A 67,838-nucleotide genomic window follows, 5' to 3' on the forward strand; every position below is an offset into this window, starting at 1 on the left:
ACGTGCAATCTTCAGTCAGTGGTCATTGGGAAGCGGTTGTTTGCTGTTTTACAATCAATATGCTTTTTGTATTCAGCTACATGTGAGCAAACGGTATGATTAAGGAAGTTAGTTGAATTTCTGTGTAAGCAGTCATAGGTGCAAAAGTGTAAATCACTAAAATATATTATTGGACAGAGATTATCCTTCTTAAATATGACTCAACTCCAATATCAATACAAAAATAAACTTAAAAGTGCATAAAGAGAACACAAAGGCACTGGCTGTTCCATTTCATTTGTTTGTGGAAGTGAAGTATCAGTCCTCGCTCTTACGCTCGGAGTCAGGATCACATGTCATGGTGGTGAAGGAGCATGCTTTACCCAGCTGGTATTGATCACTCTGAGGCTCGTCAACTTGAATGTTCCGCAATTCCATCATTTTCCCTCCATTTTTTCGATCGAACTCTGCTGTTATCTGAGCTAGAGTCTTGCCCTTTGTCTCTGGTAAAGTTATCCCCAAAAGCACGGCAGACACCAAACACACGGCCAAGAAAGGCAGGAAGCAGTAGTTACCAAGGCCGTTCACTATGAAAGGAACAAGCATTCCCATTGTGAACAGGCTTAGCCACATAAGAGAGCCAGCGACCATGTACGCAGCTGGCCGAGCTGCCTGGTCAAAGATCTCCGCCGGTAAGATCCCTGTTACCCCTGCAGGGCCTAAGCCGAAGCTGAGAATGTAGGCAAACACACACGTCATGCTGAGGTATGGCATCCCTGCCACCCCTTGGCTCTGAAGGGTTAGAGCTATCGTGAAAACTATACTCCAAAAACTCATAAGGGTGTAACCTCCAATGAGGAGGTACCTGCGGCCCACGCGTTCAATCAGCAGGTTGCTCAGTATGGAAGCCGTAAGCTCAGATGCCCCCGTTCCAATGGTGATGTACTGAATTTTCTCTGGTGGGATCCCTGCTTCGAGGAAAATATAAGACGCATAGAAGTAAATGGAATCATTGCCGCAGAGCATCATGGCACTACTAGCAGTCATGACCGTCCTGAGCTGGGATCGTAGGTTACGGTCCTTGAACAAGGACCAAGGCGTCTTGGAAGGGACTGCAGAGCCTGTTTTAAAAGCTGCTGACATTTGCTGCTGCTCCTGAAGCATCTCCTCTATCTCCACAGCAGGAGCTTCCCCACCGCGGAGTCTTCCAAGAGCCCGGATACATGCTTCCCTATCTCCACGGTCAATGAGAAGGTATCTAGGGCTTTCTGGGAAACAGGGTAGGGTAACTAGCTGGATCAATCCTGGTAAGGCATTACTAGCTAATAAGTAAGGCCAAAGAGACTCCGTACCCAGTAACTCACTGATTCCCACAACCTGGCCGAAGAAAATTCCAAATGCAGTGAAAACAGCAGAGGAAAAAGCCACAGCACCCCTGAGATGTTTGGGAGCGCTTTCTCCAAAGTACATAGGCTGGACGTTCATACTGACACCAGAGTTCATTCCAACCAGAAAACGAGCAATGATGATCATCTCAAACGCTTTTGCCGCCTTGCATGTCAGCACGAGCACAGCCCCAACAAGTAGGAAGGTGTTGTTCAAAAGCAGGGACTTCTTTCTGCCAAAGTGGACTGCCATAGGCCCTGCCAGCAGAGCCCCAAGCAAGCCACCCAATGAGAAGGCTGAAACGATGATAGTCCACATCAGGGTCACCTGGGGGGTATCCAAACCAGTACCCCAGCGTTCAATATAGGTGTCATTGATGAAGTTTTGGATGTAGCTGGTGGGAGCATTGATGATTGAGATGTTGTAGCCATATTGGAAGGTTCCTCCAATGGCAGCAGAACACACTGTCAGAGCAAGAGTCCTGGCACTGCCCGAAGGTTTGCTGGTTTCTTCTGGCTCATTTTGTTCTGTGGAGTTCATCTGAACGCAGATTGTCCCAGTGTGTCCTACAACTTTGTATTCCTTACAGTCTACAGATATAGCTTGTGGTCGTTGAATTTTCTTAAGTAAAATATGGGTACAAACTGTTCTGTTAAGACTCACCAGATGTCTGTCATTATCATGTGTATCTGAAAGGGAAGCGATTATTTTACAGTTGCAGCCGGTATTATAAAAGCAACTGTTTTACCCGAGCTTTTACTTTCAGGATATATTGTTAAGGTTGTGTTGTCGTGACCCTCAATTTTATCGTACAAAAAGAATAATAGTAACGACACATACAATAATTGAGTAAATAATTTTAAAAAATACCAACCAGATGTTATTTTTCTTTCATAATATTGAAGATTTGGAACGCGCTTAGTTATTCCTGACAGTCAAACTTGAGGGAATAAAGTTTAAGCGTGTGATATACGTCGAGGCTTTTGATTGGTTTAAAATGGGTCGTCACATTACGTAATCAATTTGCGACTGCACCTTCACAAGCAGGTGAAAAATGTAAGTCTTAGCTGCTATTTACTGTCGTGAATGTTTTGTTGTTGTTGTTGTGCATGTCTGATAACTAGCAAGTTAATGCGCTACAATTGCAATAAATATAGAATATAGGTTTTGAACATCAATGTGAATATTTGTGTGACCTAATGTGTCTTTATTAGCGTGTTAGCCGATGCTAACGCGATGGTTAACAGTACGATACGCGTTCATTTTCCAGCGTTTATGATTGTTGCAAATAATTTCTGATCAGAAAAATCCTAGAAAGATTTTGGGCGTTATTGGAAGCATGAGATTTTGCCTGGGGGGATTACACGTTAGAGCTGAAGAGAAAACGGCACTGATTGTTTTGGAGTAAGAAAGAATGGAGGCAATGAATGACCAGCGATCACGAAAGAGTCAGACAAGAGATGAGTTAAAACGGGATGAGCCAAGAAAATACTGATCCGTTGGTGATGGGAATCATGGTAAATGGACATTAAAAGGGCAGAAATTACAGTGTTTTGGATCAGGAAATACATGCCTGTATTGATGGTATTTATTCGCAATTGAACCGACAAAAAAAAGGTAGAGATAACTAAGTATGGAGGATACCAAAGTAAATCCCAGATTCATTCAAATCGTTCGTATAAATTCATTAAAATATAAATGGGTATTTTAGTTTCAAAGTCCTGATGGGGAAAATATAGGCTTGTTGAATTAAATACATCAAATTTAAGACTCCTTACTATTGTTCATGTCTCAATGAAAGATGTGTGTGCATATATGACAATGTAGTTCAGGTAAAAGGTTAGTGTGTTTATTTAAATAAATAAAGTGAAGTATGGTGTGTGTGTGTGTGTGTGTGTGTATGCTTTTGTCCCGATTTGATTCCGATTTTTTTGGGTGCTGATTCGATTTTAAATTGCGATTCTCAAAAATTCTTTGATATTGCTGATTTTTGTAGATTAAAAACAAAACATTTTTTAAAAAAAATCATTTTGATCGTAATTTTTCTTGATTTCAGTTAGGAGAAAACAACACAGTAGCCAGACCATCATTTTGCTGCTATAATGCTATAAAGAAGACAAGTAAAAATATCAATAAAACCAATAAAAATGACAAAAATTTTATAGTGGATTAATTTATTTAATTGGGGAAAAAAAGTTGGGGTTTTTTTTTTTCAACAAAAAAAAAAAAAATCGATTTTAAAATTGTAAAACAAAAAAATCCTGATTTCCAATTTTTCGATTTGATTTTCTCACCCCTAGTGTGTAAGTACTGTAGCTCAAAGGGTTGTACAAGAAGAGACCTATCTAAATAAATTTGCTGCTGTATTTAAGCACTTGAGAGTTTAGTTGAATTGACTGCATCCAATAAGATTGTTTGACAGCAAAGTTCTTCAGATACCGACACCTTTCATTTATTAATTACAACCTTAACTGTAATCTGTTTCCTTTTATATTTATCACAGTTTCCCTTTTTGGGAACAGAAATATCAAGAAACCAGATAGATTTTGGAGTTACCTCGTCCTGATACTATACTCCTCTTTTTGTGTGTGACGTGTAATACCATTAAAGCTCTGAAATCACTATATTCATGGGTTTGCATTAGTACCATGATGTCCAGCAGGAGGGTAGAGCTGTAAAAGTATTCCAGATTCCACCTACATGTTAGTGGACATTAAATAATCTTGACTTTTGTTTGTTTGTTTCCTCTTCATCAAACAGGGCGCCTTCTCCAACAAAGAAGAAGGAGGATGACAAAAGTAAACCACGCGGTAAGGAGAAATCAGGAGCCACCAAAGAAGGGGCCGATAAAGACCGTGGAAGAGACAAGACCCGAACCCGGCGCAGTGCCTCCAGTGGGAGCAGCAGGTCAGCAGCTGCTGTTAGGAAATAAAACTGACTCCTCTCCCCTTTGCCTTCTGTTCTGTTTTTGAGTTTTTATACAAGCGATTCATCCCATAGTTTAATTTAACATGTCATTTAGGTCCAGCTCAAGCTCCAGCAGCAGTTCTGGTTCCAGCTCTGGCTCATCCAGTGGCTCCAGCTCCTCTGCTTCCAGCCACTCGGGCTCCTCCAGCTCCCGCTCCTCCTCCTCCTCATCCTCATCCTCCTCTCCAAGCCCCAGCCGCCAACGTCATAACAACAGACGACGTTCTCGATCAAAGTATGACACCGGTTACCATGGAAGCAGCTAAAACCTTATGCAGGATGTTGAACTGACAACAATTTTTTGCTACTTCCGTAAAACATGTAATGATTTTGTTTTGTAGTTTCGTGTTATTTCTGCAGGACGAGCTCCAGTTAAGAGCGTGTCTTTAAAGAATTAGGTTAATTAAATGAAAGACAAATGTCTTTGTAGGTCAAAATCAGCAAAGAAGGATGACAGAGATCGCCGACGTCGGAGCCCCACACCCAAACCTACCAAGGTCTACCTGGGCCGGCTGACCAGAAACGTCATCAAGGTAATCCCTCACGACTCTCTGATGTGTTTTACCTTTTGTTTGGAAAGTTTATTTCGATGTCCAATAAAATAAAATATACAAAACAAAAACAAAAGTAACTTAAAAAAAAAGAAACAACTAAACCAGACATACTCGAAAAGGAGTGGGCCTAAGTAAAAAAAATAAATAAATAAAAAAAACTTCAATTAAAAGGACACATCTATAAATTCCCTTCATTAAGGAAGTTTAATTTTCTTTTCTTGGTCAAAAAGTGAGAATAAGATCCTCAGGAGTTCCCTGTTGTTCTTTTTGAAGGAGCACATCCAGGAGATTTTCTCCCCTTATGGCAAGATCAAGATGATTGACATGCCCATGAATCGTCTGCACCCTCATCTGTCCAAGGGCTACGCGTACGTGGAGTTTGAGAACTCCGAGGACGCGGAGAAGGCTCTGAAGCACATGGACGGAGGTGAGCGGATGTGTAGGAGTGTGAACATGGGAGGTAGTAGTCTGATGTTCTGACCTGTGTGCAACACAGTAACTCTGTCACGAATGTCCTGCAGGCCAGATTGACGGTCAGGAAATAACCGTCACAGCTGTGCTGGCTCCAACAGTCCGCGCCGTGCCTCGCAGGCTGTCGCCTCCCCGCCGGATGCCTCCTCCACCCCCAATGTGGCGGCGTACTCCACCCCGCATGAGGAGAAGGTATGATGAATGTAAACGCGAAACAGTTTGTTGCTTTCCGGGACATTTATCTTCCCTTATGATGGTTTAACACACGGTCAGCGACAAACAGCGGCAGTGTTGTGCATCACTTGTCTCAAAGAAATCTGATTGGTTGTGACATTGTAGGGTCGGTTTGTTAGAACTGACAGAAAACTTGCTGTTGACTCTACAGAAGAAAAAAAACAACGCTGGCTTCATCTTCATTTTGAAACGATGAAACATCCTGGTGGAAATCATCATGAAAAAATCCTGTTGTACATGACCAGTCAGTAAAACCCTCATCGATTGGTTGTAGCACTGTGCGACAGCAACAAAAGTTAAACTTTGTTCAACTTTACTTGTGTCGCGTCACAAGCCCCCGTCTGCACGTCAACAAGAATGAGGGCGAACTTTCACATGCACAGATATTACCCGTCGCTTTCCTGTTTCAAAAATCCATTTTCAGTTTATAGGTCAGGTTTACCTTCATGACAACTGTGGGGGGAGTGAATTTTTTTCTAACTCACCCGTTTTGAAGTAATTTAATCTCGAAATTCGGCATATTTGGGGGCGGGTCCTTTTGATTGACAGGTACCAGATCTCCTGGTTCAAGTTAAAAGAACGTACAACAACCGCGGTTTTTAGCCGATTAACAACGTGACTTAGCTTTAGCCCGCTTACTTCCGTTAGCTGGTTAGCTCCTGTTATCTCCGGGTTAGTTGTTAGCGACAAAAAGCTCGGAGTTTGCTCGATGTCAATCATCCGCCATGACACTCACGGCTGCCCTCTCAGCTCCACCTCTTTGCCCATATTTGTATTTTCTGGGTGAGACGACACGCATGACCCTGCCAACATGGCGATGGTAGGAACCGCCCACCAAGCTTCAATTCAGCTCTTCAGAAACCTCATAGGTGACGTCACGGAGGCTCCGCCCATCAGTCTATGGTTTTACCCACATCAACTTTAATCGTTTTGGAGAAATGGAGAAAAAAACATTTTATGGAATTAATAAATAATGGAAAAAAATCCCAAAATCTGCTTTTTAATCACAAGAATGTCATTTACTAAGTTTAGAAACACTTTTAGAAATGTTTATCCATCTTAAACATGTCAAGGTTATTTATGTTATTTAGTAGAAAAAGCTTTAATCATAAGATATGTTTTTTTTATTTGTTCGGTTTGTTTATCTTCACATTAGCAGAATTAGTATTGAGCAGATTTTAATGAGGATGTTGGTGGTCAGCACCGAGTTAACGGACAATCACGCTATATGTCTTCATTAAGCTGTTAATATTTTTCCCCATTTTCAATCTTTTATAGGTCTCGGTCTCCTCGGCGACGTTCTCCAGTACGGCGCAGATCTCGATCACCAGGCCGCCGCCGTCACCGCTCCCGCTCCAGTTCCAACTCCTCCCGTTAATGGCTGAGACACCGTTCCTCCTCATCCCCCTTCTCCTCTGAGCATGGTTGCTCTTCATCCCAGCATCGCCCCTTTAACCCACTCAGCCAGGGGTTTTTTTACTGACAAACATGAACGATTGTGTCTCATGATCTGGTTTTTTAACTGTAGACGTTCAACTTGTTTCTCATGTGTGCTGTTGGATAGTGGTCGGCGCTTTTCAGACCGCCACTTTTAGTTTACTTAAATGTTCCTAGTTCTTTCTGTTTCTTCGGTGATTTCACAGGACCAGTGCTCACATCTAGGCAGGAAAAAAAGCCAACATGTAATTACAATAAAATAAATATAAAACCAGAACAAACAGCTTAGTGTCCATTAACTGGTATGAAACACCTCCACCTTGGTCACAGAGTTGCACAAAAAGTACAAAGTTTGTAGTTTTTGAAAACATTTTTCTTCAAAGTCCATTAAAAATTACTTTTTTTTTTTTTTTTTTTTTTTTTTTATAGGATTTACTGACGAGGCAGATCCAGACACACACTGGAGCCATATTTAAGAAATAATAAACTGCAGTTTGTTTACAGTGAATAGGTTGGTCCATGTGGGAATCCTGCAGAAGGGAGTGCACATGTTTTGTTCCAGGAAGATGCGACTATCAGGTGTCATCTTGTTGTAGTGCAAAGAACAAGATGACAAATGCAGTGATGGGAGGAAAGATTCCTCCAATGGCTCAACTTTCAAAAATCTCTTTAGTGTTTTAGATTATTTTTGGAATCAGTCTTTTAAAGAAAAACCTAAATCAGTCAAACGGGGAGGGAAGTGTGTTATCTCTGACTGAAAATAGATTTTTAATCACAAACTTTATCATCAAATATTTCAATGGAACCCATTTCTGTTTGGTCAGAACCACATTTTACAGCACAAACACTGTCGCTTTAAATCTGCATTATTGAATATGCTTACATATTCATGAATAAATGGGTAGGGGATGTTTTGTTAGTATTGTTACTGTACATAAGAGCTTTGCTTTTGCACTGCTGCAGGTCGACAACCTGATGTAATCAACCTCAGATCGTTTTACACAAACCAACCAACCTTTTATATTGATGGAGCAAGTTGTCTGTTGATCTGAGTGTCTGTGATCTTAACCTCTGACACAATTTTAAAATCGTCCTACAATACTGCATGATTTCAGGTGTCATTTTACTACAACCCTGAATCCAAAACCGGTCAAGCGATGTGTCAAATGTCAATAAAACAGAATGCAATGAATTCCCAGTCTCTAAAAGTCATATTTCATTCCCACTAGAAAATAAACCACATTAGATGTTCAAAGTGTTTTGAATTTCTTTTCTATTGGTGAAAGCTCTGGACTGCAGACAGACCAGTTCTCTGGTTCCACAGTGCTGCTGTGATGGATGCAGGATGTGGTTCAGCATTGTCTTGCTGAAATCTGCAAGGTCTTCTCTGAATGAAACATTGTCTGGATGGGAGCAGGCGTTGCTCTAAAACTTCAATGTGTCCATCGGCACCAATGCAAACACACACCCAGCGGCACACTGATGGTTTCCCTCCTCTTCAGTCTGCAGGACATGGCGTCTGCTTCCCCAAACCGATGTTGAATATTGATTCATCTGAACAGTTTTTCCCTCAGAGCGTTAGAAATGAGTTTTGGTCCAACATAGATGGTGAATCTTCTCAATCTTTGCAACTTTATGTGGAGGAATTCTGGATTTGTTCCACATTGCTTATTTGCAGCTCCTGGCAGGTTGGTGAACCTGTTTCTCTCTGAAATGCTCTTTTTATTTCCAGTCATGTTGCAAATTAACCTAATCAGTTTTAAGATGCTTTTTATTTGTGCTGATTCCTTTTCCAGCTTCTTATTGTTCCTGTTTCAATATTTCAAGATGCCCCTCTGTCATCTAAATCAACATGAAGTCATATTTACAGTGAAATGTTAAAACGTCTCCCTTTCAGCATTTGATATGTTGTTTGTTTTACTGGGAGTAAAATAGGAACTGGACATATGGAAATGATTGCATTGGTTTGTATTTAACACGCCATCCCGACGTTTACAGAACTGAGGTTGTAAATTAACGATGTGCTTCTGTTTGTTATAATTAATGTATGAATCAGCATTTAGTTTTTCCCCAGGCAGCCCTAAGCGTTGTTAGGAAATCGATTATCGGATTTGTCTCCGTGGCAACAAGACATGATAAGGAAATTGGGCAAATCACCTGTGTAATAACTTAATATTGAATTGCTAATAATGGCTGTCCTGGTCGAGGAGGCCGAGCTGGGATTGATCCTAAAAGATCAAACTCTGCATAAAAGTCCAGTATACCTAAGAAATGGGTCATTAATGATCCAGGCATTGGATGTGTGTATATATAAGTGGGTGTGTGTGTGTGTGTGATTATGTACATGCAAATGTAAGTAGGTGGTTCTCTTTCTCATTCTTTCTTTTTTCTCCTTCTCTCTCTGTGTAGGTAGGTGTATTTCTGTTTTCTCTTCTTTTCCATTCTCTTTCTGTCGCTCTTCTGTCCTCTCCGGCCCGGTCCAGTACAGTACAAACTTTGTAATACAAACAATTATGCAAAATAAATACAGAAATAAAATAACATCAAGAGGAGCATTATATCTATGATGCTTCCCTTGGAAAAGTAAATTTGCCCAGCAGAACACAGCATCCAGAAAATCATTCTGCCTGCTTCAATCCAGGACAAGACAATAAAAAAAAATTAAAAAAAAAAAAAAAACAGGCATTACTGTCCTTTTTATTTCATATTTCTGCTGTAATCCTCTTTATTGAAATCAAAGTTGTGGGAATGAATTGATGCAGTCTGCAGTGGGAATGAATTGATGCAGTCTGCAGTGTGAACTGTTCAGCATGCCGAAAAATGCCGTTCATGTTGCTGTTAAGACAATAAATTCATATTAAGGCCTTTTTTTGTCCTTTATCTCACCTTACTTCATCACAATATTCTATAATTGTTCAGGTAAATATGCAGAATTCTCAGAGGATGCAGTTTGAATCCAAAACGTTTTATTTTATGGGAAGTTTGCTGCCAAAGCACAGGTCTGATTTCTTTGCCGATGAGGCCTTTTAATCTGCAGTAATGATATAAATGCATCATGAGAACGTTTGTGATTTTTTTTTTAAGCATTTTCGTGTATCTATTGACATCATAAAGAAGAAAGTTCTTTTCAGATCAGGAACTTTTTGCAGAGTAGCGCTGCTGCGCTGCTTTGCTGACACCTACTGGCGCAAGCAGGTATTTCCTTTGACAGAGTTGAGACTTTTGTAAGCTGAAAAGTCACGAATCCTTGGGACACTTTGTATCAGGAGACTTTTCCACGAACACAGCACCAACAAAGAAATGCTGCATCATATTTTCAAGACTCAAACGCCTCCATGGAAACTGGAAGCCAAACTGATTTTGACTGTAAATCCTCTGTGACCAGCCTGAAGCTGTAGCTTGGATGAGTGTGTGATCCTGGAACAAGTCACACCAAACCTTCCTCACAACTTCACTTCATTCTGCTTAAATGGATAAAAAAAAAAGTCTACATTTGAGAAGGCGCCCTGCGTGCAGATGTTTCTGCCTCTGCTAAATGTAACAAGTAAATCTCGGCTTGTTTGAATTCTTTTTAAGTCATAATAAACAGATACTTGCAAAGATGTGTAAATAATAGTTTATGCATTGCCGGAGAAGAATGAACGAAGAAGACACATGGCTCTAATGAGAAAAGTTTTATGTCTTCATTAAAAATAAAAAGCTATTGTTACTGGGATGAGCATGATTGTGTCTTCTGAATGACGTGGCTGCATCTCTAAACCTCGATCACATTATTGTAGAATATGTGAATATTATCACTGCAAAGGCCAACTCTGATGAAGTGAAGCAGAAAATATGACACTTTGTAGTCCAGGTGATTTGTTTTCAGCATCCCCAAACCTCGACAGGAAAGAAAATGTAACTACAGTGTTTAGTAAACTTTAAGTAGTTCAGTTTTACTTCCATCCACTGAATGAGAGCGATAAACAGAATTCTTACAGTATGAAATACTTAAGTAGAGGAAATTTCTAAACTCCACTGGATAAAACTCGGACCATCTCCAGCTTCTTTCTATCTCTAACAAATACTTTAAATAAATCTTGTTGAACCAGACACCTTCTTTGAGACTCGGTGTAGGAGCGAAGTTACTACATTATAAAACAGACATGTTTTACTTCCAGAATCTGTTTTCTTTTACATTATTCTGCACAGAACAGCTCATCCTCCCTGTTTTCTGAGCTGCCCGGTTTATAAACTGAAAACAATTCTTTCAAACTTACCACGAAAGGCCGCTGATGCACTGAAGCCTTTATGAGTGTCATTTTTAAGAGTTGAGATTAGTTTGTTTGTTTGTCCCCTGGTTTTGTTTTCACTAAACCTCCATCCATACAACTGCACTGCCAAGAATTTGGAAACAACTGGCTCATTTGTGATATATAAATAAAACAGAATTTGACTGATTGTATTAAATGTATTGACTCAACATTTACATAGGAAAAAAAAAAGTTTATTTTTCTGCAAAACCTGCATCTCTGTTTTATATTAAGCATCCACAGTTCATGCAGAACATCATCTATTTACACTCAAACTCAAGCCATGAATCAATGTCCTCCTGCAGCAGCTGCAACAAGCCCTTGAAGTTGTTCTTTGCAGCTTCATATTTAACAATCTTTGTCCTTTACCTCTCTCTGGAGGCTACATGTCTTCACCTCATTCACAGCTGATTGCTGGATAAGTTCAAAACTGTGCGCCTCAGGCGCATCACACTTTAGCATCTTTGTTGTCTTGGTTGGGAGGAGGATCCATCAAGTCCTTGAATCCCAGTTTCTGTAGAGGCTCCTTGGCCATGAGCTGACTGGAAAACACAAGACAAGTCAGTTAAAATCAACTAGGTCAGTAAGAAGCGATTAGAATTTAATCATAAGCTTTCTTACTTGTCCATCCTGCATTCAAGGTATTCTTTGGACTGAAGCCGGCACTTGGAGTTGTCAAAGTTGTTCTCTCTCAAACACACCATGAACTTATCTTTAAAGGCTTTACACTCTCCTGAAACAAGAGTTCAATCAAATCAATCTGTCCAGACATGTAAGGTTATAAGAACTGTGATGGTTCAGATCATGTTTATGATGGTAGTAGATTCTACACTCATTTCACAGACTAACATGTGAGGCGTGATCATTTAACTATAACAATTTACCTAAAATGCATGTCTTGGTTTCAATGACGACAAATGCATACGACACCTTATTTACTTGTTTTATCATATTTTAACTGGACTATTGTAAGCCTCCCCTCCTGCACCTGGTCTTCTGCTGCAGATGCTCTTTTTACTCATTTAAAAAGACAGAAAAATAATTATGGTTTCCCCTGTCTGTTTCACATGAATGGTTAAATGGCTTTTTAGCTCTGGCTAGCTGCACAGTTAGACACGTGTGTAGACACATTTTGCTACTAGTTTACAGTTCAATAGTTTAAATTGCGAAACTCTGCTGACAAATGGGGTTATACCTTTTTCCAGAGACTAAAATAAAATAAAAAAGGTCTGCGTTTGATGTCTGAACTAAATTTTAAACCAGGATGAAGAAGGTATTTTTACATCACAAAGAACAAAACATTTTGCTCTAAATGTATTGAATTCCTATATGTATCCTTTGTTGGTAATATTCCATATTTATAAGAAAAAAAAAGAAGCTGGAAATTTAGTTTTAAAAAAACAAAAAACAAAAAAAACAAAAACGTATTTATTATAAGAGGTAGGAAAACAAAGTGTTATTCAACCAAACAGGACAATCCGAGTCCTCACTCACCGAAATGATCCAGAGGAAACGAGCCTTTATCAGGAGCTCGAGGTTTAAAAGTCTTTGAACCAAAATTCATAGCGGTGGACATGGTTGTCTGTGTTTTGATACCTAAACTGACCTCAAAACCAGCTGGTTTTTAGGCAAGAAGACCGTCTCCCTATGTGACCCTGTTATCGCACAAATATGACGTATGCATTGTTTGGAGTTCATTTCAGTCAGGCATTACCAGTCGATTAGAAAACATCGATGGGGAAGCAGCAGTTTATGCAATCAATTTACAGTTGTGCTCATTTTTATTCACAACCTTTCATTAAAGAAGGGGAAAAAAACAGCTGCCTGTAAAATAAGCTGAAATTGACTAAAGTAATAATAAATAAAAAAAATTTATGAAAATTTATGACCAATTTTTTTGTTTGTTTGTTTTTTTTTGTTTTTTTTTCTTTCTTTACCTCAATTAAATGAAAAAACAGTGTCTTATATTACTAAATTATATTTTACCAAATTATCAGTTATTGTTCCCTTTTTAAGTCTCCAGTTATTTGAGTGACTGTTGTAAATTCAGCCTTTTCTTTAATGATAGGGTATGAATGCATATGAGCACAACTGTAATATCTGCACCTATGACAATAAATATATATGACCTTAACAAAAAGTGTTTAATTAAATTAACAAAAGGGAATTCTCATAGTTCAGGATTTTCTTATGACAACACTTAAATATTTGCTGAGGCAAAGTATAGCTCACTCTCCTGAACATTCATTCATTCATTCATTTTCTGAACCGCTTATTCCAATTCAGGGTCGCGGGGAAGCTGGAGCCTATCCCAGCTGGCTTTGGGCGACAGGCAGGGTACACCCTGGACAGCTGCAAGGTATAGCAATATACCAAATATTTTTCGAAGAGGAAATGAAAGGCTGACTCGTTACGAGTCTGCCAATCATTTGAATGCTCTAAGTTGTATAATAACTTCTAAACTGTACAAGTTGTGACTAAAAGTCATTACAACAACATTTCTGTTCATACAGAAATAAAATGCTTTGAACAAATCAACAAGCATTGTCAGTGATGTTATGTGAACTATAAAGGAGCTACTAAATCTGCTTGTGACTGCAAAACACATGGTTCCTCTTAGGGACAAGCCTCATTCAGTCATATTGATGTTTTAAAGCGGCACTGCTGAACAAGGGCAGATTTTCACACATTGATCCTTCCCTAATCGATTCGATTTCAGCATCTATCTTAAACCCTGTATTTTTTTTAACCACTTATAAAAGCTTATTACATGTATTTTTTAATTAGATTACTTTCAAAACACCAATGTTATAATTTTACTGCCATTTGCTGCAGTAATATACATGAAGAGCAGTTTCTCAGCCTTACCACAACAATATGATGGCTCCAGATATAAACATTATTCACACATTTTATTTATTTGAAAGACATTTAATTCCTTCGTTCCGTACTTTGGTCAGTACTTTCGTCTGTGTTTTTATAGAACTTTATAAGTAAAGTTGGCCTGGCTAATGACTAGAAAGCACATTAAGATTAAGATTGAAAAGTTGTGTAGTTTAAACAAATCATCAACCCTTTCATGCTTGAATTAATTTAAAAAAAAAAAAAAAAAAAAAGAAAAAAGAAATATTTTTAAAAAACTATTTTATCTCCACAGACATATGCAGTGATACTTTTTTGTTTATTTGTGGTATTTAGAATTTATCATGATTTTTGATTTATTTGAATGTATTCTATAAAATATTTAGAAAATAACACATAATCACAATTTCATTATGTAAATCTTTTAAATATAGCTGTATAAGTTTTTTATTATTATTTATTGCAAAGGAAAACTTGAATAATTACATTATGTTCAATAATATCATATATTTATTTATTCTCCAGTGAGTGGAAACGTATTGGATGACTCACTAACATCCACTGAAGTGGTTTACTTACAAAAACACCATCTTCATTCATGAATATGCGAGAAGAAAGCTTGTAAATAGGTATCCACCATTGGGCCACTATGCATGAAAGGGTTAAACACCACTATTCCATCACAAATGCTGGATGTTGGATTTTGCACTGATCAGAAGAGTCAATTTTCTCATTAAAAGTAGTCAGGTAGCTCTGTAATATTATCAAAGTTTCTTCTGGAATAATGTTTATAGTAACGGTGTTGGTGCTGCTGCAGGTGTACACAGGTGGATGTGTAGTTACTGTAGTCTACCGCTAGAGGTCTCGCTTCTACAAGACAAGATCGGAGGGGAGTAGAAGCCGATCGGGCAGGGGAGGAGGAGGGAGGAGGAGAAGGAGGAGGTGGTGGTAACCTATAGGGTTGATTATTATGCAGTCAGCGAGACTCTGTAATAGAGCTATCGGAGAGGAACAGAGAGGGGGGGCTTGTCGATACGCATCATTCAGTCTCATCCAGTCTCTTTCAATCTCCCAGCGTTCTGCTGAGGTTCAGCTCAGATCGGAGGTGACAGGTGACCAGTCGGTCTGCCTGTCTGTCTGTCTGTCTGTGACGGACGCCTGCAGTGGATGATCTCAGGCGGGCTTTCATTCCCACTGCGGTGAGGCTGGACGGATAAATGCACCATGGCGCTGGAACCGGACGGGAACAAACTGCTCCTGCAAGACGTGCTGGCAAGACCTGGCAACGATACATGCGCGGACTGCGGCAATCCAGGTAAGACGCCCCGCTCCCCACCACCTCCTCCTGAAGCCGGTGCCGAAGTACCCAGCGCATGCAGCTGCAGCTGCACTAATGCATGCAAAGCTGCTCTGCACGAGGTGTGCAGATGAAAGAACTGGCTCTTCACAAGCCAACAAGTCCGGGATTTTTTTTTTCTTTTCCATACATGGTGACAAAGGCCTGCCTGATAAACTATACTTTTTGCAGGTTTAAGGCCTAACAGTCTGGACTCTAGTCTAAAGTCTGGGTTATAAAACCATATAAGACTGTTGTATGAGTATGTGTGCCACAGTTAGGGTGTGTGAGTGTGTACAAAGAAATGTCAAGCCCTTTTCCACATTGTTTTGCCTGTGAGTGATGTGTTGTCCAATACAGCCGGATGGTTTGCTTCTCATATAACAAGGTGTTTTTACCTCCACATCCTGCATGATAATTGTCTCCAGGTGGCAGCTAAATCATTTTTCAGCCAGTTTAATTTTTTTTATTTTTTTATTTCATTTTCTCTCCATCTTTTCTCTTCCCTTGATTACCCCTATTCAGTACCTCTCCCTTCCCTCGCTGAGATGGCAGTAAACCAGTAAGTGGCCACTAAGGCTCCAGTGCAGGCTAAACGCCCAGTACTTGGAGCCGAGCCCGCCCAGGATGCCTGTTTCTTGGCCCCTGGTTGCGGCTCCTTTGAGGACTTGCTGTAGCAGAGCAGCTCTCTGGAGCCAGCGGTGCTCCTGCTAAAGTATATGCTTGGTTTCATTTAGAGATGAAGATATTTAGAATGACAACAGAAGTGAGAAAAAAAATGTTGGAATGAGTGTGTGTTTTGATCATATCAGTTTTAAAGTAGGCTAAATGAATATTTAATGAAGGCTGTAACTTTTATGGATGAACTCAAATCAGATGTCGCAATCGCAGCTGCCCGAAACCACAAAAGGGCTTAACAGGATCATGTTGTGTAGAGAACACGTTCTGCCACTTTGGCCCATTTTTTGTCTCGTGCATGGCTCGAAGGTGTGGCAAAAAATGTCGTCCCACAGACCTGACCCTACAGGATGATAACACAACAAAAGTGAAAGAGTTCAGCCTTGTATGGGCAGTGTGAAAGCACTGCATGAGTTTAACATGATTAATCATCTCAACCACCAAATAATTCTATGTATAACTCTTGATGTGTCAAGTGTTTTTTTTCCCCACAAGACTTGTTCCGGCAACTACAGCTAATGCCAGCATTCAAGATTATATTAAAGGAAACATTTTTATCACCGAAACCAAGCATAGAGCCTTTATTATCAGATGTTTGGATTCCTGTCACGAGCTCGTCCTCGAGCTGTGATCAAAAAAAAGAATGAACATACATTCAGTATTTAGTTTACATGGAAATGGAAAACATGCAAAACTGTTACTTGGTAAGAAGTGAAAAATCTCTGGTGATTTTAGGTTTGGGCTTGAAGAATTACCAGGTGAGGTTTAGGAAAAAATCACAGCTTACCTTGAAATGAATCTTCTCACAATACTGGTCTATTGCTTGTTGGAAATTATGTCAAAATTACTTGTAAATCATTGTGAAAGTATTTTTATTCACCCGAAAATGTAAAAAAAAATATATATATATATCAAAAGGTGAAATATATGAGTTCATCTTTGATTTGGTAACCCGCCTAAAAACTTGAGATAGGTCAATGTTTACCACTCAGTAGCATTCCCTATTGTTTTAACAGTGTGTCAACGTCTAAGGAGATAAGTCTTGGTGGGGGTGGGTCAGGTTACTAAAGTGGACCAAACCTCCTAGACAAGGTCCCGTAATTGCTCGCCAGGGGTGATTTTCCTCAAAAATCCCCACCGACAAAGACAGAGGAAAGTCCAACTTAATCATTGGCCAGGACTGAAAAATGCTCATTATCTGCTAGTAAAAAATGAAGTAACAATGATTTTATGCAGATATGGGGTTCAGATTTTACCAAATGTGGTTTTCACCAGAATCTATCCAGAATGAGCTGCAGGAGAGACAGAAAGCTGTCAAGTCTGTCTACAACACATCCGTTCTTTGGTTCGCTGGATAGTACATTTGCTTACGCACTTAAAAAAAAACAAAACAAGAACCCTGTTTTTCCAAGCGTACCACAGTTCATTTCTTTGACTGGTAACAGAGTGAGAATGAGCATTCACACTGCTCCAAACAAGCCATACTTGCTGTGGAAGCAGACGAGGGTTTATTTACACCAGATCAAAAAGTGCCAGGGACAATTCGCCTTTCGGACTGACAACCAGTGATTTGGATCCAGTTGCACTCGTTGTGTTTCCAGTGACTTAATGATATGAAACTTGTGAACAGTAATTTTTAAAAATGTTTTTCCATTAACTGTATAAAAAGAGATGGACGTAGCCTCGATGACATCACCTGTAGGTTTCTAAAGAGCTGAATTGAAGCTTGATGGGTTCATACCATCGCCATCTTGGCAGGGGCATGCGTGTCGTCTCAGCCGGAAAATACAAATATGGGCAAAGAGGTGGAGCTGAGAGGTGGGCTGTGAGCGTCATGGTGGATGATTGACATTGAGCGAACTCCAAGCTTTCTGTAGCTAAGAGCTTACTGAGCGAACCCCGAGATAACAGGAGTTTACAAGCTAACGGAGGTAAGTGGGCTAAAACTAAGTCACTTTGTCACTGGCTAAAAGCCACGGTTTTCTGCGTTCTTATTACTTGAAGCAGGTACCTGTCAACCAGAAGGACACGCCCCTAAATATGCTAAATTTTGAGATTAAATTAATTTTAAACTAAGGAGTTACAAAAAAATTCACCCCCCTTACAGTTGTCATGAAGGTAAACCTGACCTATTACACCTAAAATTGATTTTTGAACCAGGCTGTAAACATGTTTATTTCTGCTGTGAAGTTGGTCTTTTTAACATGGGAATCTATGGGGATTTGCTCTGTTTTGGAGCCCCAAGTGGATGAGAGGGGAACTGCTATTTTTTGCACTTCTGCACAGGTCTCCCTGCCTGATCCTGTGTGTTGTAATTTACCCTGACGCAACGTAGACGTAACATGACACACACACAGATGTGGCTTCACGCACAATAAATCATAACAATGGCAGCACGATTAACATTGTAACTTTTTAGAATTAAAAACATAATTAGAGAGACAAATATTAGAGCAGCAAACTGCAACGTTGTGGTATAAAAATCCACAACGGTGGACCCACCACATCCACCTTCACCCACCTTAAAACATGCATGAAAGCTAAATATTAGCATGTATATTAGCAACGAGCTTTGAGCCACAGCGGTGTTAACGTTAGCTTTTTACTAACTTTGTAAAATAATTTTAACTCCTTTAGACTCAGACTGGCTCCACTGACATTGAACTAGGACCAAACTGGGATCAGACTCACTGTGAAAGATGAAGTTTTACTGTGTCTGTTTATGAAAAAGCACAGCTGTTGCTGATTTAGGAATGTAAGCAATATTTATTTATTTATTTAATGGTGAAATGTGATAAAGTCATGTATTCCTCAGTTTGCACAGATGCACCTTTTATTACAGCACTTAAATTACAGCTGCTGCTAAAGCTCTGTTGATGTCCACAACATCCCAGCAGCTTCTTCCTCTCCTATATTTGTCTTCATAATCCTCAAACCCAGTAAAATGACTGTAAGGATTCCCATCCATCATGCAAACCAACCCCACCTCCATTCACTTTTACCAGGAATTCCCAGACTCATAATTTATGCCTCATAATGGCCAAGATGTGAAATATTGATACTGGTATGGTGACTCAGTCCTAAGATGGGGACAGGATCTGGGCCACCACTTTCCAGCTGTATGTCTTTAGACTTCTTAAAAAACGTGAAACCAAGATTTCACTACAGCTGAAGGCACAGCAGATCCTCACAGGGCGCAGGAGCAGACTAACATCTACTGCACTGAATTGCACTTATGTAACAGGTGGTATGAATATAGAGATACTCAAATGGATATAGCAATGTAAAATAAATGACTTGGTTACGTTGAGATTCATGATTCACAGACATGTCAAAAATTTGTGATAAAATCAGTGAGTGCTGTGGGTCTAACTATTCCCCTTTAAATGGGTAAAATTTGGAGCAGTTCCATGTTAACATCCCTTAAAGAAGTGACAGCTTGAACCAATTTGACTTACTGACATCCGCTTTTTGTTCTCTTTGTGCTTAAAAGCCTTTTCCATCATCAGATTGTTTCAGACAGTTCTGAAATGCTCTCTAAGGTTTTGAGATGAGGGGTTTTAGCTGCCCACAAGTCTTAACAGGGGACTAAAATTACTCTAAAAACAATAAATCATGAAATAACTGTCCATGTATTGAGGAGCCATTAACCCATTGGGATTCAGCAGATCATTTGAGTGGAAAAAAAAAAAGTGAATTTCTTCACAAAATGTGCAAATAACTCATGCTGTTGGCCTCAATGAACAAGTAGACTTCATGTCAAGAAAGGTCCCACATTCTACCAACTGACACATAGCATAACATTAGCTTAACTGAGGCTTACTCAATTCAACACTGCCAAGTAGTATGACCACCCGACAGGCAGCGGGAGCTCCATATGAGGGGTACTTGAGAGCCAGTAAACTTTTGAATCCCATTTCAATCGAACTTACGTACAGAGCAGTCACATCACAGTTTACGGACGGATAAATGAGATGTTCAGATTTTAGTTTTTTTTAGCATGATCTTTGCAAATTTATACATACATACAATGTAATACATACAATGAATACAGTACAATATTTTCTATAAGAGGCTATGTAAATATGTAGAACACCGTTGGGATGTGGTGGATTGGGAGATTCGCATCATGAATATGCAGCTGACAAATCCGTAATAACTGTGTAATGATATCATGTCAACATGGAGAAAAAAATCACAGAGAAATGTTTCCAAAACCTTGTTCAGAAGATTGTAAAGACAACAACCTGGTAGTAGCAAGGTTTGTGTGCTAAAGTGGTTGGTGAGAGTAGTTAAAATGCAGTTTTTTTTAATTATAAAGATATAAACTAAACATGTCTATATATATTTTACTGTGAACTGAAAAGTAAAAAAAAAAAAACCAAATGACTGATCAAAAAGAAACTAAGCTTGTTTTTTGTTTTTTTTATTAGAAAGTTCAAAAGTCAGCCATCTAATCAGACAATACTTCTTATTGGCACACGTTACTGGCTGGTTAATCTCTCGTAGATTTTCATGTTGATATATTGAGGCCAATGAAATGAATCCATCCACGTATCTGTACCCTTCATGGGTCGCTTATCCCGGCTGCCGTCAGGCAGGAGGCAGGGTACTCTTTCTGGGATGCCAGTTGTTTTGTTGCCCACGGGACTCACATATTTCTTTGTGTAGAGAGAAGTTAAGGAGGACAAGCATAGAGAGTGTTTGGTTTGACCTCAGACGGTCAAGGCAGATAAAACTTTAAGACAAAATGAGTTTTACAGCAGAGTGATGGTGGTTTGGTTAGTTGTGTTGTATGGCTGAAATAGAGACAGAAGGGTGCATTAATGCAGCCTGCAAACATGTAGCGTTTGTAAGTCTTCATGATCCAATGACATAACCAGCAGGTATTGCTATGATGGATATGAAATCTCTCTTTTGTCTGCAAATCTGCAGGCTTGCAGAGTCTATCACATCATTAGCAATAACCTGACTGTCCTCTGTCACCCTGCGTTTCCACCACCATCACTGGTCCCTCATCCATTAACCAAGCATAAAAACTGCTGGAACTGCTCTAAAAACACACAAAGTAACCGCTCTGCTGGGGCAGTTTTATGCTTAGTCGTTCTCACTTTGCCCTTTCTTACCTTTTGTGAGTTTTTTTTTCCTCTCTCTTCTCTCTGCTGGTGTGCTCTGATGGAGCCACAGAGAGGCTGAGCTGGGAGCTTATACGGCAGGGTTTCTTTCTAGCTCAGCACCGTTAGGGGTTCTGCCCTTTGCAGAGGACACGCACATGAGTTATTCCCTCCAGAGAAGCCTCAGCAGTCCTCTGAGGTGTGAGAAAGATGTTTGTTGAACAGCAAAACTTGCAGGAGCTCAGATGAGATTGGGGCTTTAGGTTCCTATGGCAGCCAGCTAATGGTTTTTCCGACCGATTTTGCTGTTTACTGAGGAAAAGTTCTGCGATGGACTGGCGAGCTGTCCGGGGTGTACCCTGCCTGTCGCCCAAAGCCAGCTGGGATAGGCTCCAGCTTCCCCGCGACCCTGAATTGGAATAAGCGGTTCAGAAAATGAATGAATGAATGAATGAATGAGGAAAAGTTGAAGAAATAAGAACTTTCTCAGTACGCCTATGGAACCTCAGTATCTTTGAGGTGAAGAGGTGAGGCAGCTCCAGACAATTAAGAACTGGCGCACGAAGCTGCATTTTCATGCTTGCTACCCTGCCTCTCGCCCAGTGATTGCTGGGATAGGCTCCAGCTTCCCAGTGACTCTTAATTGAACTAAACAGTTAAGGAAATGAGTGAACAATGAATGTTTGTGTATTTAGTAATATGAAATTGGTGTTTTGGGAGCACAAAAATGCTTAAAAAACATTTTGTAATCCTAAAAATGCAATTTTTTTGTGTCTGCGTTTTAAAACCATTGGCATTGCTCCTGAAACGATGACCTACGTGCACAAACTTGGCCAACTGCTATAAGAACAGAAGATTGCAGTTGTGTGTTTGTGTTACAGAAGCTGCTGGGCATGACACGACTTTTACAGCAAAATCTGTGAGAAAAAGAAAAAAAAAAAAAATCCTGACAAATGTTTCCTTTTAGTTCTGTTGTGGGTGAGGGGCTAGTAGGATCCAAAGAGCGGACACTTTCTGAGTACAGAGAGAGGTTTATTGATTTCCCACAGATTCCTGTGAATTCTTCCAGCGGAACTTTCAGAGACTGGCAGACTGGCGAGCATCAGGAGGAAGGCAGGCAGGCAGGGGAGCAAGCGAACAAGCAGGCAGGCAGGCTTTCTCTGGCAGGAGGAAGACAGGACAGGTTACAAATCAAGGTCTAGCACAAGCAACGTAAGCTGAGGCCGAGAGCTGTTTTACCGCAGGGCAATCAACAATCTGGCGCTGGATAGCAGGCAGAGCTGGTCTTAAATAGGTGGTTCGTTGATTGCTGAAATGTGGATCAGCTGTGCCTCCAGTTCCCAGCTGACCGCGCCCACCAGGGAACAGGAATCACCACAAGTTCAACTCTCAGGCATCTCTTTCATCGTATGTTTTTTATTTTATACATCACACAAGTTGATGTGTATAGTCTAGGGCTGTTACGATATGCTTTTATCGCAATTCGATTCGAATTTTTTGGGTGCCGATTCGATTTAAATTGCCACAATTCTTCATTTTTGCTGATTTTTTTTAGATTAAAAAGGAAAAAAAATGTATAAAACTTATTTTTGCTTGTGAATTTTCTTGATTTCTATGAATAAAAAACAACACAGTAGCCAAACCATCATTCCACTACTATAATGCCCAAGAAGACAAGTAAAAAGATCGATAGGAACAATAAGAATGACATAAATCTTTATCGTAGATCAATTTTTTTATTTGTAAAAAAATAAAAAATAAAAAAAAGAAGCAAAAGATCCCGATTTTGGATTTTTCAATTCAATTTTCCCACCCCTAGTATAGCCTGTATCTCACTTTGTGCTTCTGGTGTATGTTTCTAGAAGCATTACAGCAATACTTACCTGGAAAATATATTACAACTTTTGTTTTTTATTTCATTAGAGGTTATGTGTTTGCATTTTTTTTTATTTTTTTTTAAAAACTCTCTCTTAATGGAAAACTCTTTGAGAGTGAAATTAGTTTCATCTCAATGTGGATGTAGTCTTTATTGTGGTCTCATTTTAAGATCATTTTATTGCCCAGTGCTGTTTCTGTGACTTATAGAGCAAAACATTGCTCCGTTGCTTTACATTTGGATTGTTGCACATATACACCCAGTAAAATTTCATCCTTCTCTTATCAACCAACAACTCTGCTGGAAGATTTCAGAAGCCTTGATAAATACAGCACAACAAATCCCATTTGGGAAATGGAGTTTAATTTTAAAATCAGTCCCAAAGTGAACAACAGTGCAGTTTATTGACACCTTTAAATACAACTCTGATGAAGTACGACCCCTTCAAGCAGCACGAGTGAAACACACCTCATAAACATTTCCACATCACTGCTGATGTTACTGTCACGTCTGGTTTTAAGGAAGCCACAAAGTCAGTATCAGGTATCGAGAGGAGGTTGAATGGTGCTGCTTAGTGCTGCAGTTTCAGTGGGGAGACTTAATAAGACTGTAAAACTGTGGTCAAGTGTGACTGAAATGTTCCAAAGGCAAGTTTATCATGTTGGTTTAGAGAAAATAACTAAAAGAAACATAAAGCCAACATATTCTTTTCTTTTAATGAGCCACCACTCTAATAGATGCCATTTTACAGGTTGCCATGGTAAATGTAAACAGAAAACGAGCTGTAAAACCGAGGCTGTTCAGGCCGTAACTTCTCTTGTTCAAGCAGACTATTGTCTTTCTGAAACTGTTTGCACCACCTTCCGGCTTTTACACCACGTTTGTGCCTTCATGTAGAGTGTCTGCAGAATTAGATGCCATCTGAAACTAACACTGGTGTAGAGCAATATTTGATGATGAGCAGCAAGGCTGACTCATTTAGGTAGTATAACTCATTATGGAGGACACATCTTTCAGATGAGAGCTCAGGGTGTTTACCTATGAAAATGATTAAATAAAAAAAACTAAAAGATCAGATATTGTTGTCAACTTTTTTATTGTATGTGGAAAATTCTTTATTCCATACTCTTCTTTCCCCATTTTTAAAACTTTAGTTGAACTTTTTGCTCAATGGCATTAACTGTGTTGACAAGAATATTTATTTAATACGATGGAAATACTTTTAACAAAAATTTCCTGAAGGGAAATCGGTAAGTGTATTTCCATTATGCCTAGAATTGTGCAAAAAGGAAATATTGCATTAAAAAAAAAAAAACACGAATACACCTGCATTTTGAAGAAAATTCTCAAATATCGCTAAAAAGTTTTTACGCTGTCATGAGGTGGTTTCATGACCAGTTCATTTCCAGTTAAGATGGCGTGATGTGGAACAAACAACAGCAAATTTCAAGGTTTTAGAAAAGAAAATGAAGGAGGAAAGCTTTGAATAGCAGTCAAAAATTCTTCACAAACCCCCCAAAAAACGCTACGTGGCTACCTAGCATAAGCCGCAATTTTCGTAAAATCTCGCTCCTCTTACGAGATTTTACAAGACTTGCAAATCGCAGCTGTTCCCTGTCTAAACTTACAAATATCACTTTTATATAGAAAAAAAACTGTAATGGAAACACAGCCAGTGATTTGTTGTTCCATCCACTGGACTTTACCAGTGAAGAAATGAAATACAGCAACTGCTTTCACTGCCAAGGTGACACAGTAAAAGCCAAATGTTTGCTGTATTGACAGATGTATCTGCAGGTTAGTGGCATCTTCAAACACTGACAGACCCTGCATGAAACTTTTGAAAGTAGTCGTACACTTAGAAAGAAAATGGTTGTGTTCTTTTCTGTAACACACAAACTCACATACACCACTGTGAGAACTGTGGTCATATTAGAAGACATGGGAAATAAAATGTCTTTGCATTAATAATCTAGATCACCAAGTGGAAATGTTCACTAATAAAGGTCCAAAAAACAGTAACTTGGTCATTTTGAGGTGCAGTAAAGGATGTTTTTTTATGCGGTAGTAGGAGGATCAGTGGTTTCTCTGGTATTTCTGTCTTGCCATCTGGTGATCGTTGTGTCCTGCCACATTGACTGGTGTGGCTGCTGACACTGAGACTGTCTCAGCCTGATTTGTAGTTTTACAGCACAAAACTAATATTTTTAGACAGGTGAGTAACAATAACCAAGGTAGTACACTCTGACTGTATCACAGCTACAAGGAAACCAAGAAAAAGAAAAAACTGTCTGCTCATCTCTCACGACGATGCATTCACTGACCAACTGGTGTATGCATGTAGACGTACAAATGAATTGGCTCAGATGCAGAAAAGCGCCTGTAAATGCTCACAGTGACAGTCATTGTGTTTATACAAATGCCTTCCTCATCCTCGTTTATCCCTCTCCCATCTGGCCTGCAGCAGCGCCACAGGTTGAATCAATAGCTCTGTTGTTTCCACGTGCAACAAGGGTGCAAAAGTGGTTCTGAACAATGCGTCAGTGATGAAGCCAAGATACGCGGCAGCACGTCGGAATAAGACGTATCTGTAAGAGCATATGCACGGTGAGGAGACACACAACATCAGGAGTTTCCCACCTGCTGTTCCCTACGACTGTGCATCTGTTGTTCACAGCCATCCTGCTGAGAAACACCTCGTGCACGTAGCGGGGATGGCACTGTGTGTGTGTGCATGTGTGTGTATGTGTAGTTAGTCATGCAGCCATGATAATCTTCATGAGTGCTTCTCCACAAGCTCTGACTCAGACAGCGATGACCTCACTGCTGAATTGCTGGTTGTGTGTTTTGTGTGAGTGTGTGTGTATACATTGTTGGTAAAGCATGAGGCCTTGAAGAGTCTGTCTGTGATGGTTTGTGCTTGATCACAATCCAGAATGATTAAAGGATAAGCTGGCATTTTGGAAAAGCACAACCTGTTTATGTTGGGTTAAAGCAGAGAAATCGGAGGGTTAACGCGGATGCCTGTAACGTTCTCAGGGGATCTTCCTTCTACTTCCATCCCTCCTATCTCCTCTTCCTCATCTCTAAACCTCTCTGCTCTTCCGCGGTTCTCCAGTTGGACCCTGTGGCTTTTCCATCTCTGCTGCCAGCACCCACAAGAGAACAGAGAGCTGTAAGAAGGATGTTTTAATGCTGACTTCATCCTTTCACTCTCATTTGGCTTTCACATGATTCCCTTAATTATTGTCTGTGTCTATTTGTGTGTGTGTGCTCGCATGGTGCTGAGGCCTTCCTTGTGTAAGAAACAGCAGCTGTACAGAGACTTTTGAGTGCTGCCCAGTGAGGACACTTGCATAACTCGCAGCTATCCACAAACTGCCAGCGTGTACATGTGAAGATGTGTGATGCCCTATAAGCAAGCATACATTCAAACCATAGACTTTATACAAAAAGACGGACGTAGCCTCCGTGACGTCACCCATAGGTTTCTGTAGAGCTGAATTGAAGCTCAGTGGGCGGTTCCTATCGTCGCCATTTTGGCAGAGGTGTGCGTGTCATCCCGCCCGGAAAATACAGATATGGGCAAAGAGGTGGAGCTGAGAGGGAGGCTGTGAGCGTCATGGTGGATGATTGACATCGAGCGAACTCCAAGCTTTCTGTTGCTAAAAGCTAGCCAAGCTAACTCGGGAGCTAAGAGGAGCTAACTAGCTAACGGAGGTACGCAGGCTAAAGCTAAGTCATGTTGTTAACTGGCTAAAAACCGCGGTTGTCCTACATTCTTCTGATTTGAAGCAGGAGATTGGGTACCTGTCAATCAAAAGGACACGCCCCTAAATATGCCGAAGTTCGAGATTAAATTACTTTAAAACGGGCAAGTTAGAAAAAAATTCACTCCCCCCACAGTTGTCATGAAGGTAAACCTGACCTATTAAACCAAAAATGGATTTTTGAACCAGACTGTAAACATGTTTATTTCTGCTGTGAAGTTGGCCTTTTTAACATGGGAGTCTACAGGGATTTGCTCTGTTTTGCAGCCCCTAGTGGATAAAGGGGGAACTGCAGTTTTATGCACTTCCGCATAGGCTTCACTTTTAACCGCCGGAGTTTGCCGCTTGATTCAAACACGAGTAACCGAAGCTAGGTGAAACACTCGTAATGAATGCTGGGACATGAAAAGAAAAACAGCCTTTCTGTGCTGAAGCGATGACTTAATAAGTAAACCAAGAGAAAATGATTTAGCAGCGATTTTTGAATCGATCAAGAGAAACGTTGTCAGCTCCACGTTGCACTGACTCAGTGCTCCGAGCTCATTGCAGGTTCTGGCAATGCTGACAGACAAAGGAAACACAATTCTCATGTTAAAAGCAAGTATTATTTAGGCCTTAAGCTACTGTCATTTCTATATTTATTGTATTGTTTATAGAAGTGAATCTGTGCTCCTGGATTGCTGCATCACAGACAAACTGCTGGATTGTAAGCAAAGGATTTAATAACAGCACGTATGGGGATAGAAATATGTTTAGGCCAGTATAAGCCATTAATATCCAGTTCCCATGAGAGTTATGTTGGCAGACAGGTGATAAACCTAAAGATTGCCGAGACATTCCACCTTAGAAAATGTTTTTTTTTTCTTTTACCAACAGACGTGAAATGCCAGTATTGATCGCCGCACCTTTTTTCACACATACTCTTTGACTGCTTCAGAGCTTGTGTGTGTGTGCGTGTGTGTGTAATGTAAGGCTATAAAATGTGAATGATTGCATCTGCAAACAGAAGATTGTGTGCATGTATGCCTCTGTGTTTTCAGCAATGTGATGATGTAACTAACCCTGTAACCTCGGCCGACTTTCTGATCAGATCTCAGGTGGTCTGTTTCCTGTTAGTACACTGCAGTAAATAGGATTTCCCCAAAATCATATTCCGCTGCCCTGCTCCTGCTCTACAAGCAACGACACACTCCAGAGTCCCCTTGTGATATTTGCTTAATTTACTTTGCTACTATCACCCCATAACAACGGTAGCATCGGCACTTCCAGTGTTTATTGCTTGAATCATTGCAATGGCTGCTTTTTGTTGTTGTGGCACTTTATGACAAAGACTTTCTCACCCACCTCCTCCTTTATCTCCCCTCAATCTTTCTCCGTCATCATCCTGTACCGCTCTCCCCCAATTTAATTTCCTCCCTGTCTTCTTTGTTCTAAACCTCCCCCCTCTCATTTTACCTTTGTGTTTGCTCTCACCACACCATCCTTCCTATTCATTCCCTGGGCTCCCCCCTCCTTCCAATTCCCCCTCCTCTCTCTCCTGCAGAGCCGGATTGGGCGTCGCTGACTTTGGGTGTGTTTGTTTGCCAGGCCTGCTCGCTCCTTCACCGGAGTATCCCTGACGTCAGCCGGGTCAAGTCTGTCCAGGACACGTGGGATGCCAGTGAGGTGGAGGTAAGGTGGTAACAGAAACAATCCTGACTTTCCCCATCCTCAATCTTAGATTTTCCTGCGTTTTCATGTTTAATGATGGGGGCCTGAACATGCTACACCTGCCCTGTATCAGATGGGTGGGTACACAATGAATATATACACTCTTTGGGGGATTCCTAAACTGATAAGGCACAAAATAAATAAGGGCAGATACCCCAATTCAATGATTCATCTCCACCTTGTCAAGCCATTGGCCCAATGCCGATAACCTGCCTTATTTGCCATCCTTTAAAATTAAGACAACTTCCCCTGAAAATATATATATATTGAATATATTTATTTAAGATTTTAAAGAAAAGAACCTTATCCAACAGGCCTTACCTATATTGGAGAGAACTCCACTTTAAGATAATAAAATCTATAATGTAATATTTTTTTTCTTAGATTAATTGCATGTTGGGCTTAAAGCATGATTTTCATATGTTAGTAGAATGGCTTAACTCACTTGTGTGAGATGAATGGGACTTTTATACTACTCTCATGTCTAAATAGAAAGCTGTAGGTTCCAGTCAACCAGTAAACAGAGGATCCTTATTACACCAAATTGTTGTGAGATAACTTTCCAGAAAACAAGAAGAATATTTAAGTATTTAAAAAAAAAAAAAAAAAAAAAAAAGTAATTATTGTAAAATTAATGTCAGATTTGAACATCATAGAAATAAATCCACTTTTAGCTAAGATTACCCAACTGCAGGGGCGATGGTGGATAATGACGCCTCCATATCTAGAAGTTTGGTGGCTTCGACTGCAGAAACAGGTTTAAAGCAAAGAAATGACACTTGTGTACATTGCTAGGAATAGACAAGCGACTGCCATGTTGGTCATGGCAGGAGGGCAGCAGACGGTTGTTGTGTTTAATCAGAATGAAATATTTTTATAAATTTTACATCTGTTTGGGTGTTTTTATTATTCAAATTTATGAAAAATTAACTCTAATGTCACATAACCGTTTGGTAATTACTGACAGATGCGGTTTTTGATTCACAGCAAGTTAAATAAAATAACAAATGGTAAAAATATTGTTAAAGGGAAAGGGAAATACAGGTTTCACTCCAGAGTGAATGTGGTTAATTTTTTTGTGTTTAAGAATAAAAAGTCAGATTATTACAGTTTTCTGGTCTAAAATTTATCAAATATTAAAGCCTAATTTATTATTCATCAGTGTCCTCAAAGGTGAATTTAAAGTCAAAAAGCAGCTACTGCAGATGGCTGTCATTATACTAATGAAATGATAGATAAATAGATAGATAGATAGATAGATAGATAGATAGATAGATAGATAGATAGATAGATAGATAGATAGATAGATAGATAGATAGATAGATAGATAGATAGATAGATAGATAAAGTAGAATTGATAAACTTTGGATAATAAAGTAATTTTTTTATTTTATTTAATTTCATTCATGGAAACAACCCAGCTGGAATTCTCACTTTGTAATGTGATGTAAAAGTGGAATTGCATTTATACACCACTGTTCTGATCTTGTTGATCCTGATGTTTATCTTGATATTATTCATACTTTTTGCATATTAGGTCGATTTATGGAACATTTTTGGGTCAATAACAACAAGTTTCAAGATAAGGATCAGAGCTGCCTGCTGCTTTATAAAGCCAATACTCAGCTGTTATGAATGCTCTGACTCGCTGTGATATTTGGTCTACATGCTGGAATTCTAATCAGCTCACTGTCCATCTGATTGATCCTGACCTTTGAGAGAAGTTCACAGGAGGGAAATGGTCAAGTTGATTCCTGAAATAAGAGGCTAGTTTACAGTATTCCCTTGCATGTAAAAAGAAGCTTGGTCTTGCTATCATGCTCCCCTTAGAAATACAACAGAAATATAACGACTGCAAATATTAAAACAGAAAAGCAAAGAAACGCAGTCATGTTTTGAGATTTTCCCACTGTCTGTACAGACGATGAGTTAAGCCTGTTACATACTCCACGAGAAGCAAGAACTGAGTTCTTGTTCTCGAGGCTGCAAGAACAAGAAAAACGTCTTGTTCGGCAGGTCCATACATACTACACGAGAAGCACGTCTGCAGCGGGGAGGGATCACTGCGGGGGGCAGATGTCTGCTTTATGTGCAATGAACCCGGTTGTTGCCTCCACCGAGGAGGTTGTTTTCCCCGGCGTCTTTTTGCTTAAGATAACTTAAAAGGTTACAGAGGGATTTTATAAATATTTCAAGAGTTGTTGCAAATGTAAAAATGAAGAACTGATTAAATTCTAGTGGTGATCAGGATCACCGTTTGGATCCAGGAATGTTTTAAAAGGATTCTTAAACATTGTGCTTGGCGGAGGTTTCGCTCTCCGAGTTTCTAGTTTCATATTTAACGAGCAGCTTCGTCCGCGGCAGGGCGGGTTGTGCACGCGGCTGGGTCCGAGTGTTTTATTGCCACATGTAAAAATGTTCGTACTTTCTCACTGCCTCGATCAGCTGTTTTATCAAAACAATCCGTTTTGCCGGCAACAGCAAACACACGGAAGCAGCAATTCCGCTTCATGCTTTCTCTGTGTTAACCACGCCCACCTCCAATGTCCGACCAATCACACGATACTTCTCGTAGCCCCGCAAGAAAAAAGTTCTGCCAGCCCGGTGTGTCAAGAACTGTCCTCAAACACGTCCGCGAGAACAAAATGACGTCATTTTCTTCTCGGAGCCTTGGGAACAAGAAAAAAGTTCTCGCTTCTCGTGGAGTATGTAACAGGCTTAAGGCTGTTATTTAAATGGAAGCGCATCTGAGCATTTGTAACAATGAAGACTTTGGGGGAGGTGATGTTGATGTGACTCACAAAGAAAAAACATGAGGTTCAAGCTGTGGGAGGACAATAACTGGGATGTAATTGGATTTAAAAATACACTAATTGTCCTCTTTTAGACACACTTGTTCAGCTGTCATGTGACTGGCTAATTTACACAAACAGTTAATCATCTTGTCACATGACAGCAAACCAAACTGTTTAGGCATGAAGACATGGTCAGAATGACTTGCAGAGGTTCAAAACATGCATCAAAATGAGGAAGAAAGGAGATTTACATGACTTTTAACATGGCATGGTTGTTGGAACCATACAGGCTGGTCTGAGTATTTCAGTCCAACAGATTAGCTTCAAATTGTGGTGGAAAAGAAGATTCCCATCATTTATGTGAAGCTGAGTATTGAAAAATGGATCAACAATACTTTGTTGAATCTGAGCAATGAACAACTTTAAAGAAAAATGGAGATCAAGCCGTCTGATAGGAAGGTGTAGCTAATAAAGTGACGAGTGAGTGTACATTTTGATAGACAAGGCCCCATGTCATCATGATATTCAACACTCATTTAAAGCTAAAAGAAAAATAAATTAAACAAAAAAAAAATAAGATTAAGACCATTTAAAAAGATATCATGTTATTTAGAAAAGTATTTATTTTATTCATAAACTTTGAAGATGTGTCTCAAACACATTGAGGAGTAGAGGTAACCATTTGGGAATGTTACATTTAAGGTGTCAAACGCATCACATATGGGCAGCGCTTAGGTCACGTGTGAATTTGAGCAACTTTATGTAGAAATTAGTATCGTTGGATTTCCCACCGCTTTGACCTTCACAGCAGAACAACACAGCGCTTCATCCCTCTTGGAGTCCTTCAGAGAATAAGAGGAGGCGTGCTGTGGGACTCATCCATTTGGCTTGTACTCAGAAATTATCCTCGGGTAAAAGACACAATGAGCGAGGATAAAAGGAAGACTTGTTCCAGTACGGTTTCCTGTCCTGCAACTTTGTGTTTTTAGCTAAGCTAATTTTAAGTAAAAATACATACATCATGTATTTAAATTTAGGTCAATGAACATTAATCTCATTCATGAACATTAATAGTGAATAAAAGGTGTTATACAGTCATTTCCTCATATTAATCAGTGCTAATAGCACAATATCTTAAAAAAAAAAGATAGTTATTGCACCCTCAGCACATTCAATCAGTTGTTCAAAGTCTGCCATAACATTACAAGACTTTTAGGAATGTACAGCTAGTCAAGATCATCTTCCTCTGAACAATGTTTATATCATACTTTATGATTAGGATGTGCTTCTTGTCTCTCTTTCAGTTAATGGCTGAATTAGGAAACAATGCAGCCAAGGCGAAATATGAGCAGAAGGTTCCTGCTTTCTACTACAGACCAACACACACTGACTGCAAGTAAGTATTTGATCATTTTAGTTATCTGTTAAACCACAAATACTAGTGATCACCCTGTTTAATTTACTCCTATTTTTCTTTTTGATGCTTAATGCCTATTGTTTGCAAAAGGCAAAGAAACATGATACTGAATTAGTTGACTTAGCTTGTTAGATTGCTATTTGTAAATTTAGCCTAAACCTAAAAGAGCTATCTTGAGTTTTAGTGCAGCCATTCTGAAAGAAAACTATAGGTAAACACGCGTGAAGCTAGTGATGCTAATGAGCAAGCAGCAACCTCCTGCGGTTAGTGAAGACTATGCAGAAGGGCCAAAAATTAGAAGTGCATCTTTTTTATTGAGAGGTAGCCAATATCCTGCTGCCAGAATGTAGCACAACTGTGGTTTTTAGCTAGTTAACAGCATAGTTTAGCTTTAGCCCTCCGACCTCCGTTAGCTGATTAGCACCAGTTAGCTCCAGGTAAGCTCGGTTAGCTCTTAGCTACAAACAGGTCAGAGTTTCATATTCTCAATCATCCACCCGCATGCTCATATCCCCTCTATCAGCGCTACCTCTTCCCATTTTTGTATTTTCCGGGAGAGACGACATGCGTGATACTGCCAAGAGAAGAAACCACCCAATGAGCTTTAGTTCAGCTACAGAAACCTTTAGGTGACATAACAGAGGCTATGTCCATCTGTTATATACAGCCTGAAGAGCCAGATTAGGTACTGGTGTGTTTGTTTAATGTTTTCATGTCAAAGTGTCTGCTGTGAAAATGTACCAGTCTGATTCAGGTTTGCATTGATAGTTATATTAAGTCTCTGTTTCTTCAGAAGAACTTGCTTCACTTTGTTGTTACAGATTGAAACTTTTCAACTTGTCAGATTATTAGACATAAAATTGTACGTGATTGTATTGTAATTTTTACTGTAATTATGGTGAAATTATTTCTCAATAAGATTTGTTTCTCTTTATGCTCTTTTATGTACTTTTAAATATGCCCTCTGAAACAGTCTGTTGCTTTTAATGTATAATGTACTGAACTTTCAAACAGACCTCATCAAGTAAGCCTGCCTTGATTTGCTTCACGAAGAACTGTTTATCTTCATACAATCATTGGTGATTTGGTTTTATTTCAATGCCAAGACACATATTTCCCCAAACCTTAAACAGATCTGCTATTCCCAAAGCTTAACCAAGGATTTTTTTTCCTAAACTTAACCAAGAATCTTCAATTTGTATGAAATCTATTGTTGCGCAGATCAATAATGAAATAACAATTGCCCCAAAACCTGATATATATGCTCTAAAATTCTCATGTTCAGGTTAAAAAAATAATTTAATTAAAATAATTTTTGTCATTTTGGATAAATATGTAGTTTATCATTAGCAGAAATACTGTGGAAAATAACAGTATCATCGGGAGTTCATCTAAATGATACACAGTTGGAAGGAATTACTTCTTCGTCCACCTAACATAGTCATAAGAAATCTAACACACTGTGTTGAAACAGCATGTTAACTCATTCAGTTGCTCAGAGCTCTTTCAGTTCAGTATAACCAGTTGACAAAAATGGCTGAACGCAATCCTAAACATGCTTCGAGCCATTTTCAGCTCCACAAACAGCAGTAATGTGGTATGTGATGTGTTTGGTAAGACATTGAGGTGTTGCAGCAACACCTCAAACCTCATGAAATACCTTAGTGGACTATAAAAAGGTATGATGATGCAATCAGAAGAGGAGGGGAGAGTGGAAGGGATGGATGAAACAAATATCAGCCTAGTACTATCCAGGTACAGAAAGGAAAGAAATGGAGCACTGCTATGGAACTATAATCTGAAATTTACTACTTTGTTTTTTTTATTTTCCAAACACAGGTAAAAAGTTACATCAGATGAGTATAATCAATACCTGCCTTGCAACATGACTTAACTTTAAACTGGAATATCAAACATAAAATAAGAACAAACACATTGTGGGTATTTTTGGCACTCAGAAATGTAAAACGGCAACGTATTTTTCTGGTGACTGGTTGGGTAAATCAGAGACGTTTTTTTTAGATATTGAGTACCGTGAGAAGAAAAAGAGAAACACTGTGAGAACTTTTAAAGCAAAGGAATAAGTAATGAAGTGTTAGAAGTAACCCTTCAAATTGTTTTTTTCGCCCCGTTGTCACGCTGTTTGCAACTGTATGTGGGTTACAATCACACAACATGCTGAAAACTGACAAAGTGATGCAAACATACAGCACTTGCTGATAATGAAACTAAGATACTGAGCAGTTTCACACCTCTGATCATGCGTATCTACTTAAAGACTGTTTTTACTTCCTCTTTGTTACCAAAAGTAATATTCTCCTCAAACCATTTCCTGTTGTAAAACATTACAATAAAAAAATAACCTAACTTTGTCTGACAAGCATACATTGGAAAGTTATGTGCCAACTGCTCTTTTTTAATACAGACCACATCAATATATAGTTTTTAATCTGCTTCAAAGAATACTTACTTTTTGAGAGACACACCATCCACCCATCCATGTACTTCTGCTCCTGCCTCCCACAGAATAGAAATAGACAAAAACCAAGCCAGACTAGACCGTCTCTCTTTCACACCTCTACTTCTGTCAGTTCTGATGAAAGAAACGTCTTTCTCCGTGTCAGGATCGGGGTGTCTGCTTGTGTTCACACTCCTCTGTTCCCCTGAGATTTACAAGGTTTAGGGTTTAAGATCCAGTGTCTCTAGAGGGTTCCATTCAATGAATTTTACCCAGAGAATAGAAGACATTTTTGCCTCTTGCTGCTGATGGAATGGTTGATTTATGCCTTCTTGACACAAAGTAAAGGGAAATGAGAGCAGAAATGTGCAGGAAGAGGATGAATGGTTCTGAGCCTGAAGTGGGTCTGAAGCGATGAGAGAGCGAGAGAGCTTGTTGGCACAGTGATGAACTGAGTGGTGTTGGTTTTACTGAAGAGGAAGAAATTCTAAAATGGGATTGCAAAGCTTTTTGTGGAGCTTTAGTCAAAGGCTTTGATTATTTTTTACTCTTTGTTCCTAATGCCATGCATGTATGTGTGTGTGTTGTTTGGCATAATCTTAAACAATAATCCATTGCTTAATTACTTAATTCCATGCTGTGATGTCAGTATGAACCAAAGTCTTGAAGGGATTTTTTCTAAACCTTGTTAAACCTTCGGCATGAAGAATTAAGGCCATTCTGAAGGCGAAAGGGGATCAAACCCCGTGGTAACAAGGTGTAGCTTATAAAGCGCTCTGTGAGAGGGCAAGCTACTCTCAGCTGCACAGCATCATTAAGTCCATCTGGTGTCATAGAGTGGATACATTATAGAGGGTATATAAAAAAACTAATCCAACTATCTAAATAAGACAACAATATTCTTTTCATTTTTTAATCATCATCTGTGATCACGAGTTCTGGGTAGCGATCCAATATATAATATAAGATGCAGTTGCCTCAGGATGGTTGGGATCAACCTATGAAATGGGTGGGGGTAAGAAGGTCAGCTGTCCAACAAGACCCGAGCGTGACCTGCCCCGCCAGACTAAAAGGTGAAAGGTGGTTTGAAAAGGGGTGAAACACTGCTGGTTCTGTGAGGCAGATGAAGAAATCTAAATGGTTCAGTTTGTGTGTAAATCTTATTTGATTAGTGTGCAGTTCACATAAGAGCTAACAGTGTGTTTTCATCGTGTCTCCAGGCTGCTGAGGGAGCAATGGATCAGAGCCAAGTACGAAAGAAACGAGTTTAAGTTCATTGAGAAGCAGGAGCCTTACTCTGCAGGTACGTGCGCAGGAAAGCTTTGTGTCATCATTACTTTTGTAAAGAAAAAAAAAAAAACATAGCAAACTCCAGCATTGCTCTGATGTCATCTAAGTTGATGTGTTGAAGTTCATCTGTCTCCTGATTTAAGACGTCTCGTCAATGTGCTGATAGCATGTCAGTATAGACCCGAAAGGGCTTCAGAGTACACCTGACCTAAAGGTTACTGAAAAAAGCATAAATTATTGAAGAATTGAATTAATTCTGAAGTCATTTTAAAGGTCCAGCTTAGATAATTAGTAGGACCAGATGGAAGATGTCCGAGGATCTCAGCAGAATCTGGGAAGGCAAGGAAAAGATCCAGGCAGGACAGGGTAAAGGCTGTGGTTAGTCTCAGACTAAGTAACAAACACCTTGAAGAGGCAACGATCCAGCGTTGAATGGTGAACAGCCTGAGGTTTATAAGCAGGTGAGCTGTGCTGCCTAACCACAGGCCACGCCTCCAGCAAACACCACTGAGAGGGAGCAACACACACGGCTTAGAAATCCATGACAGCTTTCTTCCAGCTGCGAATTATCACCATGTTCAAGAACACGTTGTCCCAAAATCACATGGATGAACTTGTAGTCACACAATGCTTTCCAGTCGTCCTCTCAAAGCGCTCTACACTACTCGTTTCAGTCACCCATTAACACACTCATACCCATATAGACGCATCAGGGTAGCAATGCAGGGTTCAGTGTCTTTCACAAAGGCAAGTAGTCAGAGGAAGCCTGGAATTGGACCATCGACCTTCCGGTTGGAAGACGACTGCTTTTTCACCTAAGCAACAGCCATCCCTTGCCAACTAATCCAAACATTCATTACCTGCTGGCTAGATTATTGCAATCCAATTTAATCTGGGTGCAGACATACTCTGTTAAATTCTTTCAGCTGGTTCCAGTCTGATTCTGAAAGCAAACAGACTGGCACTGGAAAGAGACACCAGAAACACCCAGTGTTATCCTCTCTGCATTGGATCCCATTGCAAGTCAGAATAGAATAAGATCCTCTTTTTCATTTTTAACAACTTAAAGATCTTGTTGTTTCTGATCGTCTCTCTAGAAGGCTTAGCTCTCAGAACGTGGGCTTGATTTAGGTTCCCAGAATTTCCAGTTAGAGTGGGTGGCAGAGCCTTCAGCTATCAGGCTCTTTTCCTGGGTATGAAATGCTGAAAACATGTTTTTAAGCCCAGACTTAAATCTTATCTTTCTGAGAGAGTTTACGCTCACCTGACTGACCCTGTAGTCGTTTTAATGGGGTGGGCCGATTCATTGACAGTTCTTAAGTAAACAAATTTGTTTTTAAGCCATACTTTCACACTTTAGGCAAATATTGTGGCATTCATGAATGCTTTTTCATCGAGTGTTATTTCTTAGATAAGAATATTTTCATTTACATTCATTTAATTGGAAATTTTCTAATCAGGCAGCGGTTCCACCCATTTTATATGTCAAACATAGCCTTTCTTCATCCCAATCCTGCTCACAAAATGACATATTTACTGTCACTGGTAGATACTGTAGATTGTTCCCTACATAAGGAACAAATCTTTCATGACCATGCAGATTTATTTGCCAAGTGATGATTGTCTGAATGCGTTTGGCTACCAAGAGCTGATAAACCATGCAATCATTTGGAGCTATGCAGAACAATCCAATGCTGTCTCACCACACATGCAGGTTTTCTTGACTTTGGGCTTTTTTGCCGCTGCGAGGTTTTAATGTGGGGAACCTATATAGTATTACTTTAAAAAGAAAAATGGATTAAAAATTGTCTATGATATTTGCTGTAAACATCCCTCATTTTATTCATACAGGCAAAACAAAAAAATTCTCTATATTATCCATCTCAGATAAAGATTCCTTGTATGACAGATCACATTCTGAAGGAAAATGAAGATGCTTTGTTTAGTTTAGTTTTATTTTCATGCACTAATATACCATCTAAAACAGAGAGCTGCTCTGTTGTCCTGCTAGGCTTTTTTGTCGTTTACCCTTCGATAAGCAGAACCTTGAAAACTCCTTGGACAAACATCTCCCAGAGGATGCCGGTAGCAGAAATTCAATTACCCTGAAACATCCATTGACGTCTTTCAAAGATTCATTTTCATCCTTCTTCTCCTGAGTGGCTCTGTGTACGTTTGCTGTTAAAAGCAAATTCAAGCAATGACTTTGTAATTGTCGCTGCTGGAGAGTGGGACTGCCATTAAAACAGTGAGTGCATTCGGTTGGTTGGCTGGTCATCTGAGTATGTTGTGCGCGCGTGTGTGTGTGCAGAGGCTGCAGGTGCTTTATTTGTCTGGGCTTATGCATGAGTGTGCCTACGAGTATACATTTCTCATCCCGATGAAGATGGTCCTCTGATTGGTTTTTGGTGACCTCACCCTTTTATTGATACAGTGGAGAGCAAGACACACACAACCACACGCACACACACTCACACATATAAGAACTGGGTGTAATTGAATGAGCCATTTTAGAATGTCTTTGTTCATTTCTGCTCACGTCATAGCTCATTTTGAGGCTCATAGCATGTAAGTATGGCGTGTGTTTGTGTGTGTAGTGGGTAGAGGGAAATTGGCTGTGGCCAGTAACCTGCCCTCCACTGCAGCCAACATTGATCGGCTACGCAAAGGATGGGAGGAAGAAAAAGAGTGTCAGTGAAGGAAGCAAGGGTGGGGACAAGAAGGTCTATTGATCGATGACGTAATGCCTGTAGGTGAATGTTTCAAGTCAGAAAGTCACAGACATAAAGTGCTGAGCGAGTGGAGAGGATTTACCGCTAGGTAAAAGCTCAGTGACATGTCAGAAGGGAAAATTTGATAGATTATCACATGAAAGCAATCCTCATAATTTCCTGCCAGTTTGTAATGCATGTTTTCCATCGCAGCTGTCAAAGGCTTGGCAGGGGAGTTTAAAATGTAAAAGTTTTATTTGGATGTAAAAACAACAGCCTGTCCAGCACCCAACAGCAACTAATGAACAAACACAGTGGAGCATTTAGCATGCAGACCCTGTAGATATTACCCTCAGTGGCTGAAACGTTAGCGCTGCTAACCGGATTTATGATGTTGCTTGTTAATGGTCTACAATTAATGAATGAATGACTAAATTTTGCATTGACTTGGGAAAGAGTTTATTACCTTTTGTGAAGAAAGTACACGTAAAAAGTATTTAAAGTGGAACTGTTATGTGCATTTCAGGCTAAATTATTTTTATTTCTGAGACCAGAAGGGCTGGGATTGATCGAGTTATTGTCACAAACCTCTGTATTTACTTCAGACCGACCCTCTCCGTAGGCTGTCAGATCAGCCTGTGGGCAAAACGAGTGGATTGAGACTCTTCCACATTAAGCCCCGCCTCCCACCACTGCACTACATCTGGAGCGCGCACCGCATCAGCTTTCGCCGTCATTGTAACATCTCATAAACAGAAGGATTAGGCTAATATGAACTCTATAAAAAACAAAATACAATGTCAACACATAGCATACAGCCCTACATGTTGGAACCTGAATCAGACCCTGAAAACGAAGTGGAAAACAGCAACCCACAGCAATGAATGCAGCAGGATGTCTCTTTTTGGTAAACTCACCAGCCATCGTTGGAAATAAACTTTATCTGACGTTTTCCACCCGCCTGATGTATTTGTACATGCCCTTGTTAACCAGTAGAAGGTAACCAATCACCGAACCTTATCCCCCGGGACGTCACAAGGATTTCCAAGTAGAAAAAACTCTTTAAAACGACGCATTTTTCGTCGCCATGGAAACCAAAACGAGAGAGTGCTGGAACTCAAACTCAAACTCAAACATGCGTTTAGGTGATAAAAAACAGTGCCGTTCACATGTCTGATGAGGATTCAACACTGTAACACTGTAGAAAGCTCAGAAAACTCCCAATACCATCATAACACCCCTTTAAATGTATCAATTACTCAATTTTAATAACAATGAATCCGTTGGATCTGTGTTTCCAGCTTTTTGATGTAATGCACCTCTAATTCTATGCTGAAAAATGACCCAGAATCAAGTTCAATTTGAAACATAGTCACACATACAAAAAAAAAAGATTGATTGATATTTCTGTATTTTGGTCAAAATAACACGTTTTAATCGATGTTTAAGGAAAAGTAATGATAGTCAAATGATGATGGTCAAATCCCAGACTTGAGGCTTCAAACTGGTAGCCGACGGACCAACAAAAGCCATCACCTTTGGCAGTAGTCGCACATTGAAGGGTAACCGTATTTTCCATGCAAGTATGAATAAGTATCCATTACAGATTTTAGATTTATTGCGGTTCGACGATAACCTCTTGTTATAAAAATGTTCAGCAGAGAACACATGGCCTGGACGTAAATGAGTCACTTCTTTGGGCATCTTCCTCCTAGTCAAGCCGCAGACATGGATTCAGATGAAACAGTCAAGACTTCAGAGTGTGACAGAAATAGAAGATAACAGAGTGGAAGTAGGGGCAGAGTATTCAGACCAGTTTACTGAAATAGACTGAATAGGACTTTCCAAACCAGCATTACATAGCAACTTAACACAAAAGGGAAGTTTTATCTCCAGATGCATGTGTGCTGACTCATGCTATGATATTTGCTTAATTTTTCCTTCTCTTTCCTCTCGATGCCGTCACATATTTAATGATATTTCAAAGAATTTTTGAATATTTGATTCCGGCTTAGCTGGAGTACCATCCTACACCAACCAGTAACCATATCTCATCCTTCGGTTTAATCTTCTGTCTCCTCTGAGGGATGTTTTTTCCTTTCTCTCTTCTTAGGGTACCGAGAGGGGTTTCTATGGAAACGAGGAAGAGACAATGGTCAGTTCTTAAGTCGAAAGTTTGTCCTGTCGGAGAGGGAAGGAGCGCTCAAATACTTCAACAAGCAGGATGTGAGCAAGATGATATGTGTGGTTTTAAAGGGTGTTTACGAGAACAAAATTTCACTTGGGGGTAAAAGCCAATACTTGGAAATATGAGGCTCCAGTGTTGCTCTACTTTCTTGTCTGTTCTGCTTCCATTAAGGCTAGGGATCCCAAGGCAATAATGAAAATTGAAACCCTCAACGCCACCTTCCAGCCTGCCAAGATTGGCAATCCCTGCGGCCTGCAGATCACCTACCTGAAAGACAACAGCACAAGGAACATCTTTGTCTACCACAGCGATGCTAAGGTACATCATCACACTTTTTTCTGTGTGCATACATGTCTATTAAAATGCATTTTCTACAAATAAACAGTTATTATTACGTTGTGATCGTGTTAAAGATCCAAGTTTGCAGCATTTCATATATATTGCACAAAGATTTAAAAAATGCATCTCTGTATCATGTATTTCGTCCTTTTTTTTGCAGTCTGGCTTTAGTTGAGTATTCTACACGTATGAAGTCAACAGCAAACCTTTTTAAATCCCCTGTAAACAGCATAGTCACAATTTTATGACTCTCATAGTTTCTTTTTTTTTTTTTTTTTTACTATTCATGGGAAATTTGTCATCAATAATACAGTCATTAAAAACTGTTTTCCAAGCCAGGGCAGTTAAAAACTCACTTTTTAATCATTCAGGAAGGAGCAACAATCTAATAAAATGCATAATTTTCAGTTAGTTTCCTGTTAATAACTGTTTATATCCAGTTCAGATCAAGAAGATACTTATTCTTCAATTCAACCTTACAGATTTGAAACCTCTGACATGTTGAGTCTCACAGAGCTGCTACATCTATGGACACTGAAATAGAAGAGGAGACAGACTTGATCAAAAGCTAGGAAGATTAAAAATAAGAAATGAGGCAGATATTTATAGCCATTCATTGGAGTGTATAAAAGCAAGACACAAACAGAGCCATAGGGAGTGCTGCCCTCTGCTGTCTGAATTGTGGTATTGACGGCTTGGACAGGAGGGTTCATCGGGTTCGTTGAGCATCGCCATCATTGCTGACCTGTGGCGGAGTTATCCACAGCACACTGCATCCACGCAGAGGCTTACTAGAAATAAAATATCCCATCAGTGGGTAAAAAAATAGGGTTAGGGTTAGGAACTGGGACTAAAGAAATTGAGGCTGTAAAAAACTTACAAATCGTATACAGATGGAAAGCATCTTATCTCCCTTTTAAATGGTGCCACATTCGTAAAGAAACTGCGTCTGTGGGAGGAGAAGCAGGTTTGAGTATTTAGGTTGAAAAACTTGCCAAACATTCTCTGCCAATGCCAAGCAGCTTGTTCAGCTGTTGACTCTTCTTTACTGTTGTTTATTTGGTTGAAAGTCTGACAAAATGGGATGTGTAGCCCCCACATCTCCCTGTATTGGAATATGGATGGATGGATGGATGGATGGATGGATGGATGAATGGATGGATGGATGGATGGATGGATGGATGGATGGCCCTCTGTAGCATGGGAAAGATTTATTCACAGCCCCAACAATCTGGCAGCTCCTACTCATGGTGGTCACCAGTTTGGTCACACTGATGGATGGCATCCCATTATGCAACCAACTTTTGTCACATGTCAGACACTGTAGTTGGATATGTCATTTTGGCACAAACAGCACACTTAACCCAACCCCACAATGTATTCTGTAGGATTGAAGTCAGGACTTCAGGGAGGCTCTTTCCACCCCAAATTCTTGACTTAGCCTCAGATAAGCCCCATTCTGCAGGGGTGAGAATTGTCCTATTGGAGGAAAGACAAATTACGGAAATACAGGATCGCCACTAGTTGCAAAATCTCACCTTGATATCTCTCTGCATCATTACTTCCAATGATTACAAGTCTTGTTTTGCCAGTGCGGGAGACAATGCTCCACACAATCACTCTGCTGCCACTAAAAGCCATTAGTCTTATTGGAGAAACAAATTTAGGCCACATTTGGACTCATCACAGAACACAATACTCTTCCACATGTTAAGGTTCCAGTGTATATGTTGCCAATGCTAGCGCAAACAGGTGTGACGGGGAAGGGCAATCATGGCAGTCAACAGGAAAAAAAGCTATTTGGCATTGGCAAGTTTTTCTATTGTGTGCAACTTACTCACCATCGTTTCTCTTCCCTCAAAAATGCATTTTCCTGACAAATAAGGCCAAGTTTAAAAGAAAATACACAGGCTTTCAAACAGGATTGTCAAGAAGCATTGGTACAACAAAGAAATAATCAACGAAATGAAAATTTTCCTACTTTTTGGGTTAAGCTCAGATGTTATGTAGAGTTGTTATGATGTTATGGTGTGTTTTCATGGAGTATCATAATTTGTTGTTTGTTTTTTTGTAGGAGATGGTAGACTGGTTCAATGCAATCAGAGCTGCGAGGTTCCACTATCTCCAGGTGGCCTACCCTGGTGCAAGTGATGCAGAGGTGAAGCCTATAACATTACTGTCATTAAGTATATAGTTTCATATTTATTGTTGTATAAGGTAGAGCAGAAGACTTCGAGTGAAATCAGTTCACGCAGCTTCAAGTCATTGTGCAATTTATTCTATGCTAATGGAGTGACTTTCAGACTGTGTGACAAGGAGGCCTTGTCACTGGCTCTGCATACCAGTGTCACTTGACCCTGCACCACACACACACTAATGGACCATACCTAGATTATTGAGGGTGTGCACTGGATGATGATGGAAGATGGGGTGTGTACCAGGTGTCGCCACGTTCGGGGGGGGGGGGGGGGGGATGCCACAGAGGAATGCAGAGGAATGCCACATTGCAGTAGTGATGACACCGTCACGGGACCTCAGGAGACGCCACCTTGGGGACATATTATTTTCGTTATTTCCATTATACATGGATTATACATTGTGAGGTGGACATTTATCCAATGTATGTGCTCTGGGGAAATGTCTGTATAAGTGTTTGTTGCGTAGACAAATGACTGGTAACTAAATTCCCTTTATTGAAGTTATTTGGGAAGCTTCATGTAAGCAGCTCATTCAGAGCTAAGATTTGTGGAGCGTTAGGAGTGAGTGTAGCAGATGACGGAATGTGTTTTTGAAGCTGGAGATTGTGGGGAGATCAGTGTAAATATTGTACATACTGTACATCACTGTATATATTACTGAATTTTGGTGGATTTGCTGGGAGGCTAATAAAGCACCTCAACCCAAGTCCCGACTGCGCAATATTTTTGGGGGAATAAACCACGAACCCAGACTGACTAAGATTACTGATGTTGGATTGGAATGTACTGTCGAGGAAGACACTCATGGTCTTCATCTGAGAACAGGGGGGAATCAAAGAAGCAGTCATTAGTAATGGAAAAAGTTTAAAGGAAATCTGCAATTCTGAAGGCTGCTACTTTGGGACTGTAGCATAAAGATCCAAAACTTGAACATCCATCCATCCGTCCATTTTCTTAGTCCAACAAAGGGTAGCTGGAGCCTACCCTAGCAAACATTGGGCGAGAGGCAGGGTACACCCTGGACAGGCCACCAGTCCATTGCAGAACTCCTTAAACAAACATCCAAAATAACTACTTTGTAGGAATATTAAGTTAGAAAAAGAGTTATAAAGAGCTTATCTTGGTGCATATTTGAATGCATTTCAGAGAGCTTGTGGATGCATACCCAAACACAACAAAAACAGCACTACCAAAGAAGTGCCACGCCGTGTAGGTCACATGTAACTAGCAAAATTTACCTACATAAGTAGGTACATTAGTGTCAAACATTGTTAAACATAACTGCCTACGTACTTCCATGTCAATGGGAACCTTTACTTCCAGCAGGAGAGAGCATTGCATAGAGTTTCTCCGAGAACCTTGAAGCATCTTATTCATTTAAAAAAAAAAATCACAATTAAAATATGTAGGTTTTGATTTAAAAACAGTAAAAGAAAAAAAAACTGTGAAACTGTTTTATTACAACATTTCAGTTTGATTCTGCAAAAGAAAAAGATAATTTATGTTGAGACAATATGTTGCATGATTGTTCGCAAACCTTTCCCTGCAAGAAGTGTACTTGTTCATGTTTAATGTGCTTCAATTGATGCATTGATATTTTTATCGGGTTTTTTTTTCAGCTGGTGCCAAAACTGACACGAAATTTTATGAAAGAGGGCTTCATGGAGAAAACTGGTCCAAAGGTTTGTGCTGTCTTCCATTAATTCCAGCACCCATTTACAGTGGAAGCAGTGGTAATGCTCTACTTTGTGTCTTGTTTAGAGTGTCATTCTGACTCTGTTCTGACCAAATTTAACCCGGTTAAAGGAAATGTAGTTGTAAAGTAACAGATGCTCAGTTTAAACCTCAATAATTCATCTTTAACATGTCAACATGCCTTAATGCCATATGATTAGCTGGTTACTCAGTTTAGTTGACTAGTAAACCGACAGGTCTATGTAATGAAGTGGCCAGTGAGTGTACTATATATTGTAGTAGCTCATTAGCAAGCCCATTAAACAATCATTTTCATTTTTAGAGAGACATACTGCTATCATTACTGCTTTCCTTTTATTTTGTACTTGTTTGGAGTATCAAGTCTCTGATTAATTTAGCTGAATGTTGAGTTCAGTTTACTTACGTCTAAGTGCATCAGTCAGGGTTTAAAACTATTAGAAGAAGTACATTTTAGTGTACACAACAGCTTAAAACTGACATGTCATCAGGTCTGGAGCTTTCAGAACTCATAATCTCTGTCATCAATATGATATAAATACTGTTCCACTCAGTCAAATCTGTTGTTGTAATTCATTTTTAAGTTAAATGTGGCAGAATTTAATCTTTAATCTTCACAGCAAATTTTATTTTTATTACAGACTTAGGATTTTCAGGAGCAATGACGAGCTTTTATTCCTCTTTATAACTTTCCCTGTTGCATTCTGCTACAGCACACAGAGGGCTTCAAAAAAAGGTGGTTTACCATGGACGACAGGCGTCTCATGTATTTCAAAGACCCTCTGGTAAGAAGAGACCTGATCCAGCCTGACTTTTTACCAGTTACAGTTTGTTCAGACATGCATGTGTCTGTCTGTCACACAGGATGCGTACGCTCGAGGTGAAGTATTTATCGGCAGCAAAGAGAATAGCTACACCGTCCTGGCTGGTCTGCCTCCGTCCACACAAGGCCACCATTGGAACCATGGCATCACCATAGTCACGCCGGACAGGAAGTTCCTCTTTGCCTGTGAGACTGAGGCCGAGCAACGGGATTGGATAGCTGCCTTCCAGAGAGTCATCAACAGGCCAATGAGGCCACAAGAATATGCAGGTCATTATGATGATGATGGTGATGATAATGATGATGATGATGATGATGATTATTATTATTATTGTTATATTACATCATTTTATGGATTTTTGTTTGTTTAGTTTTTGGTACATTTGTTTTTTAGAAGCCAATGAATGAATGAAATCTTTTTTTTTTTCAAAATTAATTTTTCGATATTGTTCTTATTGTACTTTGTCATATTTTGAGAAATCTTTTACATAACATCAACAATAAGTTCCCTTAAATACATTTAAGAAATTACAAAACATACTTATCACATAAAAAACACATACATCTGTCATTTTTGCCTTTTATTCATTTTATACTATACATATATATATATATATATATATATATATATATATATATATATATACATATATATATATATATATATATATATATATATATATATATATAATTTTATACATCAGTATTGTGAACGATCCAGACAGTAACAACCCATCCTCATGCTGGTCATCAGCCTCATTCAATTCAATTCAATTCAACTTTATTTATGTAGCGCCAAATCAAGGCAATGCCGTCTCAAGACGCTTTACAGACAGAGGGGAAAACATAATGAAGGCCAATTCATAATAGCCTATATAAGGAAACCAACAGATTGAGTTGAGTCCAACTCAATCTCCCATCCTGAGCAAGCACACTGGCAACAGTGGGAAGGAAAAAACTCCCTTTTAACAGGAAGGAAACCTCCGGCAGAACCCGGCTCAGGACAGGCAGTCATCTGCCTCTGCTGTGTGGGAGGAAGAGGACGGAAAGACAACAGACAACAGGAACTGCTACTCCCGGCCAGGGAGACCTGCTGAGACAGGAGACAAACATGTTAATTATGCAACAATGTTATTGGGGGGGGGGGGGGGGGGGGGGTGATAAAAGAGAGAGATAAAGAGAAAAAGAAAGAAGCAGTCTAAACCTATAGCAGCATAACTAGGGGATGCTAACCATCCCTAGCTATAGGACTTATCAAAAAGATAAGTCTTCAGCCTAGTCTTAAAGGTGGGGAGGGTGTCTGCTTCCCTAACACTAACGGGGGGTTAATTCCATAGGAGAGGGGCCTGATAACCAAAGGCTCTTCCTCCTGCTCGGCTCTTTGAGACTCTAGGAACCACAAATAAGCCTGCAGTCTGCGAATGAAGTACTCTGGTTGGTATATAAGGAACTATGAGGTCTTTGATATATAATGGTGCCTGGCTGTGGAGGGTTTTATATGTAAGGAGAAGGATTTTAAATTCTAGTCTAGATTCAACAGGCAGCCAATGAAGAGAGGCTAAAACTGGAGAAATATGATCTCTCATGCTGGTTCTGGTCAGGACTCTGGCTGCAGAATTCTGGATCAGCTGAAGGCTTTTCAGGGCATATTTAGGACAACCCAGTAATAGAGAGTTACAGTAATCTAGTCTCGAAGTAACAAAAGCGTGAACCAGTATTTCTGCATCAGTCTGAGACAGAATGTCCCTAATTTTGGTTATATTAGGTAAATGAAAGAAGGCTGTTTTAGTAACCTGCTTAATATGTGGGCCAAAGGACAGGTCCGAGTCAAATATTACTCCACTTGTTGCTATGAGATGGCATTGCATTCTTCTACCAAAAGTTGCTTTGTGTTGGTCGTCTTGCATGTACAGCATGACCAAGCTGGTCCTGCAAGTGTTCAACTGGGTTTATATCTTAGGCCTCATTTTTAAAGCTAGAAGATGAAATGCTGGCGTAGATGAAATGCTGGCGTACGCTAATTATAGTCAACTTTTGGGATATATAAAAACATAACTTTTCTGGTGAATGTCTCTAAATCCACAGCAACTCTGACACTGTCGTACACATAAAATCTGAAAAATAAAACCAAAGAAATTCTGTGAAATTTCAGGCATTTGTGCAAACTCAAATATAAAATTTCACAGAAATGGTTATACGTTTAAATTATTCAATTAAAATTTGCTCTTAATCAGCTCTTGGCACCAGAAGGAACCCGGCCATGCCAGTCCTACTGCAAGTGCCAAAAAAACAGGGAACTGGGTGACAAGAATTTTACTTGTATGTCCATCCCATTTCCACCGAATGAAACATTTTTTTTACATTTTACAATGTTGTCTATTCAAATTTCTGCCTCACATTCCAGAAAATTCCTCTTCTGTAACCAACATATGGACATAACAAGACGCTCCCTCTTGTGCACCAAATTTAGCATTGATCTTGATTTATGAACAGAACCAAGCATCGGATGTGCATGTGCACTATTTTATAAATCGGTTATGTTTTCACATCACCTGAAATCATTTGTGCTATGCACAGTTTTACGACTCCGGCCCCTGGACTGCAGACAGGTCATCTTATTCTCCACTTTCAAATGTTGGAGGTTCTGTGTGGTGATCCTGACTGTGTAATAGAACCATCCGTGGGGGGACCACTGGCTCCCAAATCTTATTCCAAGATGACTATCTTTTAGGTGCCAATTATACATCTGTTACTGGCACACATCAGGCATCAAATGAATCCCAGAACAAGAGTGAATCCCAAGAGGAAAATATTGCAGTAGATTTTGGCACAATTTTTAGAGGAACCACCCACATGTTGAGCTGTGTTGCTCATCACACAGAAACACAAACCCTGCAAGATATAACTTGTCGTAAACGCAACAAATCAGGCTTTCTAAAAAAAAATGAATAAGACAACATCAGTATTATTAAAGAACAAATCAACCAAATACAATTTTGTTTACAAAGCCCCTTTGAATATCCACTACGTCAGACAAATCGGACTGCACACAAACATTCAGCATGTGCTCCCTGGTGGTTTTTCTGCCGCAATGAGGCAAAAAAAAAAAAAAAAAAGTAAGAAATCTGGCTCAGACAAAAACCTGCAGTGCACCTTGCAGATCTGATTGGGGAGAGAAGAAAATGCTTTGAATTACGTGATTTCTTGAAAATGCACCTCCCATTGCTGTACCTCATTTTACTCCTTTGTCTCTACAGTTGAAGCCCACTTTAAACACAAGCCTTGAAGACTGCTGGAAGTCAAAACTCAAGCAGACCGAGCCAGTCTCATTCGAATCCGAGACAACCCCTGCAGCGTGTGGCAACAGACCAGATGGGGTGGGGTTGGGGGTCAGGAAGGGTTATGGAACAGGAAAGAAGAGAAAAAGCACAGAGGGACTCCAATCTATCTGTGTGTCAAAGACTCTAAGGGTGTTCGTGGTGATATCCGAGAACAAAGGGTAGATGATGTCATCCCTATTGGGCCTACTGACCTTGTGCTGTACATTATCATACCAGACCCCCATCCTCTCCACGGCAACAAGCTCTCCTCTACCCTGAATTTAGTCTTGTGAATGGTTCATTCTGCCTGTAATCTAATGTAATTATGTAATCTAGAGTCATGTCACTGGTTGCTTAACAAAGACAATGCATTGTTAATTTATTGAATGTACAGTTTTGATGACAGTGGCTTATTGTGTGTGTGGAATTGTGACGTTTTCATTGAGGATGCTGTGAGGTCACCCAAACCCTGGTAAACCTGAATTTACAAAGTGCTGTTAACAACAAATATACATCCAAAACTTGCACACAAACTCAGTGAACACCGCCGCTTGTTAACAGAACTGGAGCAGGCTGGTCTGCATCCAGGCAGGGTTCTTTTAAAACCTCGATCTGACAGCTGTTCTCTTATTTATTTGTACTGTCTATCATACCAAGTCATTGTAGACGTAATTATTGCTGCTTTCAAGGATTGTAAAGTGACAGGATTGTAATTTATAGACCACTTCTACAACTGTTTGATTTCCTTGCATCTTGTTTTAAGGCACATTGTTGTGCTGATCCTTACAATCATAGTGAGTTTGTTTCATTATGAAAATCCTATCATCAACACAGATGAACCTGGATTATCCTCAATGTTCACTTCTAACTGTCTTCTCTGGGATTACATCATATTTTTTGTCTCATCTGTCACATTCTGATCCCAATAAAGGTCAATCCTGATTAGAGAATAAAAAGGTTTGTGTTAATGCATTGTTGTGTCACTCATATAACAAGTTTTGACCTCAATGTAAATGAAAAAGTAGACATCAACATAATCTTTTGTTAAGATTATCTACTAAAATGTAATGTGGTGTATGCGTTCCAGAAAAGGCATATTTTGAATGTGTAGTGTACCGTTAAGTAATGAAAATGAAATTCTGTCTAATTTGTCCAGCAGATGGAGCTCTTCTATTAAGCATAAACACTCCACATAATCACCTTTCAGTAGTCAAAATTCTTCCGCATACCGGTTTTCATCTGTGAGTGGATCCAGTCTGCTCAGGTGCAGCCTGACTGCGCTGCAAGTGTAGACATGTCGTGTTTTCTTCTATGTGGCTTTAAGGTTTTGGATACTAAATCTTTACTTAGCCCAGATAAACTCTAGCCCCTACTAAACAAAGCTGATAATGCAGTTTTAAATCTTAGAGGATTTTCATTTCAGACAGACTTATTTGTCCATGCAGAGTAGTAAAAATGGTGGCACAATTGTGGCAGCTGCAATGTACAATATGTGAACTTACAGTTGCTCATTCTCAGAGAATAAAAGTATGGCATTTTAGTAAAGTGATCAGTTACCAATACTGTTGTGATGGATTAATATTTACATAGAGTTTTTCAAGGCATCCAAATCACTATACATTGACTCCAATATTCATTCACTCTACATTTGGTGGCAGTAAAGTAAATGTGTAGCCTAGCCAGAGCTGCCTCCCAGGACAGACTGAAGAAAAGGGAGGAGGGTGTTTCTTGCACTGCAAGTGCCCCTCCAGTCAACACTGATTGACTGGAAGGGCAGGATTTAAATTGCCAATTTTCCAGTCATTGGACGATGACCTGAGCCTCTGCCAAATAGAAAGTTTTTCATTATAAATCAATATATGTAATATTTTGAACCTGTACACAGAAAAGCCCTGTCCCTCATTTTCCTCGTTTGTTAATTTGAAGTGTTCAGCATCCACATCAGCTAGCCTGATGACCATTGGGTTTCAGATGGGTGTACTGAGTGAAAATGCTATCGGCATTTAAGATGGAGAACAGCTAAACCTTAGCTTCACCCAAGCAGGAGTCAGTAAAATCAATTTATTTTATTGCCACACAGTCTCAGAATGAGAATCTAACTCTCGTGAGTTTATCAACATTCCCCTCTTCAAAATACCTTAAAGTGTCTTACCTTGACACAAAAGTGGAGCAGTGGTATGTAGGTCTAATCACCAGCAGGTTTATTGTGTTATGAAGACTAACAAGTGCCTCTGCGCATCTTTTATTTTCACCATTAGCCCTCTTGAACAACATTTTTATTCTTTGTTCTGTATATTTAACTTTCATCTGTCATTTTGATGAGAACTCTCTGGAAAGATATATAATTTCCTTTGCTAAAATTGGTAGATTAGCTAGCTAGTGCATCCCCAAACTCTTAGCTTTAAGCAGAGATACAAAAAAGAAAGCAGGCTTTAGGCATTCTACTTCTAAACACTTTCTTCCAGTTTCCTTAAACTTTCATCTTGTTTTCAGTCCCATCTGACAGTGATTCAGAGAACATTACAACTGTTATGTAACTTTCTTCTGAAGTGAAACAACACCTGCGCACACCAAAATCCATTAACCAGATGTTAACCAGGAGTAGTTAGCATACTTTTTAGAACAGGCAGTATAGAAAAATAGCAGCCTGGCTACTAATCAATATTAAACAAGTAATATATTCTTATACCAAAACTATATTCAAGTAAATGCTAATTTATGTTTGTGCCTGGTCATTTTGTCCAATCTCAAATCTTTTCAGTTTTATTCATATATCAATACTTCCCAACAGTGCCATATAAGGGCACTTACATCAATACAAACCAATCCAAAATAAACAGCCTGATTCAGGAAAATCAATTGATTAAATCAAATCTTAAATTCGATATAATCCCCCATCCTGAGCATGCATAAGTCGACTGTGAAAAGGAAAAAACTCCTTTTTAACAGGAAGGAAAAACCTCCAGCAGAACCCGGCTCAGGGTGGGCAGTCATCTGCCTCAACTGGTTGGGGTGGAGAGGACAGGAAAGACAGACCAACATGCACATCAACTTATAGCCACCCCCCCAAGAAACATGACCCTTGCAGACAGTGTAACCTAAGATATTTAATTTTTTGTCTTGTCAACTTCATTTAATTGGTGAATATACAACCAGTTTTGCATTTTATTCTTGCAAAACAGTTTGAAGCTTTTATCACTATAAGACCACCATTATATCTTATATGTCATGATTGCTGTTCTGTTGGACCATCATGTTCCTCATCAACCTCATCTGCTCCACCTGTGCTACCTAATTGCACACCATCCTCACTTGCTCTCCACTCTACTTAAACCCTCTCCGGTCTCTTCTTTCCTTGCCAGATGATCAGCAGAGTTTCTCCTGTTGTTATCCAGCGGCTTGTTTTGTCGCCAGATTCCCGTTGTTGTCCCCTCTGTGTTGTTCCATGGATTATCTTTTCTTATCTTGTCTTCCCCTTGCCAGATCCTGCCTTGTGTTTCACCTTCTCCAACTGGATAAGCAGTCTGATCTCTGTCTCTTGTTGTGACCCATGCCTGCCTAACTACCATGTCTTTGGATTCTGGATTCCAATAGTTTTCAGTACCTGCTGGACTGGATCCTCTCTTCCCTCTGAACTTCCCCTGTGTTAATAAACCTTTAAGATCTTTATTGCTTTGTGTGTTTGGCTGTATTTACAGGTCCTCAAGGATACCCCACTATGTTTGTGTTTAAACAATATTCTGGTACAGAGGACATCACTAGGCTGATTTTAAGATTTACAGAAAACTGTCTGGGTGACCCCTTTTCGTTTTGGTTGGTATGTAGGATTAATTTATTCCAGCAAAAATCAGAAATGCTGAATGGTTCTGGCCACAATTCCTGTTCTACTGTGTGACACTCCATCCCAGATGGCTTAGAGCCCAGAAAAGTCTACACCTCTAGACACAGTTAGTATAATGCACATTTTGATTGGTTTGATTTTAGTATTGTAGAAGTGGAGAAAGGTTCCCACTTTAACTGTTCTATATGCTAATCTGTGAGATCAGAAATCATTTTACAGTTTGCATATTTTGCTTTTATAGTTTTCACACCATCCCAGTCTAGCATTTTAAACAGAGCTGTGCACACGCAGCACAGAAAAAAAAGGCGTGAACTGAAGGACCGCTGGTGTCAGAGTCACCTGATGATCTCGCCACTCTGACACAAACTTCCACACACTGGCTCCAGGGTTATGAACACATGGCCAAATCAATGTTGCTTCTGTCTGGTCGTCTTGTTGTCATTGGCAACTATATTGCCATGGTAAACTGCTCAGACAGTGAGCCACTGAGCTGCAGCTGCCAGGTTGGACCCACGCAGGAAGTGCTTAAAAACGTGTGGGACTTTGGCACAGCTGTGTTAAGTCCTGAAGATAATATGTTCAGACAGTCACAGCAACATGCAGCGAGGAGCTAATAACAGAAAAGCTTCTGTTTCACCATGTGATGTAACCCAAAGTTGAGTGTAAGGTTGGTACTTCTCAGTATTTTTGCATTATTTGATAACCTAAAGCACTTTCACTGTCATAAATTAATGAACAGAGTTCTGTCCTCTGGACAGTCCAGAGATTCATCAAGCTTTGCCCCTGGTTATATTTCAGACTGTGACATGAGCTAATCTCAGGAAACACAGCAGAGCAACTGTTGGAATGAAAAAAAATCCTGAAAAAGCATTCCTGATTGTTGCAATTGTCCCCTTGGCCTCAGTCTAGGATTGTAACTCTGGACTTACTGGTTTTGCTACCGGTGACATTTGCGATACACCTTCTCACAGGTGGAAATGACATCAAGTGTGATGTTAGAAACTGTCAAATATATCACTCACTGGTTCAGAGAAAGTCACCGTGGACGTCTCATTTCACTAAAAAGCATTCAAGTTACATGACATTTAGTATCCAGAGAATGTCAGCGCTATTCTTCTTGGCGTTTCAATGAAGATCAGTGGTTATGTTAAAACTTGCGGTGATGGACCTTCTTTCTAGGAAAGAAAAACGTGATCAGTCAGTTGTGATGCTGAAGGGAAACAAAGACAAGTCTTTAATCCTATATTTGAAAGAAGGTCCGGGGAGGCAGTATTGTTTCATACATTTGAGTTTGAAGCCTGAATCGACAATCAAGGTACTTTCTAAGATACTAAAAGTTGTGATTAATCCAGACCCTCTAACATCACTGTTAGAATCCCTCCTAATGGCCTCAAGATGCTGGCAGGGAGCCATGGAGTTGTTTCTTTTCCTATCCTTAAAGTGCATCCTTGGATTGAGTGGCTGCTCCACTTCTGAAAAGAAATTTCGAATGATGTGAGGAACTTTTCTGATTTTTTTTTTTTTCACTGAACCTTCTAATCAAATAAAGGAATAAATTGAAATTTTTGAACTTCGGCCACTGGCATCTTCAGATTAGATTCCCTAAGATTAGTGGTCAATGTGCTCACTGCTCAAGTCTGACAGCCAGGAATGGAGCAGTGGTTGTCTGTTCACTGGTCAGGATCATGTTTTTGTCCAGTTGGAATTTTGCAAAAACTAATAGAAAAAATATAACAAAGCGAGAAAAAAAAAGGAAGTTTGGTGAATTTTCGTGATTTTTTTTTTTAACTTTGGAAGGTCCGTTTTACATCAGCTCCAACAAACCCTGACCACTTAAATCATCCATTTTCAAATTTTACGCATCAGTTCTATTTTTTCCTCATATAAGCCGCCTTTTTGACAATTTAGATGTTTCTAAAAGTGATTTATTATGAGAAAAAATGGACTGACTTACTAGAAAATCTTTAAAAACTTCAGGCTAGCAAAAATGTTTCTGAGTCAATTTATCCAGTTACTGCTTCAACAGTTTTATTGAACCAATCACAAAAAATAAAACATGGAAAGTTTCCTCTTTTTAAACTTAAAGGAAAACCTCTTTTTAAAAATGCAGAAATTAAAATATCAAGAACAATATAGGGGTTCAAGGGTTATTTATTATCATGTCATAAATTTTATGGCTTTTGATGCACAAGCCTATTTGATAAAAAAGATATATATATATAAAAAAGAGCTATAACAAAAGCAGGAGGCCTTTTCTAGATGTGCACAGAAAACAACCTACTGGACAAGAGTTGACCTGCAAACCAGTGGTGATAGAATGCAACATTATGTATTATGACGCTTAATAAACCGTGAATTACCATGTAGTTCAAGCAGCCATGACAAGGACTTTATTTCAGAAATATGTCAGTGGAGAAGGGGCTCTAAAAGGTGCAGATATTCACTGAAAAAAAAATTGCTGGTCTGAAAACTTAAACTCTTCATTGAAACGAACTTTAGTTACTTTAAAAGAAATGCGATGGGTTCACTGCAAATCACAATTAGGAATGTGGCCTGGTTAGCGAGCTTTTGTATGGAAAAAGTTCTATTAAATGTAAACTTCCAGCCTTAAATAGGTGCTACTTTCAAACCTACATTTCATTGGTGTGATGTTTGAAACATTTTGAAACAACTAATTGGTTTGAAATGTTATTCTGCATGTGTTTGTATTCTAAGAAGAGTCAAAAATCTGTTATGCCTCCATGGCCATGTTTTTGTCCCATTCAAGGCCTGGTGAGTGTTGTATAGATGGGCTGCTCCCAGCCAGAGGGAGGACTGTGTGGAGGTGGCACCAAGGCCAGGCTGTTGATAAGTGGTGCAGCATAAGACCTGCTGGAGGAAGAGAAATATGGATACTGATACAGCCCGGCAGGGTAACCGGAAAATGCACCGTAGAAGCTGGAGTTCTGAAGGTCAGCGTAGTCTGGTTGATTGGCAGGCGATGAGGAGGAAGAGGTGGAGGAAGGGCAGGTGCTGGAGCTCAGAGAGGTGTACTGAGGTAATTGTGATGATGAAGGAGGAGGAGTGGAGGAGGTGGGAGAGGAGCTGTAATGACTTGGGCTCATCTGCTCAGTTTTTATCTGAGGTTTTTGCCTGTTGTCGTCTTGGGCATCATGACTGGAAGATGTTTTTGATGCACAGAGGAAGGTGCTGTCTGGATGTGGGATGAATGATCCGGAGGGGTTGCTGGTTTCCATCGAGGTCAGAAGGGCCGTGCTGTGGCTGTTTGGAGGCAGATATTGGTCGAACTCATGGACATCGAAGCCATCCATGGTGCTGATGACGTCTGTGCTGAGTTCTGAGATGTCTACGTTACTGAAATCGATGTTCTGACGGCTGGAGGCAAGAGCAGAGCTGCTGCTATCCACAGACCGCCGGTTCTCGTGCTTAGCCCCCATGTTAAGATTGATTCTAGGGGTAGTAGGAGGTGTTGGAGGACTGTGAGCCTGACCTGAAAATCAAAACAAGATTCAGTTGAAAAAGATTTTAGCTGTAGATGCTGCTGTAACTAAAAATGCTTTCTAATGTGATCACCTGGCCTGTCTGGGTGGTAACGGCCGTGCACTTCTCCTGCTGCTAAGCCAGTTTCTGTCTTACAAAAGCCATGCTGATGCTGCTGGACCATTCCAGATCTGCAGTCCCCTTGTCCTGGTTTGGCGCTCTTGCGTTTCCGAGGCTGGTACTTGTAATCGGGATAGTCTTTCTTGTGCTGAAGCCTCAGTCTCTCAGCCTCCTCAACAAAGGGACACCGCTCTGTTTCTGAGAGAAGCCTGACAAGGACAGGAAGGAGTTAGAGAAGCACATGGAGGTGCTTTACACAATTACAAAAGCCTGCGCATGTTGTCCAGTAAAGACAAAAAGTGTGGTTTTGATGTAGAATTGTCACTTCTTTACTTAGATTTTGGACAGCCATTTTATTAACGTCAATAGTACAGTTTAGCCAGACAGCAAAGAATGTTTTGCCAACTGCAGGTTTTTATTATCCCCATTTGGGTTGAAATTATGGAGTTGACTCAGGGTGAATGTGCCTCTTTACACTCAGCCATGTATCCACCAGACATAAGGGATCTAGATTCCTTTCTGAACTTTGGACCAATAAAAGGCTTGCCAGTGTTGGATTTTGAGTTAAAGGTGCCAAAAGTGGCCTAAACGAGGCCCAAATGTGTCTGCTATCTGTGTAATGGGCCGTAATAGTTTTGCTACATCCTGCTCTGGAATGTAGTGCTACAGACAAACCCCAGCTCTGGAAAAGTGATGCAGTTTGTTAAGTTGTTTTAACCTTTATTTAACATGTAAAAATACAAGGAAATTGTCTTCACTGATCCAAACCAATGTATTAAGAAAATATAAAACACTGAATGTTTCTACAATACATAAGTAACATCATTCAGAAAGATTCAGCAATCAGTAAATATATATGTTGCATGTGAGGGTGCTGAGATTGGGTATAAAAGGAGTAACAACCAGTCTCTAAGTAACGGACGATTGATAACTCATCAGTTTGTCCAAAACTCACCCAGACAACAAAGTTAACAACAAAAACCCAATTATTTCTCAGTGTAAGACCGAAAAGAACTTCCATCTACAGTCCATAAAAACTAGAATAGATTCAAGTCTTGGAAATCTGAATGTATGAAGCCCAAAGATAACCACTAATGATTTCAATATTTCAGCCCCCATGTGGCACACATATCACTTAATCATCATAGTCATGTGAGTTGAGGAGTTCAGTATCTTGGAAACCCATTTTTAATCAAAACAGTTCCCATTCTGCATCAAGAAATGTAACCTGAAACTGTGTCACTGAAAGGAGAGGCCGTGTCTCAACTCTGTGCAGAAAGTTAGTCTGCAAAGTTGGTCTTTGGACTAACGCTCATTACAGATGGAAAGAAAGACAGTGGAGAGTTGGGCTGTGATGATGTGCTTTTGTCCCGATTCAATTCAATTTGAATGCGATTTTTTTGGGTGCTAATTCGATTTAAATTGTGATTTTCACAATTCTTCGATGTTGCTGATTTTTGTAGATTAAAAAAATGTACAAAACTTTTTTTTGCTCATAATTTTTCTTGATTTCAATCAGGAAAAAACAAGACAGTAGCCAGATCATCATTCTGCTGCTATAATGCCCAAAAAGGCAAGTAAAAAGATCAATTAAACAATAAAAGTGACAAATATTTTACAATGGATTATTTTTAAAAATAGATTTTTTTGAATAAAAAAATATAAAAATCTATTTTAAAATTGTGAAGCAAAAAAATCCTGATCTTTGATTTTTGTTTATTATTAGATTTTCCAACCCCTAGTGGAGAGACATGTTTTGTGGTGAGATTAACTGAAGTTTTAGCATCTTTTGAGTTAAAACAGCCATCAAGTATCAAATAGAAGTAACTTGGCTTACAAGAGCGGAGCTTCAAAGTGTAATGATCTGGCCTGGTATTGGTTCAGATATATCAAGACTGAGTGGTGCAATAAGATGAGAAAAAATAGCAACAACACCCACAGAGAGCTTAAATCTTAAATTCAGCAAGGATGGTCACAGATCTGTTTAGCTAAACATGGAAGAGTTAGTTTTCCAACTTTTTGACAGTGGTGCTGCCTGGCATTCAAACTTTAAACGACATTTTTCAAACACCATTAAATTGCTCAATAAACACAAAAAACATTTTTTAACCTTTATTTTACAAGGTAAAATCAATTGAGAACAACTTTTTATTTACAATGGTAACCTCTCTGAACTAATGTGGTTTAAATAAAAGCAAACAAATGCCAGATTTAGATTTATTTTCGTTTTATTTTATTTAGAAATGACAGGTTTTCTGGAAATGGGTGAGTAGCCACTATATGTCAGGTAATTTTGATAATTTGTATTTCAAATGAATTTTACAACTAAAGCTGGATGGGAAAGCCCATTCACCAAAGTTCCTAAACATATTTATGCAAAGTTGAATGTTCAGAAAAGTTGTTGTAAAGCTGCTTTGTGAGCTTTCCTCACCGCCACAATTTCCCCAGCGTCTTGCTGAGCTCCGCGTTGTGCAGATGAGGGTACTGGTCCGCCAGCTTCCTCCGTGCCGCCTGCGCCCAAACCATGAACGCGTTCATTGGCCTTTTCACATGCGGTTTGCTCTTCGGTCCTCTCTCCCCATGACCCGGCACAGGCACCAGCGACCAGTCGTAGCCTTTCAGTACCTGCGATACAGCGTCTCGGATGCAGGCAGGGAACCGCTCGCCACCTGGAAAACCCTCCGGTTTGCGCGTAATTGCTGCCAGGCGCGCTGTTTCATGCGCGTCAGAGCCAGCGGGAGAAGTCGGTGATTCTGAATCAGATTCGTGCTGCAGCATCGAACCATCACTGGTCTCTGGACTACTCGGATGTTCTGTTAATGACTTGCTCTCCTCGGTCATGTTTGATGCTGGAGTGAGCAGAATTTACTGTCACCCAAATTCAGCAGGAGCTTTCCATATGCGTAAAAGCGCAAAACTGTGTCACAATAAAAACCCAAGGGAACTCCTTGAAAAAAAGAATCTTTGGATTATTTTCCATCATCCTCCTGCAGATCTGGAAAAACTTTGACAGTCCACTTGGATGGCCCAGTTTTATTTAGGCGTAAACCTCTCCACCCCCTTGTACCCTATTGGCTTTTTGTAAAGTTTGGGTTCCTCCTAGCTTCACAAAACGCCGCAAGAAGAAGAAAAAGACAACCAACAGCAAATTAGGAAATTGATTATAAATTTGTGTCTATTTTGTTCACCGTTCTTCTCTAAATTCTCTTCAACCGAGCAAAGAGAACAACAGCTTGGAGGTTTACAATTTAGTGCAAAAAGGAAACCTAACAAAGGTTGTCACAACCTGTTTGTTATTGAAGGTATGGATTAATATTTTGTTTTTTGTGATGGACACTGCAGGAAGTTAGATGTGTGATGTTGTGATTAGATGTTTGATTAGATGTGATCAGATGTGATTAGATGTTTTCAACTTAGATATAAAATTACAAAAGCTGCCTAAGAAATTTTGAGTAAATTTAACTTTCAGATTAACAGAAACAGGTACAAGTTTAATGGGTAGATGAACTAATAGCTGTGTTCTTCTAACTTTATGCTATGATTTAGCTGACTTTGTTGCATTATTCTTCTGACATAACTTAACTCACATTTTAATAAAGAGCTCCACATTTCTACCATTTCTAATTTCGAAGATAACCTCATCTAAATTCACACCTCCCCTGTTGGACATAATAACTGTGTCCAAACCCGCATCTAATGTTGTAACTTGTTTATATAGTATATTTTCACAAACCTCTGCCACAACAGTCAAGTGATTAAACACCATAAAACTTAATGGGAGAGTTTATCTGTGTGTACGGTGTATAAAGTACCCTGTTAAATGGAGATGTGTTGTTCACAAATGAATCAAATCTTTTGAACGATGTGAACTGTGAACGATGGAAACTGACTTACTTTAGATCTGTTCTTATTGTTTCTTTTTTTTCCCCCCTTTAATACATTGGGGTTGTAAAGTGGAGAGGAGAAGCTGCAGGAGTCAGAGAAGCCCAAGTAGGCCAAGAGAAAGATTTGGATACACCCTTTTTAAAGTGTTTGGTCTTAGAAAAAAATAGATGTCATTAAAACACACAGACACACACACACACACACACACACACACAACACACACACACACACACACACACACACACACACACACACACACACACACACACAAAAACCATAAAAGCCAGATTTCTGAATGGTTCTCTGAAATGATTAAATCCTGGTGTACAACTTGCTTCCTTCCCTTCCTGTTCCCTTGCTTCTGGAGACTGTGGTGAATTTGTTTTCTTTTGTTCTACTTACTCATGGTTCCCACTTTAAAATTCACACAGAACACAACTTTCCAATATTGTTTGAATATGAATTTTAAAAAAAACAAACAAAAGCGGATAACTCAAATTTAAAGCATTGGGTTTTGACATACTGTCTTTGCTTTTAACAGTAGCCCCCTGCAAGCTTGAACTTAACAACATTAGTTCACTCAATGAGGAGAACCTGAACAACAATATAGACAACTTTAACCCCGTAACAGTCACCCCCCCAAAATGCCAAATGCGCCTGAAAAAGACATACCCAAATTAAATTAGATGCTGTTCTTGAACCCTTTGGAGTAGATTCAAAAGCATGGTCTCTTTATAAAGATGACACTCCAAAGTTTTACCCTGAGCTTTCACATTTCTTGTAACTGTAACCAGCATAAAGTTATTGAAGTTGGAACACAAGGAAATTTCAGGGTTTTTTTCCCCTCGTCTGAATTTCTCTTCTACTTTGTCAACATGCTGCACATGGAGAAATGGAGATATCGGACAGAAAATCAGATGTAGCTGTAGCATGAAGCCTTTCCTATGACCAGTTAAAATTTGGTGACATTAGCAGCCACAATTATTATTCTATGAGGGTTTTACTGTGAAGTATGTTCATGCGCTCCCCAATGTGGCCATTTGGAATCTCCAAATGGCCACTTTGGATACTCCATCTTCAATAAGCTATAACTCCAGAACACTTCAACATACAGTCATCAATGAGACTCTAATGAAAGGTGGTATTGAGAGGAATCTTGTTGTATATTCATATTTACTATCAGTATTATTGAAATTCACCAGGTGATGCATAAATACACTAAAACCTTGTTTTTTCTATTGTGCATTATAATAAAAGAGTCAGAATAAGTTTTACGGTCATCATTTTTATATATGTAAAGAATACAATGCTATGTTATGTAATGTAAACAAAATGTAATAATAAAAACACCATAACACAATACAATTTACATATTTTCATTAGATTTGAACTATTGTCTGATAAAGAGTGTTTGTAAAAGTAAAGTGAAAAAGCTGGAGAGCAGAATATGTAGCTGTTATGATGAGGAGGGGTCCTGGTGGTCTGAAGGGCAGGAATGGAGGCTTCCTCTGGAAGGAGCTGGTCCTTCTTCATCTGAAGAGCTGGTGGGTTTCCACTCAGAATCAGATGACAGACTAATAAAGACAAACAAGACGTTTTTTATCCCACATTAGTACTGCGACTGTAATAAGTTGATGTTCTAACAGACGCGCATCGCTGCACGCATGCGCACACAAAGTATGAAAGCGGGCCACACACACGCAGATAAATCAGCAGCAGCGTATTTTTTTCTTTCTATGATTTTGTATTTATGAACAAATGTTTACAACTGGAAGAAAATAGAGGTGTTGAACCGCTGCGTCTCTTTCATCGCTGCTCTTTTTGCTTTCACGCAAACTCAGACTGAACAAAACCCGCATGAACGGTTCCCCCGGCCCTGGGTCTTACGTTTCAGAGCCGAGACCCCGAGTTTTCTAACAAACCAGATCTCACGTCTTTTGCAGACCAAACAGAACCACTGTAAATACGGCAACAGTAAGAAACAACGGAAAGAAAACAAAGCGGGCACGGAGTAAACAAACATGATAAACTGCAGGGAAATTGATTATTTTATTTGTGTTTGCAACTGAAAATTGTTTGAGGGTTTACTTCATGGGGACAAAGTCATGTTATGTTTTCTATTTTTGCTTTATTAGGCTGAAACACTAAATAAATAGCCTACGTTACTTTATCAACTTGAATGGTAACTGCATATGTTTTGAAAAAAAATCTATTATTTTACCTATTTAAAGTTTTATCACATTTTCTTCCTGAAATCCACTTGAAATCCATCCCCCTCTTGGGATCTGGACAATCCTGTTTTTCTTGGTCCAAAGTCAGATCCTACTAAAATGTTTTGAACAACACAACCTGAAGGCTTTATCCAGATCAGAACTAGGACTGTACAACATAATCCAGTCTGATTTCAGACCCTTCTTTCCCTCTCAAACGATCCATTTTTAAGATTTGATTCAATCCGATAACCAAAATCCGATCAGATTACATTTGAACAACTGGCCCATTTTCTTTATCAGCATCCTGTTATCGCTGATGACCTCTTCTGGGATTCCTGTGTGAGTGTAGCTTTCAGTTTGAAGGTTGCCCTTGCACTTGTGGTGGATGGCATGCAGAGATGTATCTAGAATAATAGCCTGTAATAATAATGAGAAGTTCAAAGATCTATGCCAATTTTCATCCATGGCCGATCAGAGAGCTGCAGACAGGAGAGGTTTATTCTCACAAGAACACCCAGTTCCACATCTTTTGTGTGAAGTGTGAAGCTGTGCCAAACTTCACATGAAGTATTTGCTCTCATTCTACATTTGTTAAGCCATCGTGTATTTGTTCCAATATATCTGACCCCATTGAGCCTCTTCTAGCCTTCCTGGTTACCAATCCATCATGGGCAAATGATTTCTCTCAGGTGAATGACACATTATGCAGCTATGTATGTAATATGCGTTCTGGCTAAATTTGCCCAATGTACCTGATCACTCATTGTAGGTACTCATCTTCATTTCACTCCTGTTAGCATCATAAAAACCAAAGTAGGTGATGTTGTGAGATGCTTTTTTTTTTTTTTAATTGTGTCTTGTATACACACTAAATTTGATTTCAGCTGATTATAGCATCACTGTGGCAAAATCAAAATTTACATGACATACCATGGGCTTTCTTTAGTTGTGTTGTATTTTCTGGTGGATTGAGGTTGTTGATCCCTGACACTGTATCGGGGTCAGGTTGTACGCCATATTTGTTGATCATTTGGCCCAGAAAGTGTAATACAGCCTTTCAAAGATCAAACTTGTCTGTTTGCCACATTGTAGTCATTCCATGCATTTAGGCAAAAAAGAGCTCAGAAAATGTAATAAAAGATTTATTTATATATATATATATATATATATATATATATATATATATATATATATATATATATATATATATATATATATATATGTATGTATAAAATGCAAATGCTAATTGATTTACTTTAATTTTATAATGGTGAATTTGACAAAATTATTTGTCAAACTTAAATAATTATTACACTTACGAGAAGTGAAATGTTATCATTTTATATTATTATTATTATTATTATTATTATTATTATAGTAAGGCGAAGAAAATAAAATCCAGACGGATCAATGACACAAGAGGAAGGAAACACTTCCGCGTGTGTTTTGTCACGTGACCACGCTATCTGCTAACATGGCAGCCAGCGGTGAGACTTCTGAAAGCGCTGTAAGGAAAAGACGCGTGGACGGCAAGAGGACAGAGACAGAGTCTGTCTCCTCCAGCAGCGCAGAAAACGGAGCAAACAGCAGCAGAGACACGGAGAAAGAAAATGAGCCTCGATCCCTCCAGCCTGGGACTTTCTGGCTCACGCGGATTGTGCTGCTGCGCTCCGTCGCCTTTATTTACAGTGAGTCTGTTGACACATTTAACAACAAAACTCCTTTTTCAGCTCATTTGTATCTGATGAACCAGTTTAAGTGCCTTGACTGCAGCTGCTCCTATAACAACCGAGTTAACACAGAGTGAACATTCATCCTTTAGCTGTGAACACATGGTTTATTCTGCAGGTATTACAGGTGTGCTGCGTTTCATTTTCCTAACAGTTCAGGTTAAATAAGGTCATCTTTCTCTGTGAAACACAAGCATGACAACATTTTTACCTTTTCTGTCTCATCTTTAATCTGACTAAAGCTTCATGTTGAGTTCAGCTTTCAGCAGCAGTGGAGACACACATATTCCTCCAATAAATCCACTGGAGATTTGAGGAAGAGGAAATTACTCTTCCTCTTGACTGGAGGAGGAGAGATATTCTGATCCTTTGCTTAGATATCCCCAAACTCACTGTAGCTACTCTGCCACCTGACCACATTTGACTAAATTAAGCTGACCTTTTGTTTTGTTTGTAGATTGGCAAACATTACTTGTGTGTTGAATACTTTCAGTTTGAACTCTGTCACAGTTACAGTGTCGAGGACTGAGTTTGAGGGGCAGGGCTGTGGCGATAATCACTTCTCCAGGCCTTGAACTTTATGTATGGAGGATGCATATGCATACAAATGTTGCACACTGCATATTCCAGTCTCATGTTGGGATGTACAAGTCAACTTTACAAAGTTTGCATCTTACAACATGTTCCTACCATGTTTACAAGGGATTTGGTATGAATTACAATACATTTATGTTGTGTTCTGCTTCTAAACATAGTTTCAAAGTGTGTTTTCCAGCCAATGTAAATTAATTTACGACATTTTTTTCTTTTACAAGTTTTCATAATTACTTTTTCAAAGCAACTCATTCATACTAAACTTTTATTATATAACAAATAACAAAGAAAGCACAGCTGTACCACTGACGTGTACTTTTAAACACGTTGAGCATCCTTCATTTTGCTATTGTATCCTTTCCATTTGTGCAAGTGCAATCTCCCACCATATATTCTATTCAATTCCATTTAATTATGCTTTATTTGTATCGCGCCACTTCACAACAATGTTGTCTCAGGGCACTTTACAGACCCATCGGTTCAAGCCAATTTATAAGTAGCCTAGCAAATAGAAACCAACTGATCGCATCGAATCTTGACTTCGATTCAAACCCCCATTTTGAGCATGCATGAGGCGACAGTGGGAAGAAAAATTCCCTTTTAACAGAAAGAAAGCTTCCGAGTTGATTCCCTGTTTTACTTCCAGAAGTTTTTCCTTATAGTCTTTTTAAGAATATATTTCATAAAAACAAAAGACATTTCTTTTCACAGATGATCTTTCACTGAATTTACTACAGTCCACCAACAATACACACTTAACTTTTGATACGCTTGTATAACTGACTGAATAATAAAATCATTACGTATCAAAATATCTTCTAAATTTGTCATTTAGTGTCAGAAACACTACTTGTCTCTCATCCTTTATGCCATGTTAAACTTGATGGCAACATGGAAATATAAAATTTAGTGTCAGATTGACAACTATTCACTTAAGCTTTGCCTAAAATCCAGCTTTTCGTCTATGAATTACTGACTTACGAAGTAACACTGAAATGCTGATACTGCTGTTCCCAACTTTTTATGTTGTAGAATCAATTTTCATCTTAGAATATCAATATTTTGATAATTTGGGGTATTTAAGTCGTTCATCATGACCTGGAATTAAAATAACTGAAAAGTCAGGATCTTGTCAAAATACTACGCAGCATGTAGGCACTACTTTTTCTTCTGCCGGTGAAAGTCTTATGTGAAATTAGGGACGTCAGTGTGCTGATCACTCACTCAGTGCTCAGTCTGTCCATAGTAGTTGCATGTAGAGTTGAACATTAACGGTGTGCTGTATGATGTATGTAGGAAGACTTAGAGGTGTTCTAGCAACACCACATACCTCCATAAACATCACAACACAGAATATGAAGAAATTATGACAAGGAAGAGGAGGAGAGGAGGGGGTCAGGTACTACAAGCATTAAGACAAACAACACTCTAGAAGTCCTTTGACGCTATCAGGTACTATGAGGTACTATCCAGGTATAGAGGAAGAAAATGTGGAGGTCTATACCACAATACTTTTCATCTGTCTTAAGATTCAGGTTTTTGTATTGATGTTCAAACAGCAGCAGTCCTGCTCATTCTTAAGACTAAGGCCTCCTGTTTAGCTATTAAATGACAAATATGGTTGTGAAATAAGTAAATACTGCAATAAATAACTATTAGTTCAGCTTGGAGCGGTAAGGATGCTTAAAGCCAGGGTTTTAAAAAATATATAGCTGAAAATGAAATATTCTATTTAATAGAGAGGATAGATTGATAATAACACGAATAATTCTCTGTTCCCTGTTTAGACTGATGATTAGCTAAGTGTTTTAATATGTAGATGTTGAGAAATATATGCAGTTATTTTGGCTTTTATATATTTATTTGTGGATCTCACTGGTAATTTCAGTTTAGGTAAGAAGATTTTCTATGAAAATGTAACTATAAATTCTTTTCCCCTGAGTGTTGCCTGCTTTGAAATCAATTTTCCAAACACATTGAGCTTTTTTTTACAAGACATCAGTGTCGAACTGACAATGGATTGGATTTTACTTATTATCAGCTCTGCAAGAAAATTA

At 39.4% G+C, this 67,838-nt stretch overlaps 6 protein-coding genes across 6 annotated transcripts in view; 3 read left to right on the forward strand and 3 right to left on the reverse strand.

The window, feature by feature from the left end:
- Nucleotides 1–155: 155 nt before the first annotated feature.
- LOC306771457 (solute carrier family 2, facilitated glucose transporter member 11-like) lies at nt 156–1,905 on the reverse strand (the record flags this gene model as incomplete). Its single annotated transcript, XM_079260623.1, has 1 exon — nt 156–1,905. One exon carries the CDS (start codon nt 1,903–1,905, stop codon nt 298–300), a length of 1,608 nt encoding a protein of 535 aa, XP_079116749.1. The 3' UTR covers nt 156–297.
- Nucleotides 1,906–2,393: 488 nt separating this feature from the next.
- LOC306771685 (RNA-binding protein with serine-rich domain 1-like) lies at nt 2,394–8,242 on the forward strand. The gene is made up of 7 exons (XM_079260962.1): nt 2,394–2,421; nt 4,126–4,272; nt 4,388–4,567; nt 4,763–4,865; nt 5,160–5,313; nt 5,408–5,549; nt 6,870–8,242. Coding segments are annotated over exons 1-7 (828 nt in total). The 5' UTR covers nt 2,394–2,419; the 3' UTR covers nt 6,970–8,242.
- A 3,267-nt stretch (nt 8,243–11,509) lies between these two features.
- Nucleotides 11,510–12,972, reverse strand: cox19 (cytochrome c oxidase assembly factor COX19). Its single transcript, XM_079260995.1, has 3 exons — nt 12,815–12,972; nt 11,942–12,053; nt 11,510–11,862 (listed from the first exon to the last, which is right to left on the reverse strand). The coding sequence occupies exons 1-3, from the start codon at nt 12,894–12,896 to the stop codon at nt 11,769–11,771; spliced, it is 288 nt and encodes a 95-aa protein (XP_079117121.1). The 5' UTR covers nt 12,897–12,972; the 3' UTR covers nt 11,510–11,768.
- Nucleotides 12,973–32,765: 19,793 nt separating this feature from the next.
- On the forward strand, nt 32,766–49,884 carry LOC306771998 (arf-GAP with dual PH domain-containing protein 1-like; the record flags this gene model as incomplete). The annotated part of the gene is made up of 9 exons (XM_079261370.1): nt 32,766–32,857; nt 36,557–36,639; nt 41,451–41,563; nt 41,697–41,843; nt 43,939–44,022; nt 45,682–45,744; nt 46,489–46,560; nt 46,640–46,868; nt 49,856–49,884. The coding sequence occupies exons 1-9, from the start codon at nt 32,769–32,771 to the stop codon at nt 49,882–49,884; spliced, it is 909 nt and encodes a 302-aa protein (XP_079117496.1). The 5' UTR covers nt 32,766–32,768.
- Nucleotides 49,885–56,521: 6,637 nt separating this feature from the next.
- sox8a (SRY-box transcription factor 8a) lies at nt 56,522–60,200 on the reverse strand (the record flags this gene model as incomplete). The annotated part of the gene is made up of 3 exons (XM_079260523.1): nt 56,522–57,249; nt 57,333–57,568; nt 59,791–60,200. The coding sequence occupies 3 exons, from the start codon at nt 60,198–60,200 to the stop codon at nt 56,522–56,524; spliced, it is 1,374 nt and encodes a 457-aa protein (XP_079116649.1).
- Nucleotides 60,201–64,931: 4,731 nt separating this feature from the next.
- The window catches only part of lmf1 (lipase maturation factor 1), a gene marked incomplete at its 5' end in the record, with an annotated part of 31,095 nt that continues 28,188 nt past the window's right edge, over nt 64,932–67,838 (forward strand). The window contains one exon of the mRNA XM_079260466.1: nt 64,932–65,145. Coding sequence (XP_079116592.1) covers nt 64,932–65,145 — 214 coding nt within the window. The remainder of the gene's footprint in view (nt 65,146–67,838) is intronic.

This window comes from Telmatherina bonti, assembly GCF_933228915.1.
Source record: "Telmatherina bonti genome assembly, chromosome: 21".
Taxonomy (NCBI): Eukaryota; Metazoa; Chordata; class Actinopteri; order Atheriniformes; family Telmatherinidae; genus Telmatherina; species Telmatherina bonti.

Coding starts and splice junctions, on each gene's coding strand:
- cox19 (XM_079260995.1), bottom strand. CDS start 12,896: ATGTCCACCGCTATGAATTTTGGTTCAAAGACTTTTAAACCTCGAGCT. Junction 12,054..12,814: donor GTTTCCTCTGGATCATTTCG/GTGAGTGAGGAC, acceptor CTCTTGTTTCAG/GAGAGTGTAAAGCCTTTAAA. Junction 11,863..11,941: donor CTTGAATGCAGGATGGACAA/GTAAGAAAGCTT, acceptor TGTGTTTTCCAG/TCAGCTCATGGCCAAGGAGC.
- LOC306771685 (XM_079260962.1), top strand. Junction 4,866..5,159: donor TGACCAGAAACGTCATCAAG/GTAATCCCTCAC, acceptor TTCTTTTTGAAG/GAGCACATCCAGGAGATTTT. Junction 5,550..6,869: donor CCACCCCGCATGAGGAGAAG/GTATGATGAATG, acceptor AATCTTTTATAG/GTCTCGGTCTCCTCGGCGAC.